Source organism: Triticum aestivum, chromosome 1D (assembly GCF_018294505.1).
Source record: "Triticum aestivum cultivar Chinese Spring chromosome 1D, IWGSC CS RefSeq v2.1, whole genome shotgun sequence".
Classification (NCBI taxonomy): Eukaryota; Viridiplantae; Streptophyta; class Magnoliopsida; order Poales; family Poaceae; genus Triticum; species Triticum aestivum.
In genome coordinates, this window is record NC_057796.1 from 55,804,339 (window position 1) to 55,876,427 (window position 72,089).

The 72,089-nt window shown below is 45.7% G+C and overlaps 2 protein-coding genes and 1 long non-coding RNA gene across 5 annotated transcripts; 1 reads left to right on the forward strand and 2 right to left on the reverse strand.

Moving 5' to 3' along the window:
• The first annotated feature begins 17,338 nt into the window (after positions 1-17,338).
• LOC123180270 (uncharacterized) lies at positions 17,339-24,189 on the forward strand. Of its 2 annotated transcripts, none has more exons than XM_044592260.1 (2): positions 17,339-18,318; positions 24,082-24,189. In XM_044592260.1, exons 1-2 carry the CDS (start codon positions 17,535-17,537, stop codon positions 24,093-24,095), a joined length of 798 nt encoding a protein of 265 aa, XP_044448195.1. In that variant the 5' UTR covers positions 17,339-17,534; the 3' UTR covers positions 24,096-24,189. The 2 variants fall into 2 exon arrangements, with proteins under 2 accessions (XP_044448195.1, XP_044448194.1); XM_044592259.1 differs by lacking the exon at positions 24,082-24,189 and adding an exon at positions 20,156-20,884 and having other exon boundaries at positions 17,362-18,318.
• On the reverse strand, positions 18,309-30,249 carry LOC123180271 (uncharacterized). The gene is made up of 4 exons (XR_006490840.1): positions 29,937-30,249; positions 29,684-29,785; positions 19,081-19,229; positions 18,309-18,444 (listed from the first exon to the last, which is right to left on the reverse strand). It is a non-coding gene; the product is annotated as an uncharacterized lncRNA (long non-coding RNA).
• LOC123180268 (zinc finger CCCH domain-containing protein 33) lies at positions 24,333-26,867 on the reverse strand. 2 transcript variants are annotated; one of them, XM_044592258.1, is made up of 2 exons: positions 24,646-26,867; positions 24,333-24,485 (listed from the first exon to the last, which is right to left on the reverse strand). In XM_044592258.1, the coding sequence occupies exon 1, from the start codon at positions 26,653-26,655 to the stop codon at positions 24,826-24,828; it is 1,830 nt and encodes a 609-aa protein (XP_044448193.1). In that variant the 5' UTR covers positions 26,656-26,867; the 3' UTR covers positions 24,333-24,485; positions 24,646-24,825. The 2 variants fall into 2 exon arrangements, with proteins under 2 accessions (XP_044448193.1, XP_044448192.1); XM_044592257.1 differs by having other exon boundaries at positions 24,333-24,475; positions 24,636-26,865.
• Positions 30,250-72,089: the final 41,840 nt, after the last annotated feature.

Genomic DNA, 72,089 nt, shown 5'->3' on the forward strand with positions numbered 1-72,089 from the left:
TTTTTCCTTCTAGACTTGATGAGTCTGGAATATACTGAAACCAACTAGATCTGAATCTCAGGCAGATATGATGGTTGGAACATTTCCCAAGAATTATAATATTGCCCTCTCGATAACCGGTAAAGTGGATGTCGTGGCCAACACATCCAGCCGGAAGGCCTATTATTGTAGTATCTTGATTGAGGAAGTTGGCCACCTCCCCATAAGGATTTCTTAGGATTTATTCCGCTAGTTATTCCCTATGGATTCCTGCGCTCCCGAAGTCCGACCTACTACTTGATGCTCAAGATTCCAAACCACATCTAATGGGTTACGCTAGAACATCAAGGAGAACATTAGAAGCGGAGTGCTAAATGTCTCTCGGTCGATCATCCAGATTTTGCTCCCTTGGCTTCGCTAAGGTGAAAACTGAGAAAGTGTTGTCCTCCTTTGCACCTGCATCCTCCATCACCGTTCATCATGGTAGTATGTTGTGTTGCCAGGATCCTCGGCACGGATGTTGGTAGAACCTTGATGAATATGGAAATGCTCAAGTTCTTGAGAGCACGCACAAGCGCTAGGTGTTTTCACCGGCACTAACTGGGATTGCTCCCAGTTTCCTTTGGTTATGCTAAACCTTTCAAACAGTAGATTCACTCTCTACTGTTGAGCTTCTCCCCAGTTACTAGAATCATTCCTAGCATTTCCATTTTTGTTCCCAGCTTGCACCGTCATTGTGCCATCCTACCTTGGATTACCCTTCCCAGTAATTACTGATCAAGATCATCTTCAAGTGGTCTTACCATAAGTCCCATTCATTTCCGATGATATATAAAAAAATCATCCATTTCGTTATCTTCAACAAGGTATTCCACATCGTCCATTCTAGCCCGAGTGTGTCGTTCTCCCGAACTCCGCCAGACGATTGTTGTGATTGCCTTAGGCTAGTATAAAGAGTTTCCATGATCTTTGTATCAAAAGTATTTCTTTTTGCCACTTAAGGAATAGTTCTACGAGTCACCTTCCCCAAGGTGCCCCGTTATCGAATCATGGCAATTTTCCTCGCTACTTTGAAACCTTCGTCAAATTGTTTCTCCCGTCCCTCCTGATGCATGTTTTGCCTCTCAGCTCGAGAGATGTTTCAATGCCTCCCTCCATGAGTTGATCCTGAGTTGTTCGATATTTGAGAAGATCGATCCTTCTAGAGTTTTCCCCTTTCCTCTTGTTGTCTTGTCGGTTGGAGTTCTCAGAGCAAGACATCGAGACAAAGATCGTGATCGAATCAACCTTCTTACGAAGTGCAACTTGGATCGTGAAGATCATGGTAGCTCGTACCCCCCCCCCTCTGTCTTCTTACCTCACGTCTTGAATCTCGGGACGAGATTCTTGTTTAGTGGGGGTGAGCTGTCACAGCCCCAGATCAGCCCTTGCTTGATTTTTCTTGCATCCATGCATCATGTCTAAATTTCTTTCAAATTTGAATTGGGGAATTGGAGAGCCTCAGAAATCATTTCTAAAAATGATCAACATTAAAAATTGCTTCAAATGTTTCCAAGGAAATGTTCCTTTTCTGCTTTGAAAAAAATATTGGCAAGAATAAAATTCAAACCAATATTTTTGGAGGTTCAAAAGTATTTATCTTGGGCCTTTGAGTTAAATCCTATAGTATTTGAATTGGATTATATTCATAATAATTAGTTTACTAATCCAATAATTCTGAAAATTGGTGAGTGGCTCTTAATATATTATACATAGCCACATGATTATTTTCAGAAGCTAAAAAAATAGTTTAGTGCCTGAACTAAATCAGAACACAAAAAACAACATAGAAAACAGAACAGAAATTATGGAAAGACAGAAACCTCACCTGGGCCTTACCTGGCAGAAGAGGCCCAGCCCACCAGGGGCTGAGTGGTCTTCTTCCTCCTGCCAGGAGGACAGACAGGTGCGTGGCGAGCGCGCCGACGACGCCTTGCCACCTCCTGCTTCAGCCGCACGACCCCGACCCCTCCAGATGTGCCACGGAGACGCCCAGCGCTCCCTCTCGCTTTCCCCTCCTCTCCCTGGACCTCACTCCCCTCTCTGCTCTCTCTCTCTCTCTCTTTCTCACGACCGAGCGGAGCTCGTCGCCGCCGACACCGTCCACCGCGGCCACCAGCCCTCCCCCGCCCAACGGTTGTGCTCTAGTGCTCCGCCTCGACGCCTGCATCGTCCTCGCCGAGCCATGCAACCCGGGGCGCATCGAATCGCCGCCATCGACGTCGTCTTCCACCCCGGCCGTCCAAGATCGCCGGCAACACCCCATCGCCGTTCGTCTTCCCGCAAGCCCGCGGAGCACGCCCGTCGACCCGCCGTGAGCTCCCCTCTACTTCCTCTCCTTCCTCGTGCTCGATTTCGCACTCCAGCCCCGCATCGGAACGCGCCCGTAGCTCCGGCCCCCGCCGTCGTCGTGGTTGTCGTCGCCACGGACCACCCCACGGCCAGGCACGTCCACTATCTGAAGCGCCTCGTCGCGCTGGTTCCGTAGAGCCTAAGAGCGCGAGCTCTCGTGGCCGGAATCGCCCGTCCGGCGAGCCGCCGCCGCGCTATGAGGTCACCGGCGACTAACCCCGGCGGCCGCTGACGTGGACCCGTCATTAGCACTAATGATGGGGCGAACGAACCCCCTAGCTCACTGACATATGGGCCCCACGCACAAATTAACCCCAGTTTATTCCTGCTCAGATTTAACTTAATCACGGTGGCCCCACGTGTCAGCTTTGACTTTGGTCAAGTCAACATTGACCGGTCCCACCTGTCATCCAGCCAAACCAGCCTGGGACACTGACGTATGGGTCCCACGGGTCAGGTTTGACCCGGACCAGCCCCTGTTGACTTGCTGGCGTCACAGTGACGCAATGCTGACGCAGTATTACATTTTCTGTATTTATTTTTATTCAGAAAATTCCAGAAAATAGTATAAACTTCTAAAAATCATATAAAATCAACCGTAGCTCAGAATGAAATAATTTATATATGAAAAATTATCAGAAAAATGCAATATATCCATCTGTATCATTTTCATGCATGTCAAACTAAGTTATTCCTGCTGTATAGGTGAAAACATGATAATGACATTATAAATGCTAAATATGGAGTTTGCATATGAACCCTTAGTTCATATGGACCTCATTTAAACTGTTGCTAGATGCATTAGTGTAAATCATAACATTCTTGACATGTCATGACCATGCATCATATTGTCGCATTGCATTGATTGTGTCCTTCTCTGTTTGCCGGTAACCGTCCCCTCTCAGTAGCCGATGCTCCGATGACGTGATCGATGACACCGATGAAGAACTATAATATCTTCAGAAGTGCCAGGCAAGCAAAACCCCCTTGTTCAATCCGATACAATCCCATTCTCTCGCTCCTACTCTCTTCTACTGCATTAGGACAATCGATTCAACTGTTACATGCTGCGGTAGCTGAACCCCTTATCCTCTGCATGACCTGTCATTGCCACAGTAAATAGATGAAACCCACTAGCATGAGTAGGAGTTGTTTGAGCCCTGATGTGCCTACTCATTTATGATTGTTTGTCATGCCTACTAAGCTTAGAGTTGTGTCAGGTCTGATTCATCGGGGATGAATTGGAGTTGTGTGAACATGTCCTACTGTGTGTGAGCTAAGTGTGTGAACACGATTTGGTAAAAGTAGCGGTGAGAGGCCATGTAGGAGTACATGGTGGGTTGTCTCATTGAAGCCGTCCTCAGGAACTGAGTTCTGTGTTTGTGATCCATGATACAGTTACTACCACGCATTGGGCCCGAAACCAATGGACCCTCTCGGCTTCTTAATCACCCTTGTCCTCTGTCCAGGAGTTGCAAGTAGTTTCTGGTGGACAGCGCTGACCAAGGGGTGGGCTGTGATGCGGTAGGCACGTGGCACGGTGTACCGGGCGCCCGTTTGGTGTCTCGGGAACCCTGCACACATCGTTCGGGGCCGTATGTGGAAACCTCGGCCGGACTCCCTGCGGATGGAACCTGAATAGGTGATAAACCTGGACTAGAGACTTGAGTGTTTAGGTAGGCTGTGGCCGACTCCCTCGCCAGGCTTCCGCTTGAAGGTTGCCGAGGTACACGACGTGTACATGGTGGTAAGTGGCGGGAGCGTGTGTGACGAAGTACACCCCTGCAGGGTTAACATCATCTATTCGAATAGCCGTGTCCGCGGTAAAGGACTTCTGGGTTGCCTATAACAGTTCATAGACAAGTGAAAGTGGATACTCTAAAATGCGCAAGATAAGCGTGAGTGCTATGGATGGCGTTCTCGTAGGGAGACGGGAGCGGGTCCATAGTGGAGTATTGATATGGTGAATATGTGGACTCGTGTGCGCCACCTCAAAAGAGTTACTTGCAATTGTAGCTTAGGATAGCCACCGAGTCAAAGCTGGCTTGCTGCAGTTAAACTCCGCCACCCCTTTTGTTGATACCGATGCATATGTAGATAGTTCTGATGTAAGTCTTGCTGGGTACATTTGTACTCACGTTTGCTTATTTTATGTTTTGCAGAGAGACGTCAGTCTCGCTAGTAGTCCCGTGTGGACTTCGACGTTTAGCTTGATACCTCAGCTACGATCTTGTGCCCTCGGCAGGATCTAGTAGATAGTCAGGCTTCTCAGCCTTTTTCATTTATAGTTGTCTGTACTCAGACATGTTAAGCTTCCGCTTGTGTTTGGCTTGTATGCTCTGAATGTTGGGTCATGAGACCCATGTTTGTAATATCTGGCTCTTCGGAGCCTAATGAATAAATACTCTGAGTCGTAGAGTCTTGTTGTGATGCCATGTTGTATTTGCACATATCGAGCATATTGCGTGTATGATTGAAATGCTTGGTATGTGTGGGATCCGACAACCTAAGTTGTTTATCCTTGGTAGCCTCTCTTATGGGGAAATGTAGTCTTGTGCTTCCATGAGCCATAGTAGTCCGCTACAGCCCGGTTCACCGGAGTCCTGCTAGCCCAGCACTACTGCTCCGGACCACTTGACTGGCCGGCATGTGATTCACTTCGTTCCTGTGTCTGTCCCTTCGGGGAAATGTCACGCGGTGACATCCGGAGTCCTGCCTAGCCTGCTACAGCCCGGGTTCCCGGAGTCCTGTTAGCCCAGTGCTACAGCCCGGATTCACACGCTGCTGACCGACATGCTCGATGTTGATTCATGTATGCCTGTCCCCGTAAGTTAGTGCCACTTTGGGTTCACGACTAGTCATGTCGGCCCGGGTTCTCTGTCATATGGATGCTAGCGACATTATCATATACGTGAGCCAAAAGGCGCAAACGGTCCCGGGCCATGGTAAGGCGACACCCGTGGGAATACCGTGCGTGAGGCCGCAAAGTGATATGAGGTGTTACAGGCTAGATCGGTGTGATTTGGAATCGGGGTCCCGACACCTAGTTTATGCATTGCTTCGTAAGGGGCTGATTTGGATCCACATGTTTCATGCTATGGTTAGGTTTACCTTAATTCTTCTTTCATAGTTGCGGATGCTTGCGAGAGGGGTTAATCATAAGTGGAATGCTTTTCCAAGGAAGGGCAGTACCCAAGCACTGGTCCACCCACATATCTAATTATCAAAGTAACGAACGCGAACCATATGAGCATGATGAAAACTAGCTTGACGATAATTCCCATGTTTCCTCGGGAGCGTTTTCCTTTATATAAGAGTTTGTCCAGGCTTGTCTTTTGCTACAAAAAGGATTGGGCCACCTTGCTGCACCTTGTTTACTTTTGTTACTTGTTACCCGTTGCAAATTACCTTATCATAAAACTATCTATTACCGATAATTTCAGTGCTTGCAGAGAATACCTTACTGAAAACCGATTGTCATTTCCTTCTGCTCCTCATTGGGTTCGACACTCTTACTTATTGAAAGGACTACGATAGATCCCCTATACTTGTGGGTCATCAAGCACCCTCTGGATAGAGTCGACGCCACACGTTCTAAAGCAGAAGCGGCGAGGTGTGCGGTGCTGGCTCGGACAGGTACATGAATGGAACTGGAGCCATCTGCACTCACAATCATTAGACGGTTAGCAATAACAATAAGTAAAAATGCATGCAATGCAGCAACCAATTTCCACACTACCGTCACTCAAACTAAACTATCTACCGTTCATCTAGCGCATCGATGGTCTAGCGTGTCCTACAGTCAGCGCGGCTCTGATACGAAGCGTTGTGGCACCCCGTCTCAGAGCAACCGGTTTACCTTGCATTGCCATCCCAGAGATCAAGTCTTCTAGCAACACACAACAACTTGGTATAGAAAACAACCGCTTTATTGATGCTAGCGGAAACATAGGTTCTATATTACATCAAGTAGCGAGGCCAAGCAGCACAAATTGTGCGGCTGAACAATATGTACATTATTTAATAAACATGAAGGGGCCTCGATCATGATAACTACGCGGCAGCGGAACGACGACGAAGTGGAAATCCATAGCACAGGGACACCGATGTGGACATGATCTAGACAGGGGAAACTCTCCGATCCGATAAGACTTTCCTAAAAGCTGGCACGACACGCCAGGTCAGTACATTGAATGTACTTGCAAGCTCACAACAAGCATAAGCATAATGGCAAACAATATCATGACAATTAATCAGGTTAAATGCAATGCCAACATACTATTGATGCAGTGAAAACAACTTGTGCACCGAGTCCCGCGGACTCTCTTACCAGACGGGTTAACTCGTAACCAGAACGGTGATCATACCCGGATCACAAACGAAACCTACACTTTGGTTCCCACAACGATTATTCTCATGATCTCACAAATCATCACATAAACAGTGCCAAGCATAAGAATTTAGTGTGCAAGATTACTTAATCATGTTGATCCATGGTGTGACTTACTTACGAGCTATGTCCATAACCGAGGACGCGGCTATCGATAGATTTAATAAACACTCTGCAGAGGTTAGCACATTGTACCCACACCATGGAATCCATGGCCTCGCACTCCCATTCGGGTGGACCAACGGCATTCCGACAGAACCCTCCCATTGCCATGACACTCTCCCAGCCACTCCGACCAACTCCCCGCTGGGCTAAGTCATGGATGGCCCCGTGCCTACCAAAGGCATCAACGGCCACCGTCGTGGTAAAACTTAAACTGTCCCTAACGGGGACATGGTACCATAACAACAAACGGGCACACAAGATTATGTCTGCTTACCGGGCCAGGGTACCGCACGCCCATAACCTTCCCTCGTTGGAGGTATCGACCAGAGGCATGACAACGGGCTGAATAACGGCCTCCCCATAAAGGCAAATGTGGTTGCACTGGGAAAACTCGATTCAGTGGCACCATGACTCGATCAACATTATATTCAAGTTGGATTAACATCAGGTTTTTAACTTGAAATAAAAATACTCGAGTCACAATATGCCATGAACATGCAACTATTCGATATGCATCACATACCACTTAAAGAAAACAGATCAACATTATCAAAGTTTTCTACTTGCACTACTCATCATTAAGCTTTACTGATTTTACTTCACTTGTTTTAACACTCATGATTTTGGTTATACCAAAACATAAAAATCAATTTATCACATAAAGAAAATACTACCAACCATACCCAAGAGCATAACCACACAATCAAAATTCCTTCTACTGCCTTAAACTAGTTCATGCATTCAAACAGTACTGTAAACTAAGCATTTCAACCATGACAAAGTAACTAACATAAGCAATATTCATTTTGAATAATTAAATGCATGAAATAACTCATATTTAAGTTGGAAAAATCATAGATATTGAAACAACACCATACAAATGTTGGTGTAGCTTGCCTTAGTGCAGAGGAGGTTCACACTCCTCCTGGTTATCTTCAAGACAAGCTTCTCTCTCTGAAAATAATTAAAAACAGCAAAAGAAAATATCAAGAATCATTCTGTAAATCACCAGAAATTCTAGACAGTAGAGAAAAATCTCCATTTTGATGTGCTGCTAGAAAATTCCAAGACAAACACAATGCAAAAATAATCAAATCATTTGGACTTATGGTTTAAGAGTTAGAGCCGGTCAAAGTTTGATTTAAATTTTGAATTAAAAGAAAATCAAAGGGGGGTGACGTCGATGGCGTATTCCTGGAATACGCCTCCACTCGTACCGCTTCGGGCGCGAGTGGTGAGGCTGACAACGGGCCCCACATGTCAGGTCAGGGGGAGAGAGAGAAAACAGAGACGGGTGGTGCTTCGTCGGTGCTTTCTCCGGCGAGGAGAGCTCGACGGCCAGATCGAGAGGGATTGGTGGATAGAGCAGACGCTCACGCACCTGCCTGTACCCGTGGCATGGCTAGAGGTGGACGGTTGAGGTCGGAAAGGGCTTCTCCAGCGGCTGTAGAAGACGGAGCTCGCCGAAGTTGAAGAAGTCGGCGACGTGGGGCTACACCAGGGGCTCCTACAGGTTCGGACGGCACCAGAGGGCCACTAGTGAGTCGCCTGAGGAGTTGATTGAGCTCGCGGGGCATTAGAGTGAGGAGGAGGAGCAGAGTGGATCGCCGGTGAGCTCGGGTCAGGGACGGCAGCCAGAGGCCTGCCCGGCCGGGTTACGGCTTTGCTACGGGTTTGTGGAGGTTGGACGATGAGCTTGGAGTGCTCGGGGAAGCTGGAGAGGGTCAGAATATATAGGCGGAGGGGGTGGGGTTCGCGGCTCTGCCGGAGGAGTCTGGAAGCGGCGCAAGGCGACGAGGAGCGCCAGCGGGGAGGGGGGCAAGGCTTCAGAGCTCACGCGGGCACTGTGAAGCTCGAAGACGAGCACAGGAGGCGGTTGGGGAAGAAGACAGGGGCACGGGCGCACTGTGGCTTTAGTCGCGACGTGCACGTGCTCGCTGCGGCTGCTTCGGCGTCGGCGAGTGGCAGGGAGGGGTCAAGTGTGATGAGACAAAGATGGTGGCGCGGTGCGGCAGTCGTCGGCGAGCGCTGGAACGAGCACGCACCGAACAGAGGGTCGGGCGCAGCGTAGAGCGCGTCGAACGCGTTGCCAGGGTCGCGTCCTCACGCGGTCACCACGCGGACTATGCCAAAACGGTGCCCAGAGGTTGCCAAACCATGTCTAGTGTATTGTCCGTCCAATGTTTAGTCTAGGGGAAGAGATGGCACACTGCTAGGCCGACCAGACAAGACTAGAGCTACTCAGCAGGTTTCTGGACAGAAATTTGGGCACCAAGTTTGAATGGCTTCTAGAAGGAGATTAGGGCTAATCTTTTGGAGTTAAGGTTTTCTTAGGAGGGTAATGAGGCTCAAGAAAAATCAGCCTCATTAGATCAAAGGAAAAGTACACTTGCTGTGCAAAGTGCATTTTGAGGCCAGAACAGAGATGATTTTCTGTAGCAAAAATATGCCAAAAACTTATGCAATATTTTTGCTCAAGGAGGTGTGCCAAGGTCCAAAGAATATTTGGGAATTTTCTCAGATTTTTGGGTGCAAGAAAAATGAGGGTTGCTTTGGAGCATATGTTTCTGAATTGAATTTCAGAGAGGAAAATGAATATTTTTCTTTTATGAAAAGTATTCCTTGGGTCATTTTGAGATTTTTCAGAGAAATAATGATGATATAGAGAGGGATGGGTCACTTGGGTGAAAATCAAGGACATCCCCAAGTGTTTAAGTCCATTTGAATTGATTCAAAAACTCCAAATTCAAATCAGAAGCAAAGAAGTCCGGAAAAAAGAGAGAAGGCAAAAACCAGGCTGTCACAAGAAGGATCCCCATCATAGGATCATCAAGACCTGCTTCCTCATAGGATTGGGATGAACTAGTTACCTCTTGTATCTTCTTGTGTTGGATTTGGACCTTTGTATCTCTCTTTGTGTGATTGGATCTAGCACATGTGTGATTGGATCAAGTCAATTTGAGTGTTCCTCTTGTTTCCCCCCTTTGTGTTCTTCTTGTTCATGGGGATTTCCCCTCCAATTCGTGAAAGATCTCCACCTAGGGTTCGACCCTACAACATATGGCCACGATAACTACAAGGGCTAGAATTAGACTGGCTCCAACACAGTATCACCAACGTGATTCCCTGCCCGCCACACTTGCAAAGCATGACATCACAAACTACACATTTCCAAACAGTGGATTAATCCAGACCATCTACCGACAACATATTGGATTCTCAATCAAACTGAATAAACGGCACCAATTTGGCCCAAGTGGAACTGATTGGACACAGCTTCACCGATAGAGATCTCCCACCAATACTACTACGTCCTTCCCCTCCCAGGTCCTAATTCCATCTAGGAGCTGGATCGAACTCAAAAATCTTGTAAATCCGAGCCACTCCGCGAAATTGCGCCACCATTCTATACCCCCGTAGGCATACAGTCGAAACAAACCAATGCGCGTCAAATCGAGGGTGGCTAAAACCAAAAAAATCAAGGAGAAGAGAGTAAAACATGCAAATCCGGTGCAAAAGAGAAGATCCAGGGCGCTCACCAAAGAAGAAGGAGGCTGCGCGATGATCGAATCGCTTCGACCCCTCGCCGAGGTCGCCGTCGGTCGGTCGATCGTTGGCCTCGCTCGTCCCCGGCATGAAGACAAGACGCCAATGTACCACGCGATTCATAGGTCCTTTTTCAACTATGCCCCCTGAAAATATGGGGACAAATGGAAGAGGAACGGGAGGAGGAGAGTGCTACCTCTACAGCGGTGAGGATGCACACCGACAACTTGCTCAAAGGCGTCGGGATAGCGAGATCCGTGCCGCGGGAGAGAGGAGCCGAGTAAGGAGAGCGGCACAAATGAGGGTGTGAATCAACAGGAGGGAAACCCTAGTCCTCTTGCTCGTGTGGGTGCACACGCGGGTGCTGGCTCGCGGAAACAACTGAAACTTGTGTTTCCGCTCAACCTGGCTGGGAGGTCCTTTTTGCATCCGCTGGGCCAGGCCCAACTAGACATGCAACATACCCAACAATGAGATAATTGCATGATGGGTGTGAGCCAGGTGCAATACAAAAAACCAAACATGCCCTTAAGTTTGCGATGACTTGATCTTGACAGGCCTCCGGATCCGAGAATGCAACTTGTTCTCAAAGCACAGTTATTTTAGGGGGTGTCCTCATGGTAGTGGAGCGTTAACATCCTCCCCAAAGTCACGTGGGATGTAGACAAAGAGTGCCTTAGGCCCTACGGATGAACTCGGCCGACCCAAGCTCCACCTCATATGCTCCTAGCTTAGGCAAGGTGGGACCAAAAAGGCGATGCCTGGTGCACCCGGGCAATTATTGCTACCGGTGCACCAATCCCTCGTTGCACATTCAAAAATATCCAAAAAATACGGATTTTTTTGCATTGAAACAACATCAATGTATGTTGTCACAAAAATTCAAATCAAAATTCAAACATTGCTCAAGATACAAAAATGACAAATTAAAACTTAATAGTACAAACACAAGTTGGGCTTCAGCTTTGGCCCATTGGCACATTGATGTCAAATTTATAATTTTTTTATCTCAAGCAATTTTTCGAATTTTCATTTGAATTTTTGTGACAACACACATTCATGTTGTGCAATACACTAAGTTTTTTTTCCGAATTGAACAATTTTTAATGTACAACAGTGTCCGATGCACCGGTAGCATCAATTGGCCCCTGCACCAGATACGTTCCCGGACTAAACAAGCAGCAACACCTAACCAGCACTGTTGCACGCAAGGTGGCATCAACCAGCAATACATGTGTTGTTCTACATTCCAGCCTTTAGAGCATCATATGCTCATTTAACACTTCCTTCTTCCACGTTCTATTCAGGGGATCAATCAGCTCGGACACCATAACTAGTCCCGGTTTAAACTGTGTTATAGGTCTCATCATGGCCTCCCTTGGGATCTCAAAACTAGTGAGAGGAAACGTGGGCCGGCCCACTTACATGACATGGTAGTGGGTGGGCGGTGCATGACCTCTTATGCTAGTCTTATATCCTGCTTAATATGAGATGCACGGCATTACCTATTTGGCGCTTCACGCGTCCGTTTTAATTGTTTTTTCAAACGGGTGTACACATGCCGTCTCGTTGCGATGGCCCATCTTGACTTTTTTTTTCATTTTTCTAGTAAACTGCAAAAAAAGGCGTAGCGACCTCATCCTCAAGTATAAACAGCGTGAACCACTCGGACATTCACGCTGATGACTTCTCTCCTCCTTTTCTCCCTTTTATTGTTTTTCAGTTCGCAACATGCTCGTGGTTTTCTGGACTGGATTTAGTTTGATTATTTATTTTTACTTTTTTCAGTTTTTAATTATTTTCCTTTTTCTTTAAGTTTTTATTAATTTTTTGTTTTCTCAAGATTCTTGAACCTTCTCAAATTCAATGAACTTTTTTTTCAAAATCAATGAACCTTTTAAAAATTTGATGACTATTTCTTCAAAATCGATGAACTTTGTTCCCAATTCGATGAATTTTTTTCCAAAATCTATGAACTTTTAAAGTTTCAATGAACTTTTTATCAAAACAAATGAACATTTTTCAAACTTTCTGATCTTTTCAAACTTTGTGAACTTTTTTCAAAGTCGATGAACTTTTTTTCAAAATTGATGATATTTCTTAAAAATTGACGCCTAATCGGCGCTCATAAGCGCTGGTCTACTACGTGCGCCTCTGTCTGGGCCGGCCCAAAAAAAATATGTTTTTTGAACCTTATATATACTGTTAGCATCGGTTTTAGGAACCTTCCGTCCTGTTTCAAAATGTTCCGTCCGGTTTAAATTTTTATATTTTTTCTATTTATTGGTTTATTCGTTGCCTTTTGGTATATTTTATTGTATGTTTTTTCATTTTCTTATTTCCTCTCGGTTATCTTTTTTTATTTTCCCAATTTCGAAAACACATGATGAATATTTTTCTAACACCTGTGCGACATTTTGCAGATAAATATTGAACATTTTACAAATATATGTTAAATATTTTCCAAATTCTTGTTAAACATGTTTAAAATACAAGGCGAACATTATTAACACATGCTGATTTTTTTAAAATATCATGATCATGTGTTTAACCCCGTGAACATCTTTCGAAAGCCAGGAACAATTTTTTGACTGGTATCTATTTTTTCTGAAAAAGTATGTGATGATTTTTTGAAACTATTATGAACATTTACTAAATGTTATGAAGATTTTCTTGTAATGGTATGAACTTTTTTACAAACTATGAGGGATTGTTTTATCATTTTCATGAGTTTTTAAATTACATTAACATAGTTTTGAGATATATGATTTTTTACAAAAATATCATGATCATTTATTTGAACTGTATGGAGTTTTGTTTCTGGACCATGCAAATAAATTCTTACATGCCACAATCATTTTTAAATGTGTGATAATCATTTATTAAACTAAAATATAGTAATTTGTTATTGTGTATATATACTTTTCATGAGTATATAATAAGAATATAAATAAGTTAAGAAAACAGAAAATAAAAATAAAAAACTACAAGCGAAAGACAAGCCCAGTGGGTTGGCCCGTATAAGATCAACAGGAGGCGAGCGCTCCAGTAAGCGATGTATAGACACGCCCAACACCTTAAAGCAACCACACAGTGTATGCTTTTTTGCTACCCCTAAGCTAGCGCGCGCGCGCTCTCTCTCTCTCTCTCTCTCTCTCTCTCTCTCTCTCTCTCAGGTAGTCTCTATACATTATACCATCTGCCTTTAACAAAAAAGAAAGGTACCTCTAAGGTCTAAACAATCCATTAAGTCGCTCTTGTCAGCCTTAGGAAGAAATAGGAAAACACCCCTCTGTAAAGAAATTTAAGAGGTTTAAATCACTAAAGTGGTGATCTAAATTATCTTATATTTCTTTATGAAAAGAGTACAAAAGAAGAATGGTTGGTTGGAAAAAATTCGGTGCTACTCGACAATTTTGGCTAAGGCCCGCCTTAAAGGCTTATTAGAATCGCTATACATTATGGGTTTCTCATCTAACATAAGACAAATCATGTGGGGCGCTAGAGCTTTTTTCATTCGATCCTAAATGAATTAATGGAAAAAGGAACAGAGGTCTTAAAGCCGAGCTTGCGCCTTAAGCGCCAAATAGCAATATTCCTCATGCACTAGATATTTTTGGGCAAAAGGTGAATTTATTGGCTAAAAAAGAAGTATTAGGTTGATACAAATCCAAAAAAAAAACACCGCTCTCTGCATAGTTAGAACTTAGAATGCACATAGCTGACGTCAACATAGAAAAAACACAACGACAAATAGTAAAGTCATTTAAAACTAGCTATGCGTAGTCAAGGGAAAAAGAAAACACAAAGTGATCAGATCCATGATCAGCAATTTACGGATAACAGGTTTTTCAACAACAATGTCTTCAAGAACGTAGTGATACTCAAGCGTTGTATTCACTGGAGCCAACCAACAAAGCGAGAATCTAGATTTTCACCATCAAGAATCAATCCAAGGCCTTCAACAAGCTAACTGTCTAAAAATACTTCACCACTGCTAGACATAACCAGCTCGTGCCACATCTAGGCTTTCACCTTAGAGCTCGCGACAGGGGTCTCGAGTAACACCACCATTGAAGTCACTTAAGTGTTGTCGCCGCCATTTTTTCACGACCCCAGATGCCCCTACCCCTCCATATTTTCCTCCTCCCATCTGCCCCGCCGCCACTTTCCACTCCCGCTCGCCACCACTAGTAGCCACGTCCCCACGCCGCCGGGGAAGGAGCTACCAATTTCTAACGCCGGAGCGCCAGCCGCAGATCCGGGCAAGGCGAGAAGCCTGGATCGTCGTAGGGCTACCTCCGGATGTAGTGGATCCGGAGGTGGAGGACGCGGGTCCGCAAGCGGAACAGCAGGCCATCCTCAATTCCCTCCGCTCGAAGTCAGATGCGGAGGCCAGACATCGTCGTCGGCAGGAGATGGAGGCGGAGCATGCCGCACAGGAGGAGATGCTCGCCTACATGGATGAGGACGAGGAGGAGGACGAGCGGGAGCCCTCGTACGCGCCCGGCACTGACGTTGTGGACATCTCCAACGACGAAGATTAGTTAAGTTAGTACGTAGTAAGTAGTACATATGATTTCTTTTGCATGATTGTATGGATTTAGGAGTTGAAATATGAGAGACTCAAATGCAGTGTAGCAAATTTAAGGCATGACCGGTCAGCGTCGGTCTGCGGACGTTTGAGGGGTCGGATTTGCCAAGTCCGGCTGTTAGATGCTCTAACCGCCTTATAATAAATAAGGATATAAATACCCTAATCTTCAATTAATTAATGAAATAACTGTTCAATCATCTCCTTTCTTTTGTAAACACGTTATCAAGGCCCTAACCTAGAGCGATTAGGTCCTCCACGTTATCAGCTCGAAAGAGGCGGCTTGTGCACCTCTCGGTCATGTTGGTCGACATGCACCATGGGCTTGGACCGCATGATCGCACATTGAGAGAGCAGATAAATGGTTCCGTTCACTCTGTGCATTCGGTTTATTCGATTTGCATGGTTCGGTTTATATGATTTTTCTGTTTGTACGGTATTAATACTTCGATAAATATGGTATAAAATTAAAATACGGTTCGGTTTTGGTATATACCAAATTATTTCGGTATGGTCCCGATATATACCATAATAACCAAAGTTGACGCGAATTTGAAAATGAGTAATAATAGTTTGCAAAGTTATAACTTAAAACACATACTATTTTACACAAATAGTATATAACTATATTATATAAGTATATATGCATGCATTTTTTTTGACCAATCAAACAATAGGAAAGGCTCCTACTGCATTTTTGTATTAGAATCCCTTTTGGGACAGTGTCCCATATTTACATGAGTATAGGCAGGGAGGGAACACACCCCTGTTGATGGTTATGCATGCATTGATTCATCGGTTGATGGTTATGTACGTGCTTAGCATTTTAAAAAGAGAAAAATGACTATGTTACAAGAAAAGATTACGTGCTTAGTAGTGAATTTGACTCATGCACAAGAAAAGTGACAACTTGTATAGTTGTTCATCTCAAGAAATATAAAATTATTTTTTACTTTGGCTTATTCGGTTAACGGTTCGGTTTTTCGGTATATACCATAAAAATCAAAGTCCAAATCGGTATGAAAAGTTCATACTATACCGAAACCAGAAACCATAAAAAGGGTAAAATTAATTAGGTTCGGTTTTTTGGTTCAGTTTTCAAATGCACTGAGTGATGTTCCATACAAAGTTTGCAATCTCTGCAAACGAGAGGTGGAGTGTGTTTCACAGGTAGAGAAGCCAAAGATGAAAACCAAATCCACTGTGTACGCGGAGGCGACGACTGCTGTAATTAATAAAGACCTCGGTAGAACCGACGGGGAGGCCAGCGAGATGACCGGACTGGACCAGGCGGCAGCAGCAGCAGCCACTGGTTGTGTCAGCAGTAGAACCAGGCTCGCTGTTCAGACCTACGCTGCTAGTGCCCAGTGCCCGCAGCCTTGGGCGACTTGACCCCATCAATCCAATCCAATCCAATCCCACCCGTCTCGCTCGCCGCGGCACGGCAGGAAGCTGCTCGGAAGGGGCAGAAGACGCCGGCCGGTCCCGGGCCCCGAGGCCCCGGCGCCGGCCCGCCAGGGCCCAGGCCGTTTCTCCGTCCCACACGACGACAGAGCAAAGGCGATTGCCGTTCGCTGTCGCGTAGTTGTACCTGTAGGAGTACGTTACGTACTCCCCGTCCGTTTCAAACGCCGAGCCCGCCGGCAGCGCGTCTGCCCTCTTGCTTTTCTTGCTTCCTGCCCGTTCCCCGTTCGCCCGTTTCACACCTGCCCCCAACTTTTCCATCCTTGTCCGGACGTAGTACGTGCGCTTTTTTTGCCTCCTCAAAGCTCCCAATTAACCTCGCTTATTATTAATTCGGTTATGTCCTCTTTCAAAGTTAAGTAGCGTTTTCAAATTTCGAATTTGTAGGTTTTATTAGCGCCCGAATCACTCAGTCGGGGAGCTTGTATCTCTTGTCATCACAAGCTCCAAAATCCATTGCTCGGCCTATGCGATCATGCTCACAAACACATTTTAGAAACAAAGTGGAGCAAGGTTCCAATTGCTCCACATTCTTCTTCAACGAAAGATTTCACTGAGCGTGCAACCAACAAAGAAGGGAACGCATCCACCGCACATGCTCAGCCTGGCTTTCGTTTCGAAAATTCAGGAAACAATACGGCCTACTAGCTCACTCATGGCAGACCCCTAGTACTCCGTATGAGACAGCAGCAGCTGGGAGCTACTACGGCCTAGTATGGCGGTGAAACTGTGGAGCGGTAGCGATTTTTTCACCACCTGCAACTGCAACCTTTCCCGTTACACAAAAGTGGTAAAAATGCAGCGAGTAAAATGCAGGAGTAAAACAGTGGAGTAATGAATGCCGAGCATTTATGCCACTGAGCCCATGGTAGCTTCCATTAACCCTTCCCTCCACCCGCAATTCGAAACAGGAACCGACATTCCCCCTCTCCCCCTCTCTCCCTCTACATCCGACTCCATGCCTAGCACCGGCGAGCTGTGACTGCCTCCCTCACTCAAGCTCGCATGGCCAAGCTCGCGCAGTCCTCCTTCGCTCTCGACCTCCTGCGCCGCCTCCTCTGCGCGCACACCGCCGGCAATGCGGCGGGCGGGGGCAACACCAACACCGTCCATGCCGACGTCGCTGCTCTACGGCGCGGCGACGGCGCCGCGGCGTCCAAGGAGGAGGAGGGGGCGATGGCCAGGAGCCCCTGCATTGTGGCCAGGCTGATGGGCCTCGACGCGATGCCGACGCCGCCGCGCGACCAGCAGCAGACGCTGCGCCGGAGCCGCTCCGCCAGCTCCGCGGAGGGCTGGTCCTCGCCCACGCCGTGCTGCTTCGGTGACGCGCCGCGGCGCAGGGTGGTCAGGACCACGTCGGCGTCGTTCCGGGACCGGCCCACGTACCTGAGGCGGGAGAACGACGAGTTCCTGCTCCTCAGCTTCAGCCCGGACGACGACGGCGGCGACGACCGCGACGCGGCAGGGTGGCCCAGAAGCGACGACGACGACGCGGAGATGGCCGGGAGCAGGCGCGGCAAGAGGACGGTGGACGGCGACGGGGCCAAGAAACAGAGGCGGAGGCGAAGAAGGCTCCCGCGGCGGCGGCGCGGCGACGAGGACGCGGAGTCAAAGCCTGGCCGGAGCAGGAGGCCGGCCGCGGCGGCGGAGGAATGCGGCCTGGAGAACTCGAGCCCGGTGTCGGTGCTGGAGGCGCGAGAAGCGCAGGAGGAGTCGTCGACGGCCACCACCGCTTCGTCATCTTCAGTGGAAGAATTGGAGCATGCAGAGCCGTGCTCACCTAGCTCAGGTTTGTCGTCGTCTCCTCCTGCCCATTAATGCTTCTTCAGTTGCTTACTTCACAGCACAAGCTGAGCGGGATCAGTGCAACTTTAAATTAGAGTGGCATTCACCTTCAGAAATAAATAAAAATCACCTTCAGAGGGAAAAAAAAGAGAGAGACATCAGTTAAAATTAGAGTGGAATAATTGAAAAGAAAAATTAGAGTGGCATTCGCCTTCAGAAAGAGAAAAAGAGAAATCACCTTCGGAGGGGAAAAAGAGAGAGAGATCAGTTAAAATTGGAGTGGGATTCATTTTCAGAAGGAAAAAAAAACCTAACTTCAGAAGAAAAAAAATCAGCTGTAATCAAATAGTACGGCAGTGGCGGACCTAGAAAGAAAACACAAGGTGTGCACACTTTTAAAAAACTGAGGTTTATTTCAATTAGCTTGCATGGGCCTTAAAAATCTGCTAATTTTTACATGGTGAAAATATGTTTTCTAAAAATCTGGGTGTGCCATGGCACACCTGGCACACCCCCTGGGTACGCACTATGAAAGTTCAGGCGATTGCACTGCTAATTTCATGAGAACAACAGCTCATTTCCCCGCCTGTTTGCAACAAAGGGACCAACAACAAGTGATTACTTCTCAGAGTTTATATACAAACAATAAATCGATTTCCTGGAAAAGCATTTCTTTCAAATTTTGGGCATCAACAGTTTCAACAGCGACAAGTTTGTGGTCCTTGTATATAATGCTTGGTTATGTAAGTCAGCAAGTGTACAGTACCTGGTGTTCAAAAGTCGTGGGCTAGTGTTCTGAGCTTCTGTAACTTGGTCTTCTTGTGCCCTAATCACTTGTCCCTGTCAACTCTGCAAACTGCACAAGCTCTGGTGCAGATTGAAACACATCGCTGGGACAGTTAGATGCACACAAATCTGCAGAAAAAGATAAGGAGAGTTGAATTTGCAAGTATCATGTGCCCCATCTGAATTATTAGCACAGTAACTAGAAAAAGGCCATAGTTTAACAGTGACAGGCCATTTCCTCACTTATTTACTGATCACTTATTTTCTTGTGCCCTGATCACTTGTCCCTGTCAACTCTGTAAACTGCACTAGCTCTGGTGCAGATTGTAACACATCACTGGGGGGCAGTTAGATGCACATAAACCTTCAGCAAAAGGAAAAGAAAGTTGAATTTGCAATTACCGTTACCCGTCTGAATTATTAGCACAGTGACTAGCAAAAGGCCATAGTTTAATAGTGACAGGCTAAAAGTTGAAACTAAAAGTCACCAGCTAAATGTTGTAGTTTCTGAGAATTTATGTGCTACTAGTAGAAGATAGCGAAAAAAATTATCCCTAAAGTCGAAACTAAAAGAAAATGACCAGGAAAGATATTCCTTCTTCAGTTTGCTGCATCAACAGTTGCAACAGGGACAAATTTCATGGTCCTTCTTCAGTAACCTATTCCAGTGTCTAAACCAGATTTAGTCCAAGCTTCTGTGACCTCGTCTTCTTGGGCCTTAATCATTCTGTCCCTGTCCATCTGCTAACTGCACAAGATCTGGAACCAGCTCTCTGATTGCAACGCATCACTCAGGCCTCCAGATTCACATACTGTAGCTAGTAACCACTTGGACTTGGTCATCAAAATCATTTCGACACACCGTGGAAAGAGAAGAAAAAAGGCGATAATCGAGTGGTCGTCGATCAATTTGTGTCTGAAAACACTACTATTGAGTTTTCTGTTTTATGCACCAACGAGTTCACCCAACCCTGCCGTGTACTGCTTACTAGTACATGTTAATCAGTTTGCTTGTTCATGTACTGATGAGGCATCATTGTCTCTGCATGTACCAGATGGAGGCGAAACCCGGCTGGCGCCGAGGCAGCAGCTGCAGAGATCAAGGAGGAAGCTACTGCAAGCCAACTCCGACAATCTCGGTGACGACCCGCGTCCTGCAGCAGCTAGCTCCTCCTCTTGTGTCTCGAAATGTTCAGACAGGAATAGGAGGGACAGGAGAGTGGTGAACAACAAGGCAGAGGCGATCGCCCCGGATGCGACCGGCATCTGGCGAATCATCTGCAGGATGGTTGAGCAAGATATATGTGGCATCAAGTGGCAAGCTAGAGGTGGTGGCGACATTGCAGCGGCGATGGGGTCAGAGATCCTTGATCAGCTCATATGGGAGCAAACAGCTGAGCTGATGCAGCTAACTGTGGTCTGAATAACTGTACATGGCTACCCAACGTGCTGCAAAAATCTTCAGAATACTGAACAAGATGAAGCTGTCGGCCGCTCCGGATGCGAAAACTCTCTTGTTACAGAAGCTGCTGTTGCTGCTGATGACGATGCCAACAGCATGAAGTGAATATCCAAGCATTACTGTGGAGATATATATAGATATGTTCAGTGAATCTTGAGGCTGAAGGTCTGAAGAACCTGAACTCTGTTCCTCTCCAAGTCTCCAAACAGCCATGCTATGAAACTGTACATGTTTTTCCTCCCTATGTCAGCCCCATGTACTAGCCCCTGAATGAATAACCTAACAATATATTAGTACGAGTTAGTTGACATAATCTCTGTACTAAACCTTGTCCTGTGGTGCCCAATTTCTCATCACTCACTGCACTAAACCAAGTCCTGATCAGGTAACATAACTTAACAATTTCTTGATCCTGCGAGATTTATTGGAGACTCCGTGGATCGGAACAGATCAAGGTTCAACGAACAGCATCCTGATAAGAAGATGCCGGGGAAACTTTCAGGGAGGTGGGACGCTCTGAATTTTCCTCCGCCGCCACAAGAACCCAAAACCCAGAAAACGATTTCCCGGAAAGTTTCCGCGGAGATGAGGTCAATGATGTGGTCACCCCTATAAGAAAAGAAAGGTCATCACCACGTCGACGTCGGCGACAATGGCGATGCCCCGGTGATCAGGCCGGTGAGCAGGAGAGGTCCAGTTTTCTGTCTAATTCTAACCGAGGGGGAGGGAGGAAAGGTGCTCTACCATTTCTTAATCAGGGTTTTTTATGAGATAACTACTCCTGGGGCTGGTTTGGATGTGACGATCTGAAACCTATCTGGAGCGGGATTTGTCGCCGTTCGTCGAACCGATTAAAACTAGGGTTATGGTTGCTTTCAGAGGGAGGTTTGAATGTCTCACATGGAAAAGGAGACCGAATTGCAGCCACCAGTCAGCCGTAATCAAACCTCCTTGTGACGCAAACATGTTTTTAGTTTACTACTACTAGATTGTTTTATATCGTTTGGGCATGTTGCCCAAGCAACCGGATTAGTCTTGCAGACAATGGTTTGACTGCATCCATGTTGAGCCCTTAAGCAAGCATGATCTGAAGAAATCTTACAGGCTACATGGATGCTTAAATTATGCAGGTTGGCTCAATCATTAAGTAGTTGGTAAACAGCGTGTTGCCCATCTGGTTACATTGTAAATTGCAGCCTCAAATGGGTGAAGGAAATAAACTAGCTAGGACGCATTCGTGTAAAATGGCAGATACGAAGCAAGAAAACATAATATACAGAAGTCGAGTAGAATACAGGCAAGTACACAAGAATATGAAATAAAACAACTACTACCTCTGTTCACTTTTATAAGACGTTTTAGACATTCAGACACTGTTCAAAATAGTACAAAGCAAGCTGTCTAAAACGTACAAAGCAAGCTGTCTAAAACGTCTTATAAAAACAAACGGAGGGAGTACTAATAAACTCCTGATACAAATCGGTGTGGAAAAAAACAGTAGCGAGAATATTATTCAGCGAGACAAATGAAGCTATATGAAGATAAATTTTGTCATTCAGTGATTGCCCTCTCACCTTTCATTTCATATGTTCCAAACCTCAAAGCGTATCCATTTTGCAAGAACATCTACTTTCGGACCCCCTACTCTAACACCCCACCACCCCCCTCCCCTTATTCGATTGGGCGGACAGCCTGGACGCTGCCCGGACCAATAAACCACACTCAATAGGACCCCTCAGACCTGGCCCAACCTATGAGGAAAAGCAAGTATAAGGAGGTCCGCACACGCCCGGACATGGCCGCCACGTCGTACCCGCCCATGCTGGCCCACCCCGACCCCACATAAACCTCACCCCCATTCCCACATGGACAAAACCCTAGCCTAAACTCTCGGCCGCTCTACTCCACTTCCACACTCCGCTAACCTCGCCTGGTGAGGTGAGAGGGCGAGCAGTGGTGCCCGACACCTCTAGCCATCCTCCTCCAAGACGACTTTGGGTGCCGAGCCTGCTGCTCCCTGAGTAGGAGGCGCAGGCCACTCGCCAAGCAAGGCAGAGGGCGGCACAAGCCAGATCTAACTAGGCCGGTTGCCCGTCCACTCGGAAAACCACCTCCTCCATGTCTCATTCGCTGGCCCTTGACCTCGACGGAGACGAACGACTGCCAGCACCGTCGTCGTCGCCGCAAAAATGCCAAGGCATTGCGGCTAGCCATCGAGGAGTCCGAGCGGGCAGAAGGCGTTCAGCGAGCCGAAAGCTCACTACCTCGCCAAGGAGTAGGCACGCGCCGCTCGGTGCCTGGCCAGCCTCCCCTCCTCATCCTCATCCTCCTTCGCCGGCGGTGGCACCACAATCGACGAGAACAATGCCTTTCTGGCCGTAGATGCCTACACCGAGGAGTACTACCGCCGCTCCGGAGAGCCCAAGGGGAAGGGACCGGCAAGGAAGTGGTGAAGTTCGGCGCTTCATCATCTATCTTTTATTCATCGTAGTCATTCGATGAACTAGTTAGGTCCGATCTTTTGTGAACTTGCTATGCTAGCCCGGTTGTAATTATGAATTTGCTATGTTGAATTTAACTACGTATTGTTTTGATTTGATCACGTTGCATTGGGGTTGCATGCATTTGGGGATTTGGATATGAGGGGGTTGCATGGGGTTGCATGCATTTGGGGATTTGGATATGAGGGGGTCGACTGAGGACGCGGAGAAATGATGGGTAACTAGGTGCTGTTCGCGGACATATAGGGGACCAAATTTGGCAAGTCGGGTTGTGGATGCTCTAACTTGGATAGGGAATAAGCAGATATCCATACAATAAATTATCTAAAATGATCTCAATTTAACAGGAATATTATAGTACAACTGCAATGTCAAAATAAGCAAGCACACTGATAGAAAAATGCTATAGGATGGACAAATAAATATAAGCCGCAACAACAGAGAGATGCTGCTGGAGATTACGTTGTTAATAGCCCAGACATCTGGATGCGCATTTGTAGAGTTAGGATAGTCCAAAATCTGCCCCAACTGCAAGAACAATGCTTGAGCATGGCCAGGAATTGAATACTCAAATACAGCTGCAAATAATTGGGCACACAACAGCTGCACCCGCATACAAAAATAAACAAGAGACAGCATGGACATCAACACTTGTTTCATCACCTATATTCTAACAAACAGGAGAACAAAAAACAAACAAGGAAAAGGGATGCCCCGGGTCCAATGTTCTAGAAGAAAATGCTCTTGTCAAAGGAAAAGATCAACATTGGCAACATTAGGATAATGAGCAGATAATCAAAGCTTATCCTGGTGACGCTTATGCCCAGATTTTTGGGCCTAATTCCTGTGTTCTGTGCCTAACCCACAGCCAGAATAACAATAATTACCTACTCTGTGTGCTTGCTTTGGGTGCATGGCACTTGCCTTTCTGATGATAGTATAATATTGTCAGCACTGATAATATAATTGGTGCATGACGCCTCCATCCCCACTAAACTAACCTGTGATTGCTCTGCAGTTCACATCCTATGACCCACCAGCCACTTCAGGAGAAGCCATATCAAATTGTGCCAGTGGTTCTATGATCCACTCTTTTGGAGAATGGAATGGACATGGAATCAAATAAAGGGGAGATGTGATCATGGAGGAACCAAGAACATATACTATATGCTGGTGAACACTTCCATTGATATGTACTTTGGCATGAGAAGAGTACAATATTCCACAAGTTTGATAAATCAAGAGACAAGGAAGCACACAAAACAAATCTTGCTGGTCTCAAAGTATGTATAAATATCAAGTAAATAAACTCTTGATGGAATTCTTGTATACAGCTATTTATAATAAACCGAAGGGAAGGGGGAAAAGAAGTAAAATATTGGCTGTTCTTTCTTCATCAACCTAAGGCTCCCTTTGGGCATCAGCGCTGCTATACACACGATGGTGTGTGGACGATTCCTGAACGATAACGCAGATCAACTCATCCATGCACAACAGTAAAGTGAAGCAGACGGCTGGATTTGGCCGTCGTCTCCTTGTCGTGCACGCAGTATCGTCTTTACAGCAGTTTCGTTTGGGCATCCATGCTGATTGCTGATGAGCAGCAATATTATTTTTGTGAACAGCATATATGTACGTACTAAAGAACCGTCTCATATGAATCAAATTAAGCAAATAAAAAGGGGTGAAAAAATTGAAGGAAAGAACTTTGGTCAGCTAGATGCTATGAGCCAGTGATCGATCGATCGTCGCCGGGGTGGGATCAGGCCACCATCTGCTCCTGCTCCAGCCACTGCGGAAAATGGTCGCCTGTGTGGCCATCCTTGACAAGAGAGTTCACCCATGAGACGTCGGGTTCGGCCGGGGTGGCCGGGGCGGCCGCCGGCATGGCGGACTGCCCGCGGAACCCGAAGGACGCCGACTTGCGGAACTTGTGCAGCTCGTCTCCCTGGACGCCCCAGTCCAGCTTGCCGCCGGGTGAGCCCCAGTCGAGGTTGCCGCCGCCGCTGGGGGAGCCCCAGTCGGTGAGCATGGATGGCTCGCCGATCGTGGTGGCCGGCGACATGAGTGAGCGTGCGGCCGGGGCGCGCGCGCCGCGGTCGATGAAGCTCTGGCTACGCTTGGCGAACGCGGAGGCGCGGGAGGTCATGATGGCCTTGGCCATGGAGTGGTCGAGGCCGAACGAGTTGTTCGCGCCCACCATCGGCGAGGTCGGCATGTGCAGCTGCGTGTCCGGCATGGAGCTGTACGGCGACATGTCGCCCGCCTGCTTCAGCGACAGCGCGTGGAGCTGGGAGAGCATGGCCGGGTCAATGGAGCCGAGCAGGTCGGTGTAGTCCGGCATGTTTCTTGCGGGTGACCCGGCGGCGTGCGGCGAGCCGAGGCCGCTGTTGGGCGCGCCCCAGCTCGCCCTCGGCGAGTGCGCGCTGTTGGACACCTTGTCGAACAGCTTCTGCTGGTACTGGTCCAGCGCGAGCATCTCCAGGTCGAAGTCGAGCTCCCGCGCCGTCTTGAGCCGGCTGACCGGCGACGACGGCCACCCCGCGGGGTTGAGCATCCCCATGTCCATCCCGTTGGGGGGCGAGGAGCGCGGGGACACGGGCTGCATCATGCCCACGGAGACGGCGGAGGGGTTGACGGAGCGGAGCTCGTCGCGCCTGTGGGCGAAGAAGCAGATGCGTCGCGCGCAGCCGACCTCGTCCTTGCAGAGGCGCGTCCGGTACTGCGCCGGGTGGAGCCAGCACTCGAAGACGCCGTGCGCGTACTCGCAGCCGTCGCCCTTGCGGCACGACCCGCCCTTGCGGAACTCCGGGCAGGGCACGCAGCTGTAGGAGTAGCGGCGCGGGTCGCGGCGGCGCGCGTTCTCGCCGGGGTGCACGAAGGGGCACTCGGTCCAGTCGTGGGAGTAGGCGCGGGAGCAGGGCTTCACCTTGAAGCTGTACATGCGGAACTCGTCGGTGCTGAAGAGCCCGCTCTTGAGGTCCGGCAGCGTCAGGTCCGGCGGGTACTCCTTCCTGGGCTCCTGCGCGGCGACCATCGCCGCAGGCGGCGAGGCGGACTTCTTGGGCGACGAGGAGGGCGACACGGCGGGGGACTTGAGCAGCAGGCGGAGAGGCTTCTCGGCCACGCCGGCGGCGCGCGGGAGCAGGTCCCCGGCGCGGAGCCCGGACACGGAGAGCGCCTCCGTGGAGGCCCCCGCGGCGAGCAGCAGGTGCGTGGCCGCGACGGCGTTGGCCGCGCCGCCGGCCGCAGCCATATGCAGCGCGGTGGCGCCGTCCGTGCCGGACGCGCGGCAGGCCTCGCCCGGCGCGACGGACAGCGCGTGCGCCAGCACGGCCGTGCTGCCGTAGAGCGCAGCGACCATGGCCGGCGTCCGGCTCTCCGCGGCCAGCCGGCCAAGGCCGACAGCCGACGGCCCATACCACGATCCCGCGGCATCAAGGCACGCCTTCTCCTCCTCCACGACCCGCCTGAACTCCACCACGTCGTCCGCCGCCGCCAGCTCCAGGAGGAGCGAGGCCACGGCCGCCGGATCCTTGGGCGCCGCCGCCACCGGCGGCGGGGTCGACGGCTTGCGCGGGCCGGAGCACATGACGGAAGAAGGCCTGTCCGCTGCTAACAAAGATTCAAAAGAGACTCTGCGTTCTCGTTAAGAGGGCCGGGGAGAGACGATTCTTTCTTGGTTCTTCTTCTTCCAGTACGTTCTTGATTGATGGGGACAAGAGGAGGGGAAAGAAGCGAGGGGGGCTCCGAGTGGGTGAGGTGGGTAGTGTGGAAGGGAGGAGGAGGGGTATATGTAGAGAGGGAGAGGCGCGAGGTGGGGGAGGGGGGAATAATGGAGGTGGAGGGAGGGGGTGGAGAAAAGGAAGTGGTGGTGGGATTGATGAAAGAGATAAGGGAGGTAGGAGACGAGACGAAGAAGCTGTGATGGTCTCTCTCTCTCGCCTTTCTCTCTCTAGCTCTGTGGCTTTCGCTCTCGTGTGCGTATTGCCCCCATTGTTTAACAGAAAAATGCCTTCTTTCCCTCCTCCGCTTTCCAATTGTTTTTTTGTGTCGCTGCGGTAGCCGGGTCAAAAGGAGGGCGAGCCAACGCGCACAAGTCGTAGCTTCCCTCTCATTTCGCCTCTAATAATTTGTTTTCTGTGTTTTTTTGTGGAAGAGAGGAGTGGAGCTGCAGGTACAACGCATTGTTGCCACGGATTTGGGTGCATGTGTTTCTTCTCTTTGTGTTTTTCTTTCTTTTGTGTGTGTAGAAATGTTGGAAATGTTTCGTGTGGTTATCTTGAGAGAGGTGGTATTTTCTCCCTTGGTTACCCGGTGGCGGATCCAGGATAAAGGCGTATGTGATATTGTGGTTGGAATCCGTCGACCTACGACTATGGTGGCGGTCGATTCGGGATAGAGAGCAGTGAACCCGATTCCATCGTATTGAGGCTGTGGTTGCGTGCTGTCGCATACATGTTGCCATGAGGTGGAGATTGTGCGCCCGATGGTTGCTTCATCTTTGCGTGGACGAATCACTAGCGACAACCCAGAGAGAATGTGATATTGGATTCGTGGTAAGATCGATATGGATTGAGAGGTTGAGAGGGATAGAGAGAGAGAAGAGATTGTATAAGAAAAATGGTTATCGTGGTATTTTCTCGCTTAAGTAACTGGTGGTGGATTGGGGATAAATGCATATGTGATACTGTGGTTGGACGATCCGACATCTAACTATGGTGGGGTCAATTCATAGAGAAAATAGTGAACCGGATTCCATCCGTCTAAGGTTGGGGTTGTGTGTTGTCGGACCTCGGTGAAGATGGATCACTAATGACAACACCCTGTAAAAAAGATGATATCAGATTCAAGGGAAGATCGATATCGACCAAGGAAGAGACAAACGAGTACAACAAATTGTTACCATGTATTTGGGCAGACATGTTGCGTAGGCAATGATTTAGCATGTGTTTGTCCAAAGGGAGAGAGGGGGTATTTTTTTCTCCATTAATCACTCAGTGGCGGATTTAGGAAAAAGTCGTATGTGATATTGTGGTTGGAATTGCTCGATCTATGACTATGGTGGTGGTCGATTCAGAGGGAAAATAGTGAAAACTGGTTCTATCCGATTGAGGTCGTGGTTGCGTGTTGCCGTATAGAAGTTGCCATGAGGTGGGGATCGTGTGATTGATCATTGCTTGGTCTTCGCGCGAACGAATCACTTGGGACAACATGGAGAGAATGTGATATCAGATCCATGGTAAGATATATACCGATAGAGAGATAGGGGTGTGTTTTGTACAAGAAAAGTGGTTATCATAGTTTTTTCCTGCTTAATTATCTGGTGGATCGAGGATAAATGCGTATGTGACATCGTGGTTCAAGTTGATCAACATCCAACCATGGTGGGAGTCAATTCAGAGAGAAAATAGTAGACCTGATTCCAAACGTCTACGGTTGTGCATTGTTGTGTGTTGTCGAACCTCGCTGAAGATGAATCACTAACAACGCCTTTGTAGAAAATATGATATTAGATTCAAGGAAAGATCGATAGTGACCAAGGAATAGAGAAACGAGTACCCATTATGCATGTTTATTTTACTTTAAGATATTGGTACGAAGTGGGACGGCAACGCTGGATAGGTTAGTTTCATGCAATATATTGTGGTCTCAACGGTATGAAGATATTTAGGTGGACAAGTGGACAAGTTCAATACAAAACAAGTCCATTTGGAGATTTAAATTTGTGTGTGCCTAAATAAATTGAAACATAAAGGGTAGCCTCGTTTTTCACATTCAATAGGTTTGATGCTTTTTTTCATGTATCTCACCCCCTCCCCCTCTTACAACACGTCTGCATGCAACACTCTTGCATGTGTTCATGTGGCCTTTTGCGTCATATAACATTCATTATGCCATGATTTTTCATCTGAGACACATGTTCTCGTTATGTTACATTTGAAAGAGGTCGCTAGGGCTATGTCTAACCTACGAAGTTATTTTTAAACATTACAAACCCCACAACATAACCTAACTTAACTAGCATCTGGTATGTTATCTTGGAAGCCCAACTTTACAACTCGTTTGATTGAAGGCAATTCAATGCACACAATGTGAATTTAGACGGTGCACGATATACAACCATCTTTGGTTGTGGATATAAGAATTTTGTGAGGGGAATAGGCCATGACCATTATTTTAGTAGCAAAACATGGAGGGGTCAAAATTGAACCAAAATTGCTTGGGAGACAACATCTTGACGTATGCTATCATCCCTTAGCCGGTAATCATCGATTCCCAATAACCAATCATGTGAATAAACCATCCCATTCAACCCCCACGCGCAATTCACATCGTAGACCAAAGGGATTGATACTAAAATTACACATCACATGCCTAATCTCACTATGATTCCCTCATCAAAGCTCACATTCATCTACCTAATAGTTGCCAAAACGTGATGCTAGAGATTGTTACACCCTTATCTAGAGAAATTTGAAATCACCATCATCTCTAGTTCTATCTCGTGACTACGTCGAAAAATGGAGAAAAGAAATAGTAGCCAACATACAACCTCCTGTTCTATCAAAGTGACCATGGAGAATAACAAGAAGAGTAGAAGGAAAAGAAATTCATACCGAAAAATGATTGATGACGATATACTCACATATTCTCTGTCCAGAATTCTACGCCCCATCAAAGGTCGTTAACGTATATGCTCTGAGCTCTCACAATGTCACCTATCAATCGAAAATCATATCATAATAAACATTTAGGAGTACACATCAAACATATAAGGTATAACAATATAATCTGAACAACTCAACCAGAAAGCGCCATTGTTTTCACTAAACCTCAGTCGACAACCACACCATCAACTCTCTTTCATACCTGGGGTCCCCGGCCGTGTGCACCAGCTCGTGTGGCCGTAGCACCACCAGATCACACACGCGGCTGCAACTGGCAGATGTGCCCCACGGCCGGCAGATGGAGGCAGCAAGCAGATTGGATCTCCCACTCTCTCTCTCAACCCTGCCGTGTGAGCCCCACGGAAAACCGAAAGGCAACGAGGTTCACGCGTCCTGTACGTGCTCCCGTGCACTGCGTCGCGAGCCGATGGGAGGCGAGGCGAGGCGACGTCGCTTCCTCCGCGGGCGCGCGCAGCGGCTCAACGAACGCCGTTAGTAACAAACGGTGACGTGTCCTCCAGGACTCATTCAAACCGCCTCGCGCGGTGTGGGCCAGCGCGTCGGATGTCGACCGCGGGCGTCACCCTCCCCGCTGCCGGAAAAGATCGGGCGGGGCCGCGCCACGTGGCGCGCGCGCGCTCGTTCCTTTGACTTCCGGTTTGGAGGCCGCCAGAGGACGCAGACGCGGCTCCCGCGCTCCGTCCCGCTGACAGGACGGGCCTGGGAATTCTATGGGCCAGAGACCTGGTGGATGTGCGTACGCGTGGGCCCTTTCCGAGTCAGTCTTCCACCGCGCCGTCAGCGCCCGCTTTCCGGTTCGGTTAGCTGAACGGGTTTGGCTCGCCAGCGCCAGCGCGACGACCAGGTCCACGCCTGCCCGCCTTCCCTTTTCAGCACGGAACGGCGCTGCTCCACTGGCGTTAGATTATGCAGGCGTTCATGCTGCTGCGATTTGTTTACTGGCTTATCCGATGCTGATCTCCACCGGTCGGGCTTGAACAGTCATCTCATGGGATGCCCTGGCTGGCTGTTCGTTCCGAGCCAACTGGCCTAAAATAATTTTCTATAAGGGTCTTACACACTTTTAATAATGTTTTCTTGTTGTATATACGTGTGGTGATCGGGGGAATGAGATCTGCAAATATCACGTGGATCGATTCATTCTAATGGGCCTTGGGCCGGCTTGGGGAAGGCTCACAGGTAGCGGTGTTGCGAGACCGCTTGTCAGAGGAGATGCTCGCGGGGCTGGAGCGGGAAAAAATGCATGCATGCGGCGTGACCGGAGCTAGATCGACTGGCACTTCGTAATCTTTAAATAAGAATTATGTAAACGAGCACCCACCATCGGTACATCCATCATTAGTCTTTGTATGCACCACTTGTTCCAGTTACCATGTCTATCAAAATCTTTTTTTATGTATAGCATGCGTGCACATGGGACAACTCATAACACAATACCACAATTAATTATGTTGATTAAGCTTTGCGTGAAAATTGCCAAGAGAAAAAATTCCAAGGTAGAGAACAAATTAATTAATCATTTTTAGTTCTTGGGCAAGGAATTGATCACAACAGTTAACTAATGAATCTCCGGTCCTTCTGTCTCACACTACATTTGTCTTGCATTTTTTTTCGAGAATACGCCAATAGCGTACCATAATTTTATAGAAGGAAGAAAGTGATTTACAAGAGGCTAGCAAAGGATGCGTACATCCTTGCAAGCTGACTCCACATAACACGCTAGGCTACTCTCTCACAAAACACTCTAACCCTCCGACTCCTATGCCAGCTCTCTTGAGGTCCTGCACTTTGGCAATAATTTGACACCACAGCTGTCTAGGCGTCATGACCTGCTGCGTCTTGTTGAAGACACGCGTGTTTCGCTGCTTTCATAGAGCCCACACCATGATCAGGACCAGAGTATCAAATCCACGGCGCTCCGCAAGGTGAAAACGACTTCTTGCCTGCAGCCACCACTCCATCGTTGTGCTGCCCACGTCTGGCATCGAGACCTCCATGTTGCAATCCGTGATACCGTAGGACCAGACCTCCCTCGCGAAGACGCACTGGACGAGGATGTGCTCTGCGTTGTCTTCTCCTTGAAGACAGGTGTAGCAAGGCGATGGTTGAGCCTGCAGGCCGTGCCTGGCTCGGCGATCCGAAGTCCAAATGCGATGTTGGCCGGCCAGCCACATAAAGATCTTGCATCTAAGGGGGCTCAACTCCTTCAAATGCATGTCGCGAAAGAGGATTTCTCCATCCCGAAGCAAAGTCTCTGGTAGACCGAACGCGCGGTGTAGACGCCTGATCCATCAGTCAGCCAAGTGAATTGGTCATCAGCCTGGGAGTCCCCCTTCATTTGTCTTGCATTAACTGTAGACAATTAGTACACCTTCACGTTTGAATGCCACCTGAAATAGTGAAAGTTAAAATAAAACTACAAAACTTGAAAACCAAATAATGCATACATTTCTTGTCAATTTTGTAAAGATTGTCTATGTTAAAATATAATTATTTCTTATGTTATGAATAACTGATGCGGGCCAAAAATCAAATCATCACACCTATTGTTTAGGTCATTTCTATTTGGTAGGGTATCATCGATTTTTTTTCTTCCGTTTGCAACGCACGGGCATGTTTCCTAGTTATACTAAAAAAACACCCTAGCTTTGCCGCTGTTCTTCTTATTTAGTTTTGTGTTTCATGCAATTCTGGCTTTCGAAGTATTCCTTGCATGCATCTGGTTTCTTTTTTCTTTTCTTTTGATGTGATCCGTTTGTTTTCCATCCGAACTTTTTGGCGGAATGTTTACCTTGGCGCACTGGCACTCCAAGCACAGCTGTCGAGCGTCGGTAATTCCGTTACGCGAATCTTACTGTGCGTGAGAATGAGAACCATTCGCGTAGAAGATGAGGATCCAGGATCCTGGAATATATGCACGTGGACGAGTGGTGATTATTCCCCGGTGTGTCGTCACTGACGCGAGTCCAAGCGTGGATCGATCCTCTTGTCCCAAAAGTAAAACCGAGTTGCGTGAAGCAATTTAAGCACGGGAGAGGTCAAGCAGCAGGGTTGCATGCAGCCTGGGAGCAGTGCGGGAATGATGAAGAATTGGACTGCAAATCTCCTCCTTATCCAGTCACTTACCGGTGCAGCAGAGACAAGGTACTAGTAGAGATGGCCGAAAATGTCCACAAGTGCAGTGAAAAAATGCTGTTTTGCCCAGCTGCGCTGTGCAGGGGGTTTCCCAACCGCAACAACAATAATAGGCAGGGGAATTTAAAGCGGCCTCCGACGCACGGCAAGACGCGCCCGTCGCGATCGCCGGCCCTGCTTTTGCGCGCTGCATCTGCACGCACCGGGCCTCCTCTCCACTTGGATGGATGGATCATGGATGGATAGCTAGCACGTACTCCATCAAAGTCAGCGTTCCTAATAAATTGTCTCGCAGCCTGACTGAATGACAGAGGCGCTCGCTCGATCTTCCTTGTTTCCTCCCAATAATGGCACTTCTCCTGGGTGAATGAATGCACGAGACGGTTCGGTGGCAGTTTCAGGCCAAGATACAGAGAATTGCACGGTGCAGCGTAGACGTACAGGAAGTTTACTGTCGAGAGGAGAGGTAGATCCGGGTCGTTTGTTTCAGATCCACCAGTTCCCGCTCATGGCAGAAGGTGTGGTGTGCGGCGGTTCCATTTCCGCCGCAGAGCCGCGGAAGCTTCGAGTCCAAACGCATGCGTGTATGGTCAGCAGTGTGCGCCAGTGGATGGGGTCGATCGATCGATATAGGCTAGTCCACGGTCACGAGCCACTGTTGATTGATGCCTCGCCGTTCTCAAGCTGCAGCAGTACCAAGTACCAACCAACAGCACTAGCACGTAGGAGTACGCTCGTAGGTTGAAAGGCTGGACGAGAGGACGAGCCCTACGTGAGCTGTGAGCGGCAAGCAACAAGCGGGTCGGGTCGTGCGTATCAGCATTCTTTTTCTTTTTCTTTTCTATTGAGCGTATAAGCATTCAGCAAGACATCTTTTGCTTTGCCATCAAGCCTCCGGCTGAGGCTGCGATGGATCATGTCAGATTACTCAATGTTGTTCGGCTATTATTTATCTTTCCCTATACAAAACTAATATCTTTATCGAAAAGTGCCGGGTCATGCTTCCGCTCCCGTTCCCCTCCCCGCCTCCCCCGCACCACCGCGCCTCCGCCTCACCGCCACTCCGGCGTACCCTCAACTCCTCTCCGCCATCTCTAGCAGCTGCCACGCCTCCGCAGCGGTGGAACGCCTGGGGGCCTGCCCCGCAGGTGCATCTCCCGCTTCGGGTTCCAGATCTGCTTGAAGCAGGGCTCGGGGTCGCGCTCCGGATCTCACCGGAGAGGGCTGGGGGATCCACTCCTCTCGGTCCGCTCCTGAGATCCACCGATGGCGAATCGAGGAGATGAAGGAATAGAGGCCTCAGATCAGGAGATCGAAAGGCTGTTGGGAGAGATGCAGAGGCTGCAGAGGGCAGCAACAAGAGCAGCCAGGGATGCGGCGATCTCTGCGGGCTGCGTTCGAGATGCACGGCTCCACCTGGCCCTGAGGGCGATGTCGACGATGGACCAAGGAGAGAGGGACAGGCTGTTTGCCCAAGGTCAACCACTCACCGCTGATCTCATTCTGGATTGGGTAATGGAGGAAGCAGCATCAACCTCCCGGGCACAGAGGAGGAAGTGGAGGCTGTTCCGGGCTCTGCAGGCAGATCAGCGATGACTAAATTTCAAAGTCAGGGGGAGTCGCGGATCGGAAAAGTGAGCCTAAAATTGCAGATTCTGGAGGTTTCGTTCTCACTCCGGTGGTCGGGGCAGGTTTGAAGACTACCAGGTCCCCTTTGTTGATCCGCAACGACGACGAGCAAGCCTTCCAACCTTACCATCACCCCCGCCGGACCCAGTTCACTGGCGGTGGAGGAGGGGCGCGGAGGGGAAAAGGGAAAGGAAATTTGAATTCCAGACGCTGTCTGGGAAACGCATTCCCCCCCTTCCGCCTCCTCCAAGCCGCTAGCGGAAAGCAGCAACGAGATAGATGTCGCTTTCTTCTGCCAGCTGTGGGGGGGGGGGGGTGGCTGATTATAGGGTTCCCACCCCGCCGCCAGTCGCCTCACCCGCAGAAGACACCACCCAGGAAAACGAGAGGAGAGCCATGGCCGATCAAGGGAGAGGGAGGGGGAAATCCAAGAACAAAGGTGGAAGGGGGGACAACAATCAACGACCCCCTGGTTGGGGGCCAGATCAGAATCCCCCCACCCCCAATTCCAATTCCGCTTCAGCTACCCAGCTCCGCCATGGGGCTTCCCGAATCAAATCCCTGGAAGCTACCCTCCGCCGCCAGGGCCATGGCAAGGGCCTCCTCCTCCATGGGCTGCGCAGTAGCAAGGCTTCGGGTTTGGGGGGATGGGAGGCCTCCCTCATCCGGGCCGGGCGGTCAAGGTCAGCAGGCTTTTCACCAAAGGGCAACCAAACCAGGCCGGTCAGCAGAAGCAACAATCAAAGAAAGGGCAGGGCAGGCAGGTTCCAAAAAGATCAACCAAAACTCCGCTCGATGTTGCTGCTGATCTGAAAGCCTACTCTGCTGATATCTGTCTCAACTGTGGAGATCCTGGCCACCCAACTGTGGACTGTGCTAAACCAAAATCCTGCCAGATCTGCAAGATGATCACTCATGTTGCTGAAGTTTGCCCAGTCAGGAAGCAGCCTCACCAATCAGCAAGATACATAGGAAGTGCAGCACCTGGGCTTGGCTTTTATCATGTGGAACTACCTGATGTCAATGCTCAGAGGATTGGGTCTTTACAAAACATAGGGATTGTCTTTGTGGAAGAGGGCAGCATCACCAAGGAAGAACTAGCAGCAGAATTTACCATCATCTATAAGACTAGCTGGCCATGGCGGATTAGGTCTTTGGATGAATGGTCCTTCCTTGTTAAATTCCCCCCTGAGATCCCTGTTGCACAAGTGGCTGGTTACCCTTGCTTCGGTCTCTCAAAGGAAGGTGTGACTGTTAATGTGGAGGAATGGAATGGAAAGGTAGACTTGCAAGCTGAAGGTCAACAAGTTTGGTCAGACTCTTGAAAATAAACCCCAAGTGGTGTGAATGGGATGTTCTGGATCAGATTGCCTCAGTTTTTGGGCTTCTAATTGATGTAGACTGGGAGCACATGTTCAAAACCTTCTATGAGTCAATCAGGATCACAGTTGTGTGTAAAGACAGCAGTAGGATCCCCCGGAAAGGCTCTTCTTCCTAGATGGGGAATTCTATATGATAGGGATAGAAGTAGAATCAAACAATGATCATGAAGACTCAGTGATGAACAACCAAGCTCCTACCAGTGACATTACAAAAGATGCTACTAGGACTGACAAGGGCCAAAGCTCAAAGAACTCTGACAATGGTTCTGATCGAGGATCTAGGTCTAGTTCTTAATCTCTAACCTCCAATGGGAGGGGAGCTGGGACTCAAGTTGGGACACAGTGTAGGGTTCCAGGGTTAGAAATGGAGGTTGAAATGCTTGCTTCCCCAACTAGGCTGATGGATAGTTTTCCTCCCCCTCTGCAAGAAGCAAGGAGAGAACTTATTAATCTCATCTCCAAACCTAGTATATACAAACCCAAGCAGGTTAAAATTAGGATCATCACAGTTTATGGTTCCCCCTATGAAGAGGGTAAAGATGATTTCCTTTCTGAATTGCACTCCCTCTTTATAGAGGATCACCCTCCTACCCTCCCGGGGGGAGATTTTAACTTAGTTAGATACCAAGAAGACAAAAGTAATGGTAAAGTAGATCCTAAATGGTGTGATAAATTCAATGCCTGGATAGATATTTGGAGCTTGATGGAAATTAAAATGTCTAGTAGGAAATTTACTTGGGCCAACAACCAGATAGACCTCATCATGCCTACCATTGATAGGCTGTTCTGCAACACTGAATTATACACCATCTTCCCCCTATCATCCTCCAAAGCCCTCCCTAGGATTGGGAGTGATCACACCCCAATCATATGGGACTCTGGAGTGGGGGTGACCCCTAGAACCAGCCCCTTCAGGTTTGAAAAATGGTGGTTGATAAGGGAAGATTTTAAAAACCTAGTAGAAAAAACCTGGAATGAACCTGTTAAAGGTTCCTCTGCCATAGAGATTTGGCAGAACAAGGTTGGGAGATTTAGGAAGGTTTCTAGGGGCTGGAGCAAAAATGTTGAAGCTGAGCTCAGGAGAGTTAAAAAGAGCTCATGGATGAATTTGATGTTTTAGACATCAAAGCTGAAACATCTGAGCTTTCTGAGATAGACCAACAGAGGCTCAAATTCCTCACCCTAGAAATCTCTAAACTTTGGCTAAAAGAAGATACCAAAGCTAAGCAAAGGTCTAGGGACATAGATATTTCTGAAGGGGACAGGAATACAACTTACTTCTGCTACCTCTTGAGCACTGCGTTGGTTTTCCCTTGAAGAGGAAAGGGTGATGCAGCAAAGTAGCGTAAGTATTTCCCTCAGTTTTTGAGAACCAAGGTATCAATCCAGTAGGAGGCTACGCGCGAGTCCCTCGCACCTACACAAAACAAATAAATCCTCGCAACCAACGCGATAAGGGGTTGTCAATCCCTACACGGTCACTTACGAGAGTGAGATCTGATAGATATGATAGGATAACATTTTTGGTATTTTTATGATAAAGATGCAAAGTAAAATAAAAGCAAAGTAAAAAAGCAATGGAAATAACTGAGTATTGGAAGATTAATATGATGAAGATAGACCCGGGGGCCATATGTTTCACTAGTGGCTTCTCTCAAGAGCATAAGTATTTTACGGTGGGTGAACAAATTACTGTTGAGCAATTGACAGAATTGAGCATAGTTATGAGAATATCTAGGTATGATCATGTATATAGGCATCACATCCGAGACAAGTAGACCGACTCATGCCTGCATCTACTACTATTACTCCACTCATCGACCGCTATCCAGCATGCATCTAGAGTATTAAGTTCATAAAAACAGAGTAACGCCTTAAGCAAGATGACATGATGTAGAGGGATAAATTCATGCAATATGATAAAAACCCCATATTGTTATCCTCGATGGCAACAATACAATACGTGCCTTGCTGCCCCTACTGTCACTGGGAAAGGACACCGCAAGATTGAACCCAAAGCTAAGCACTTCTCCCATTGCAAGAAAGATCAATCTAGTAGGCCAAACCAAACTGATAATTCGAAGAGACTTGCAAAGATAACCAATCATACATAAAAGAATTCAGAGAGGATTCAAATATTGTTCATAGATAAACTTGATCATAAACCCACAATTCATCGGTCTCAACAAACACACCGCAAAAAGAAGATTACATCGAATAGATCTCCACGAGAGAGGGGGAGAACATTGTATTGAGATCCAAAAAGAGAGAAGAAGCCATCTAGCTACTAACTATGGACCCGAAGGTATGAGGTAAACTACTCACACTTCATCGGAGAGGCTATGGTGTTGATGTAGAAGCCCTCCGTGATGGATGCCCCCTCCGGCGGAGCTCCGGAACAGGCCCCAAGATGGGATCTCGTGGGTACAGAAGGTTGCGGCGGTGGAATTAGGTTTTTGGCTCCGTCTCTAATCGTTTGGGGGTACGAAGGTATATATAGGAGGAAGAAGCACGTCGGTGGAGCAACGTGGGGCCCACAAGGGTGGAGGGCGCGCCCTGGGGGGGGGGGTAGGCGCGCCCCCTACCTCGTGGCCTCCTCCTTTATTTCTTGACGTAGGGTCCAAGTCTCCTGGATCTTGTTCGTTCTGAAAATCACGTTCCCGAAGGTTTCATTCCGTTTGGACTCCGTTTGATATTCCTTTTCTGCGAAACTCTGAAATAGGCAAAAAACATCAATTCTGGGCTGGGCCTCCGGTTAATAGGTTAGTCCCAAAAATAATATAAAAGTGAATAATAAAGCCCAACAATGTCCAAAACAGTAGATAATATAGCATGGAGCAATCAAAAATTATAGATACGTTGGAGACGTATCAAGCATCCCCAAGCTTAATTCCTGCTCGTCCTTGAGTAGGTAAATGATTAAAACAGAATTTTTGATGCGGAGTGCTACTTGGCATAATTTCAATGTAATTCTTCTTAATTGTGGTATGAATATTCAGATCCGAAAGATTCAAGACAAAAGTTTAATATTGACATAAAAATAATAATACTTCAAGCATACTAACAAAGCAATTATGTCTTCTCAAAATAACATGGCCAAAGAAAGTTATCCCTACAAAATCATATAGTCTGGCTATGCTCTATCTTCACCACACAAAGTATTTAAATCATGCACAACCCCGATGACAAGCCAATCAATTGTTTCATACTTTTGACATTCTCAAACCTTTTCAATCTTCACGCAATACATGAGCGTGAGCCATGGACATAGCACTATATGTGGAATAGAATGGTGGTTGTGGAGAAGACAAAAAAGGGAGAAGATAGTCTCACATCAACTAGGCATATCAACGGGCTATGGAGATGCCCATCAATAGATATCAATGTGAGTGAGTAGGGATTGCCATGCAACGGATGCACCGGAGCTATAAGTATATGAAAGCTCAACAAAAGAAACTAAGTGGGTGTGCATCCAACTCGCTTGCTCACGAAGACCTAGGGCATTTTGAGGAAGCCCATCATTGGAATATACAAGCCAAGTTCCATAATGAAAAATTCCCACTAGTATATGAACGTGACAAAATGAGAGACTCTCTATCATGAAGATCATGGTGCTACTTTGAAGCACAAGTGTGGTAAAAGGATAGTAACATTGTCCCTTCTCTCTTTTTCTCTCATTTTTTATTTTATTTTATTTGGGCCTTTCCCCCTTTTTTATGGCCTCTTTTTTTCGTCCGGAGTCTCATCCCGACTTGTGGGGGAATCATAGTCTCCATCATCCTTTTCCTCACTTGGGACAATGCTCTAAAAATGAAGATCGTCACACTTTTATTTTCTTACAACTCAACAATTACAACTCGATACTTAGAACAAAATATGACTCTATATGAATGCCTCTGGCGGTGTACCGGGATATGCAATGAATCAAGAGTGACATGTATGAAAGAATTATGAATGGTGGCTTTGCCACAAATACGATGCCAACTACATGATCATGCAAAGCAATATGACAATGATGGAGTGTCTCATTATAAACGGAACGGTGGAAAGTTGCATTGCAATATATCTCGGAATGGCTATGGAAATGCCATGATAGGTAGGTATGGTGGCTGTTTTGAGGAAGGTTTATGGTGGGTGAATGATACCGGCGAAAAGTGTGCGGTATTAGAGAGGCTAGCAATGGTGGAAGGAAGAAAAGTGCGTATAATCCATGGACTCAACATTAGTCATAAAGAACTCATATACTTATTGCAAAAATCTACAAGTTATCAAAGCAAAGTATTACGCGCATGCTCCTAGGGGGATAGATTGGTAGGAAAAGACCATCGTTCGCCCCCGACCGCCACTCATAAGAAAGACAATCAATAAATAAATTATGCTCCGACCTCATCACATAACGGTTCACCATACGTGCATGCTACGGGAATCACAAACTTTAACACAAGTATCTCTCAAATTCACAACTACTCAACTAGCATGACTCTAATATCACCATCATCATATCTCAAAACAATTATCAAGCATCAAACTTCTCTTAGTATTCAACACACTCATAAGAAAGTTTTTACTAATCTTTAATACCAAGCATATTAGGATTATTTAAGCAAATTACCATGCTATTTAAGACTCTCAAAATAATCTAAGTGAAGCATGAGAGATCAATAGTTTCTATAAAACAAATCCACCACCGTGCTCTAAAAGATATAAGTGAAGCACTAGAGCAAAACTATATAACTCAAAAGATATAAGCGAAGCACATAGAGTATTCTAATAATTTCCGAATCATGTATGGCTCTCTCAAAAGGTGTGTAAAGCAAGGATAATTGTGGTAAACTAAAAAGCAAAGACTCAAATCATACAAGACGCTCCAAGCAAAACACATATCATGTGGTGAATAAAAATATAGCTCCAAGTAAAATACCGATGGAAGTAGACGAAAGAGGGGATGCCTTCCGGGGCATCCCCAAGCTTTGGCTTTTTGGTGTCCTTAGATTATCTTGGGGGTGCCATGGGCATCCCCAAGATTAGGCTCTTGCCACTCCTTGTTCCATAATCCATCTAATCTTTCACCCAAAACTTGAAAACTTCACAACACAAAACTCAACAGAAAATCTCGTGAGCTCCGTTAGCGAAAGAAAACAAAAGACCACTTCTATTGGTGTTAAACCTACTGTATTCCAACTTCTCTATGGTTTATAAACTATTTTACTAGCCATAGATTCATCAAAATAAGCAAACAACACACGAAAAACAGAATCTGTCAAAAACAGAACAATCTGTAGTAATCTGTAGCTAACGCAAACTTCTGGAAGTCCAAAAAATCAGCCAAAATAGGACGACCTATACAATTTGTTTATTGATCATCAGCAATTGGAATCAATATTTTATAACGTTCTGGTGATTTTTAACAATTGTTTTCGTGAACAGAAAGTTTCTGGAAATTACAGCAAGATCAAATAACTATCATCCAAGAAGATCCTATAGGTTTAACTTGGCACAAACACTAATTAAAACATAAAAACGCATCTAACCAGAGGCTAGAACAAATATTTATTCCTAAACTGAAGCAAAAAGCAAAAAAAAACTAAAAATAAAATTGGGTTGCCTCCCAACAAGCGCTATCGTTAAACGCCCCTAGCTAGGCTTTGATAATTCTAACGATGCTCACATGAAAGATAAGAATTGAAGCGCAAAGAGAGCATCATGAAACACATGACAAACACATCTAAGTCTAACATGCTTCCTGTGCATAGGCATCTTATAGGCAAACAAATTATCATAGCAAGCAAAAATTAGCATATGCAAGGAAGCGGAAAGAAACAATAGCAATCTCAACATAACGAGAGGTAATTTAGTAGCATGAAAATTTATACAACCATATTTTCCTCTCTCATAATAATTACATGTAGGATCATAAGCAAATTCAACAATATATCTATCACAAAACATATTCTTAACACGATCCACATGTATGCAAAGTTGACACTCTTCCAAAATAGTGGGATAAACATAAAATAAAGTCACGACCTCTCCAAACCCACTTTTATTAAAAATACCATAAGATTGAACATTCTCCAAATATGTTGGATCTAAAGTTAACACTCTTCCAAACCTACTTTCAATATTATTGCAAACACTATTATCAATCTCATATTCATCACGGGGATTAAATAAATTTTTAAGATCATAAGAAGAATCACCTCAATCATGATCATTGCAACAAGTAGTAGACATAGCAAAAATAGCATCCCCAAGCTTAGGGTTTTGCATATTATTAGCACAATTGACATCAAGAGAATTTATAGTAACATCATTGCAATCATGCTTTTCATCGAAGGAACTACCAAGTATGGGTGCAATAGCAACGATCTCATGTTTAACATAAGGAACTATAGCAAATTCATCGTCATAAATATTGGCATCATGGCCACAAAAATAGCAAGCATCATGTTTATCAAGGGATATTTCAATCAAATCATCGGAATCATCATTATCTATAGATTCATGCATATCATTATTTTCTTCCAAAGCAACGGTCATTCTCTCAATAAATTCTTTGACATAGACATTATGAGCATAATTTTCATAGCAATATTTAAGTATGTCAAAATTTTCTGATTCAGAAAGAGTAATATCATACTTTTCAATCAAAGAAGCAACTTCATAAGCACCCTTAAAAGCAACAAATTCTTCAATTTTTCGATATCATAGTAACTATAAACACCCTTTGCATAAGAAGATAAGATTTCATTTTCATTAAACTCACATAAGTAAGGAAGGTGTTTTTTAGGTTCTTAGAGCAACAAGTAAAATTATAAATTTCACAAAGATTCCAAGCATAGCACATCAATTTGTTTATTTGATTCCATAAGAGTCTCCCTTTTTCAGACAAACGGTGACGCACAAAATGAGCATGCTCATCTAAAGATTTCCCATCAACTAGGCTAGTTGGGGTTTCAGCACGAGCGCATAAGGATCGAAGATGATCCAAGTAGAACACTTTAAGTGGATCCATATCAATAGATTTTTAGCAAGCAAAGATGCAAGCAAATAGAAGGCACATGGAAACACAAACAATAAGCCATACGGGAAGAAGGCGAAGAAAAGGCGAATAAAACGGCAAGGGTGAAGTGGGGGAGAGGAAAACGAGAGGCAAATGGCAAATAATGTAATGCGGGAGATAATGGTTTGTGATGGGTACTTGGTATGTTGACTTTTGCGTAGACCTCCTCGGCAACGGCGCCAGAAATCCTTCTTGCTACCTCTTGAGCACTGCGTTGGTTTTCCCTTGAAGAGGAAAGGGTGATGCAGCGAAGTAGCGTAAGTATTTCCCTCAGATTTTGAGAACCAAGGTATCAATCCAGTAGGAGGCTACGCGCGAGTCCCTCGCACCTACACAAAACAAATAAATCCTTGCAACCAACGCGATAAGGGGTTGTCAATCCCTACACGGTCACTTACGAGAGTGAGATCTGATAGATATGATAGGATAATATTTTTGGTATTTTTATGATAAAGATGCAAAGTAAAAAGCAACAGAAATAACTGAGTATTGGAAGATTAATATGATGAAGATAGACCCGGGGGCCATAGGTTTCACTAGTGGCTTCTCTCAAGAGCATAAGTATTTTACGGTGGGTGAACAAATTACTGTTGAGCAATTGACAGAATTGAGCATAGTTATGAGAATATCTAGGTATGATCATGTATATAGGCATCACATCCGAGACAAGTAGACCGACTCATGCCTGCATCTACTACTATTACTCCACTCATCGACCGCTATCCAGCATGCATCTAGAGTATTAAGTTCATAAAAACAGAGTAACGCCTTAAGCAAGATGACATGATGTAGAGGGATAAATTCATGCAATATGATAAAAACCCCATCTTGTTATCCTCGATGGCAACAATACAATACATGCCTTGCTGCCCCTACTGTCACTGGGAAAGGACACCGCAAGATTGAACCCAAAGCTAAGCACTTCTCCCATTGCAAGAAAGATCAATCTAGTAGGCCAAACCAAACTGATAATTCGAAGAGACTTGCAAAGATAACCAATCATACATAAAAGAATTCAGAGAAGATTCAAATATTGTTCATAGATAAACTTGATCATAAACCCACAATTCATCGGTCTCAACAAACACACCGCAAAAAGAAGATTACATCGAATAGATCCCCACGAGAGAGGGGGAGAACATTGTATTGAGATCCAAAAAGAGAGAAGAAGCCATCTAGCTACTAACTATGGACCCAAAGGTATGAGGTAAACTACTCACACTTCATCGGAGAGGCTATGGTGTTGATGTAGAAGCCCTCCGTGATGGATGCCCCCTCCGGCGGAGCTCCGGAACAGGCCCCAAGATGGGATCTCGTGGGTACAGAAGGTTGCGGCGGCGGAATTAGGTTTTTGGCTCCGTCTCTGATTGTTTGGGGGTACGTAGGTATATATAGGAGGAAGAAGTACGTCGGTGGAGCAACATGGGGCCCACGAGGGTGGAGGGCGCACCCTGGGGGGTGGCCGCGCCCCCCTACCTCGTGGCCTCCTGGAAGCTTCTCTTATGTAGGGTCCAAGTCTCCTGGATCTTGTTCATTCCAAAAATCATGAACTTAGTCTAAAATCTTTACAATATGTCTTGTAGATCAAATGGCCCACGCTAATGTTGCCCTCAACTTCAACGCGTTCCTAGAGAAAACCAAGCTGAAAGATGATGGTAGCAACTATACGGACTGGGTCCGGAACCTGAGGATCATCCTCATAGCTGCCAAGAAAGATTATGTCCTAGAAGCACCGCTAGGTGAAGCACCCATCCCAGAGAACCAAGACGTGATTACTCCCTCGTTCAGTGCGGCATGCTTTACAGCTTAGAATCGGGGCTCCAAAAGCGTTTTGAGCAACACGGAGCATATGAGATGTTCGAAGAGCTGAAAATGGTTTTCCAAGCTCATGCCCGGGTCGAGAGATATGAAGTCTCCGACAAGTTCTTTAGTTGTAAGATGGAGGAAAATAGTTCTGTCAGTGAGCACATACTCAAAATTTCTGGGTTACACAACCGCTTGACTCAGCTGGGAGTTAATCTCCCGGATGACGCGGTCATTGACAGAATCCTTCAGTTGCTTCCACCGAGCTACAAGAGCTTTGTGATGAACTTCAATACGCAGGGGATGGAAAAGACCATTCCTGAGGTATATTCAATGCTGAAATCAGCGGAGGTAGAGATCAAAAAGGAACATCAAGTGTTGATGGTGAATAAAACCACTAAGTTGAAGAAAGGCAAGGGGAAGAAGAACTTCAAGAAGGACGGCAAGGGAGTTGCCGCGTCCGGTAAGCCAGTTGCCGGGAAGAAGCCAAAGAATGGACCCAAGCCTGAGACTGAGTGCTTTTATTGCAAGGGAAGTGGTCACTGGAAGCGGAACTGCCCCAAGTACTTAGCGCACAAGAAGGCCGGCAACACCAAAGGTATATGTGATATACATGTTATTGATGTGTACCTTACCAGCACTCGTAGTAGCTCCTGGGTATTTGATACCGGTGCGGTTGCTCATATTTGTAACTCAAAGCAGGAGCTGCGGAATAAACGGAGACTGGCAAAGGACGAGGTGACGATGCGCGTCGGGAATGGTTCCAAGGTCGATGTGATAGCCGTCGGCACGCTACCTCTACATTTACCTACGGGATTAGTTTTAAACCTCAATAATTGTTATTTAGTGCCAGCTTTGAGCATGAACATTGTATCAGGATCTCGTTTAATTCGAGATGGCTACTCATTTAAATCCGAGAATAATGGTTGTTCTATTTATATGAGAGATATGTTTTATGGTCATGCCCCGCTGGTTAATGGTTTATTCTTAATGAATCTCGAACGTAGTGTTACACATATTCATAGTGTGAATACCAAAAGATGTAAGGTTGATAATGATAGTCCCACATACTTGTGGCACTGCCGTCTTGGTCACATTGGTGTCAAACGCATGAAGAAGCTCCATGCAGATGGACTTTTGGAGTCTCTTGATTATGAATCATTTGACACGTGCGAACCATGCCTCATGGGTAAGATGACCAAGACTCCGTTCTCCGGAACAATGGAGAGAGCAACCAACTTATTGGAAATCATAAATACTGATGTGTGCGGTCCAATGAGTGTTGAGGCTCGCGGTGGCTATCGTTATGTTCTCACTCTCACTGATGACTTGAGTAGATATGGGTATGTCTACCTAATGAAACACAAGTCTGAGACCTTTGAAAAGTTCAAGGAATTTCAGAGTGAGGTTGAGAATCAACGTGACAGGAAAATAAAGTTCTTACGATCAGATCGTGGAGGGGAATATTTGAGTCACGAATTTGGCACACACTTAAGGAAATGTGGAATAGTTTCACAACTCACGCCGCCTGGAACACCTCAGCGAAATGGTGTGTCCGAACGTCGTAATCGCACTCTATTGGATATGGTGCGATCTATGATGTCTCTTACCGATCTACCGCTCTCATTTTGGGGCTATGCTTTAGAGACTGCCGCATTCACTTTAAATAGGGCTCCGTCGAAATCCGTTGAGACGACACCGTATGAATTATGGTTTGGGAAGAAACCTAAGCTGTCGTTTCTAAAAGTTTGGGGATGCGATGCTTATGTCAAGAAACTTCAACCTGAAAAGCTCGAACCCAAGTCGGAAAAATGCGTCTTCATAGGATACCCTAAGGAAACCATTGGGTATACCTTCTACCTCAGATCCGAAGGCAAGATCTTTGTTTCCAAGAACGGGTCCTTTCTGGAGAAAGAGTTTCTCTCGAAAGAAGTAAGTGGGAGGAAAGTGGAACTTGATGAAGTACTACCTCTTGAACTGGAAAGTAGCGCAGGTCAGGAAGATGTTCCTGTGGTGCCTGCACTGACTAGAGAGGAAGCTAATGATGATGATCAAGGTACTTCAGATCAAGTTACTACTGACCTTAGTAGGTCCACAAGGACACGTTCCGCGCCAGAGTGGTATGGCAACCCTGTCCTGGAAATCATGTTGTTAGACAACGGTGAACCTTCGAACTATGAAGAAGCAATGGCGGGCCCAGATTCCGACAAATGGCTAGAAGCCATGAAATCCGAGATAGGATCCATGTATGAAAACGAAGTATGGACTTTGACTGACTTGCCCGATGATCGGCGAGCCATAGAAAATAAATGGATCTTTAAGAAGAAGACGGACGCGGATGGTAATGTGACCATCTATAAGGCTCGACTTGTCGCTAAGGGTTATCGACAAGTTCAAGGGGTTGACTACGATGAGACTTTCTCACCCGTAGCGAAGCTGAAGTCCGTCCGAATCATGTTAGCAATTGCCACATTCTATGATTATGAGATATGGCAAATGGACGTCAAAACGGCATTCCTTAACGGCTTTCTTAAGGAAGAATTGTATATGATGCAGCCGGAAGGTTTTGTCGATCCTAAGAATGCTAACAAGGTATGCAAGCTCCAGCGCTCCATCTATGGGCTGGTGCAAGCATCTCGGAGTTGGAACATTCGCTTTGATGAAATGATCAAAGCGTTTGGGTTTACACAGACTTATGGAGAAGCCTGTGTTTACAAGAAAGTGAGTGGGAGCTCTGTAGCATTTCTCATATTATATGTGGATGACATATTATTGATGGGAAATGATATAGAATTCTTGGAAAGCATAAAGGCCTACTTGAACAAATGTTTTTCAATGAAGGACCTTGGAGAAGCTGCTTATATATTAGGCATCAAGATCTATAGAGATAGATCAAGACGCCTCATTGGTCTTTCACAAAGTACGTACCTTGACAAGATATTGAAGAAATTCAATATGGATCAGTCCAAGAAGGGGTTCTTTCCTGTATTGCAAGGTGTGCAATTGAGCACGGCTCAATGCCCGACCACGGCAGAAGATAGAGAAAAGATAAGTGTCGTCCCCTATGCCTCGGCCATAGGGTCTATTATGTATGCCATGCTGTGTACCAGACCTGATGTAAACCTTGCCGTAAGTTTGGTAGGAAGGTACCAAAGTAATCCCGGCATGGAACACTAGACGGCGGTCAAGAACATCCTGAAGTACCTGAAAAGGACTAAGGATATGTTTCTCATTTATGGAGGTGACGAAGAGCTCGTCGTAAAGGGTTACGTCGATGCTAGCTTCGACACAGATCTGGATGACTCTAAGTCACAAACCGGATACGTGTATATTTTGAATGGTGGGGCAGTAAGCTGGTGCAGTTGCAAGCAAAGCGTTGTGGCGGGATCTACATGTGAAGCGGAATAAATGGCGGCCTCAGAGGCAGCACAAGAAGCAATCTGTGTGAAGGAGTTCATTACCGACCTAGGAGTTATTCCCAATGCGTCGGGCCCGATGACTCTCTTCTGTGACAACACTGGAGCTATTGCCCTTGCCAAGGAGCCCAGGTTTCACAGGAAGACCAGGCATATCAAGCGTCGCTTCAACTCCATTCGTGAAAGTGTTCAAAATGGAGACATAGATATTTGTAAAGTACATACGGACCTGAATGTAGACGATCCGTTGACTAAACCTCTCCCTAGAGCAAAACATGATCAACACCAGAACTCTATGGGTGTTCGATTCATCACAATGTAACTAGATTATTGACTCTAGTGCAAGTGGGAGACTGTTGGAAATATGCCCTAGAGGCAATAATAAAATGGTTATTATTATTTTTCCTTGTTCATGATAATTGTCTATTGTTCATGCTATAATTGTGTTATCCGGAAATCGTAATACATGTGTGAATACATAGACCACAACATGTCCCTAGTGAGCCTCTAGTTGACTAGCTCGTTGATCAACAGATAGTCATGGTTTCCTGACTATGGACATTGGATGTCATTGATAACGGGATCACATCATTAGGAGAATGATGTGATGGACAAGACCCAATCCTAAGCATAGCACAAAGATCGTGTAGTTCTGCTAGAGCTTTTCCAAATGCCAAGTATCATTTCCTTAGACCATGAGATTGTGCAACTCCCGGATACCATAGGAGTGCTTTGGGTGTGCCAAACGTCACAACGTAACTGGGTGGCTATAAAGGTGCACTACGGGTATCTCCGAAAGTGTCTGTTGGGTTGGCATGAATCAAGACTGGGATTTGTCACTCCGTATGACGGAGAGGTATCTCTGGGCCCACTCGGTAATGCATCATCATAATGAGCTCAATGTGACCAAGTGTTTGGTCACAGGATCATGCATTACGGTACGAGTAAAGTGACTTGCCGGTAACGAGATTGAACAAGGTATTGGGATACCGACGATCGAATCTCGGGCAAGTAACGTACCGATTGACAAAGGGAATTGTATACGGGATTGATTGAATCCTCGACATCGTGGTTCATCCGATGAGATCATCGTGGAACATGTGGGAGCCAACATGGGTATCCAGATCCCGCTGTTGGTTATTGACCAGAGAGTCGTCTCGGTTATGTCTGCATGTCTCCTGAACCCGTAGGGTCTACACACTTAAGGTTCGGTGACGCTAGGGTTGTAGAGATACTAGTATGCGGTAACCCGAAAGTTGTTCGGAGTCCCGGATGAGATCTCGGACGTCACGAGGAGTTCCGGAATGGTCCGGAGGTGAAGAATTATATATAGGAAGTCCAGTTTCGGCCATCAGGAAAGTTTCGGGGGTCACCGGTATTGTACCGGGACCACCGGAAGGGTCCCGGGGGTCCACCGGGTGGGGCCACCTATCCCGGAGGGCCCCATGGGCTGAAGTGGGGAAGGGAACCAGCCCCTGTTGGGCTGGTGCGCCCCCCTTGGGCCTCCCCTGCGCCTAGGGTTGGAAACCCTAGGGGTGGGGGGCGCCCCACTTGACTTGGGGGGCAAGTCCCCCCCCCTTGGCCGCCGCCCCCCCTTGAGATGGGATCTCAGGGGGCCGGCGCCCCCCTGGACCCCTATATAAAGAGGGGGGAGGGAGGGCAGCAGCACCCAAGCCCTGACGCCTCCCTCTCCCTCCCGTGACACATCTCCCTCCTCCCGCAGCGCTTGGCGAAGCTCTGTTGGAATCCCGCTGCTTCCACCACCACGCCGTCGTGCTGCTGGATCTCCATCAACCTCTCCTCCCCCCTTGCTGTATCAAGAAGGAGGAGACGTCACTGATCCGTACGTGTGTTGAACGCGGAGGTGCCGTCCGTTCGGCGCTCGGTCATCGGTGATTTGGATCACGACGAGTACGACTCCATCAACCCCGTTCACTTGAACGCTTCCGCTCGCGATCTACAAGGGTATGTAGATGCACTCTTTTCCTCTCGTTTCTAGAAGACTCCATAGATTGATCTTGGTGATGCGTAGAAAATTTTAAATTTCTGCAACGATCCCCAACACAGGAGGAAAGATATCCAACCTTTAATTGATAAAATCCTTAAAAGGATTGCTGGATGGAGGGGCAATCTTCTTTCATATAGAGGGAGGCTGATCCTGATCCAGTCTTGCCTAGCTAGCATCCCTATTTACCTCCTTTCCTTCTTTAAATTCCCCAAATGGGCTCTGGACCTTATCAACACTCAAATGGCTCACTGCCTTTGGAGTGATTTTGAAGGAAACAGAAAACTTCACTTAGCCAATTGGGGGATGATCTACATGAAAAAGGAGTATGGGGGGCTAGGTATCCCAAACCTGAAAGAGGTCAATATGTGCCTTCTTGGATCTTGGTTCAAGAGGTACATCCAGGGGGATGGGAAACTTTGGAAAAAGTAATTGATGGTAAGTATAACACCAGCTCACCAAACATCTTTACGAGCTCCTCCACCAATACTTCCATCGTTTGGAAAGGGGTCACTTCTGTGATCAAAAGCATCAAGTTTGGGTACAGGTTATGGGAAGATACTTGGATAGGCACAGCTCCCCTTGCTGTGCAATTTTGGGATCTTTACCTCATTTGTGAGGAGAAAAATGTTACTATTCAATCCATTTGGGATGGGGATACTCTCAAATATACTTTTAGAAGATCCTTTTCCCCACCTATGATGGAGAAATGGTACGAGCTTTTAGAAGTAGCCAAAAGTATTACCTTCTCTGATGACACAGATGCCCTGGTCTGGCAACTAGAAAACAATGGTGTTTATTCAACTAGTTCTCTTTACTCTGTCATTAACTTCAGAGGGGTGCAACCAATCTTCATTCCTGTGGTTTGGAAACTGGCTGTTCCCCCCAGAATCCACATGTTTCTGTGGCTTCTGGGCTACAATAAGCTTATGACTAAAGATAACTTACTTAAAAGACATATTGATAAAGGCAAAGAATGCCTCTTCTGCGCATGTGATGAAAGCATCACTCACCTATTCGTTGATTGTGTGGTAGCCTCTGCTATCTGGAACACCGTGCAAAGTTTCTTTAAGAAACCAGACACCCTTGCTTATGAGTCTGTAGCGAAACTATGGGTTTCTAATAAGAAACATTTAGTTTTAAACATGATTAATGCTGCAGTTCTTTGGTGCATCTAGAAATATAGAAACGGCATGATTTTTGATTTTCTTTCCTGGACTGATATCAAACAGATAGGGTGGAGGATCCTGAAGACACCAAGATCATGGATGATTCTTCTGCCGGCTCAACAAAAGGGGGTGCTGGAGGCCTTCTTAACTCACCTGCTGCTTTTCCTCAAGCAACCCCTGAGGATAAAAAGTGGGCAACCTCACTAGACGCGCAAGCTTTCCTGGGAGGTCTCAGTCTATCTGACTGTGAAGAACTAGCGTCTCCCACCAACGGGAAGAAAACAGAGAAGCACAACCTTCTCAGCCCGATTTCAGTCATGGAGGAAGGGATGCGGTCTCCATCCCCAGGGGTAGCACCGATGAAAAGGATCAAGAAGACAACGTCTCCGGGCCCTTTGGACACTAAGTTGCAAATCGTGATGTAATAGTCTCTAGGTTATGTTCATCGCGCCCTTGAACTATGCTTCCTGTTGCCTGCGAGCAACTTTTCTTTTGAGTAGTTTGTTTTATACTCCCCCTAGTTTATTTCGGGCCTACTGATACATGCTTGGTGTGGCTGTTTTCAGAGTAATGGAACCGGGGGAGGTTCACCTCCCCTGATCTTCTAAAAAAGTGCCGTTTAGCTTCGTGCGTATCATTTCACGACAAATTATTGAATACGTTGCAAATTGAATCTACTCTATCTTTGGCCGCTACATCAAACTCTTCCTTTCAGGCTTCGTCGGTGAGCCCGTAGATTCGCCTCCCCTCTGTTTGCCGCTCTGGCGGCCAATGACAGGGAGGGGAAACCCCGTGCCCCCGATTAGGATTCAAGGTTAGAGGTTTTTTGTCCTCACATCTACGGCGTTTGGGCAGATGATGATGCTTCTTCTCAAGTTTGTCCTCCCGGCTTCAATCCTTCTTGAGTTCATCCGTCCGAACACAGTTGATGGAGCTCCGGCGTAGGGTTTCCTACCGTCTTCTTGGGGCGATGAGGATAGGGTTTCTCGTCATTTTGCGAGATTTGATGTATGATACTTCAGATCTATTCAAAAATTCAATGGTGACGACTGCGAGTTCAGGGCACTGGTCTTAGGAGCACATGCACGAAGACTTCTCGACTGTAATCGATAAGGTCAAGCCGGCTATAGTAGGGGAGCGGGGACAATAGTGTGTCGATGGCTCGTTCTAGTGGCAGTAGTAGTCAGAGCTGGTATCGAAATTTTGATGTAATTTTTATTGTGCTTCCAGTGAACTTTGATAATATATCAAGACCCTTTTTGCTAAAATGAATTTGCAAATTGAAAAAAAACTGAACACGGAACCTTTTTAGAAAAGAGGGAAAGACCCGACATGTGCATCATGTGATGCAGGAATGTGGACCACACCTCTTCTTCAAATGCCGCTACACTTTGAGGTTTTGGAATTTGGTCATCCAGAAATTCAACCTCGACAACATGGACACGTCCTCTTGGCACCAGTTCGACTCCGTTGAGGTGTGGTGGGCGAGTGCAAGCGCCACACGCATCACCAACCGGAAGGCCAAGGCATCGATCACCATGCTTGTGTCATGGGCAATTTGGAACAACCGAAACACAAGGGTGTTCCGACACAAAAGCGATCCTCCACCGATTGTGCTCAATGCCATCGTCGCTGAGGTAAACCTTTGGATCACCGTCGGGACAAAAAAGTTAGGGTCTTTTCTATTGTGAGAGAAGTTCTCATGTCACGGTTTTGGATGGTAATGTAAAAAACTCTATTCCCTCCTTATTTAATATATGCGGCAAATCTTTTGCCTGTTCCAAGAAAACAAGCGGGCCGGCCGAGCATAACAGCATTTGGCAAGACATCTTTTGCTTTACCATCAAGATTGCGTTTGAGGCTGTGATAGCTCAGGTCAGATTGTTGAGTATTCTTCAACTATTATTTATCTTTCCCTACAGAACTGATATTTGCATCTGAAAGTGCCATTTAGCTTTGTGCGTATCATTTCGCGACAACTTATCGAATAAGTTGCAAACTGAACCTCCTCTATCCTTGGAGGCTATATCAAACTCTTCCTTCCAGACTTCGCCGGTGAGCCCATGGATTCTTCTCCCCTCTGTTTGCTGCTCTGGCGGCCGATGACATGGAGGGGAATCCCGGTGCCCTCACATGTGCGGCGTTTGGGCAGATGACAACGCTTCTTCTCAAGTTTGTCCTCCCGGCTCCGATCCTCCTTGAGTTCATCCATCCGTACACAGTTGGCGGAGCTCCAGCGTAGGGTTTCCTACCGTCTTCTTGGGGCGGCGAGGATAGGGTTTCTCGTCGTTTCACGAGATTTGATGTCTGATACTTCAGATCTATTCAAAAGTTCAATGGTGATGTCTTAGGAGCACATGCACGAAGACTCCTCAACTGTCATCGACTAGTAGAATGCCCGTGCGTTGCTACGGGCTCTTTGTATATAACAATAATTCAACATCAGTTGTGTATGATATATACTTTACCCTCGTACTAATTATGCTTATACATTACTGCCCCGGCCCCGTCCGCCTCCGCCCCGCACCGGACCCATCCGCCTCCACCCCGCTTTGGCCTCCGTCCGCCTCCGCCCCACGGCGCACGCCGCCGCCCGCTCCCCGCTCGGCCGCCGCCCGACTCGCTCCGGCCGCCGCTGCCACCCGATGGCGCCGAAGAAGATGCCGAAGGGCAAGTCGAGTTTCTTCGGCATGAGGGCCAAGCCCCCCGGGAACTTTGGAGTGGAGTTCTCCGACGCCGGGCGGCGTTGGTGGCTCGACACATATCCCACCGCCGACTAGGCCGCGCGTGACTACGACGTGGCGGTGTGGCGTGCCGGACGGCCGAAGATGGACCTCAACTTCCCGACAATCGAGACCCAGGTGGTGGCGGAGTGGCTCGTGCCGCAGGGCATCCGTATGGAGGAGATGCCGGCAAAGAAGAAGAAGAGACCGGCGGTTTTCGTCCCTCCCGGTGAGAGCGACGAGGCGGCAATGGCTCGGTTTGCGCGGGAGCATCCCGAGTACGTCCAGGCCGAGAAGGAGTTCTACTGGAACCGTGATGCCGAGGAGAAGAAGAAGGAGGAGGAGGAGGACGAGGTTAAGAAGGAGGACGAGGCCGACCTCTCGACGGTGATCCCCATCCTCGTCATCATCGGAGGAGGATGAGGAGTTCAGGGGGCTCTCGGATGACTCCGAAGAGTCATACTGGATGCCCTCGGACGACGAGTAGTTCTGCTAGTTTAAATTTATGTCATCTATGTTTGAACTATGCTTGAATTTGATGTTTGAACTATGTTGGGATGAAGTAGTAGTTGGTCGTTATCAGAATTTTACATCTTCATTTTGGACCATATGTTGGAGTTGCTCTTTTACATCTCCCTTTTGGACCATCCGTTGGAGTTAAGCCTTTTTCGGAGATGTGAAAAGCACTTTTTGGTGATGTAAATTTTTACATCACCTGTTTGGATCACCAAAATATACATCATCTATTGGAGATGCTCTAAGCACTATATTTGCCGCCACAACAAAAGGAATTTCATGGAAATTGTTTTGGGTGATTTGCTCTATCCTTAAAAGTTTTCAGGGGTCATGAAAAATATTTTGTGGAGCGCTACAACACACTCCACACATATGGTGGCGTAATTTTTTTATTTTCTGATAAGAAAATGTATAATTTTTTATCTATTTGTGTGAAGCATTGTAAGCAGGATAGTTAGGTTTGTGTGGATGTCATGATACGAACCGGAATATCTGCAAGTTTAAAATATTTCATGGCAATAATCTATGTACTCTCTTTATAATTTATTTTGCACTATCATAAACCAAGTCATTACAAACACTACTTGCCTTGGTCCATCAAGTATTCTCTTAGCCCATTGAATAACCTTAGCAAGAACATTTTTACACAGAACGAAGTGCTACTATTTGTACATCAAATACATCAAAACTTAACCGGCCTGTAGATTTTTCCTACATTGAAACCAATTAACTCTTCTATGAGGTAGTTATTTCACCACATGCAAATTGCTTCTGATTACCATCATCCCCTTATAGCAGCACCCCTCATAAGCACTCCTACTTCCTTTGAAGTTGAATCTTCATCAAATGTTAATGTCTCATTTTCTTCCTTGACGTCTTATACTATTTATTTTCATGGATATAGGGTGCTTTGCTTCCACTGTGGTGATATTCTGCTATATCATTTGTAAAAACATGTCTACTTTGTACACCCTCCGTCCGAAAATACTTGTCATCAAAATGGATAAAAAAAGATGTATTTAGAACTAAAATACATCTAGATACATCCCTTTTAATCCATTTTGATGACAAGTATTTTCGGACGGAGGGAGTAGTATCCAATGTATCATACACTTGTGTCTTCTCGCCGTATAGTCTCAACTGCAGATAAGGCTTCAAAAACAACGGTCACGTGCAAGATCTGGGCTATTTACTTAAGTGACATTGATGGTAGCTATATGCAGGTTTTCTTCAGTCAACAGCTCCGACTGGCGTACCCGCTGATAATTCTACCTTGGTTGTAGGCAAGTAGGCTGGTATATTCATCTATTATCAGGAACTCCTCTTCACATCTGAATTTTGGCGGAACAACAATTCTACTGAGACCCTGGCATTAAAAGCAGTGCGGCAAAGACCGGCAAACAAATTTTATCAGATAATAGAATTTTAGAATCATTGAGGGACATAATACCACTCTGCTATCAAATGGAGCATAATTGCATCACAAAATATTTGAGCTAGCATGTCTTGTTTTCCCAATCAAATATATGCATTTCTTTTCTCAAAGCTAGTCTTTGCTGTAATAATAACTTTATACTTTTTCTTTGCAGTTTGAATACGGTTAGCTCTTCTGCTGCTTTACAGATTATGATAGTTCTATTCTATCCATGTAGCTATGGGATACTGCTAGACTGAAAAGGTCAAGAGTCTCGGTGTTGCATAACAGCAGAGTATGATTAATTATCAGTCTCACCTACAAATCTAGCTTGTGTAGGATACAATAATTCTGACACCGAGAGACCAAAAAGTGGTGCCTGAATTATACTATGAAAAGGATGGCCTAAATAAAATTTTGCTCATAAGATTGCATGCGTAGCAGATTGCTGACAGGAAATAAATTGTACTAAAAGGATGAACAAATCCGACTTTATGGGAAGAGAGTGCAACAGTCATGAAGAGTGGAGTATATTATACCTTATATGTGCTGCCAAAGGTAACGCCTCCAAGAGGAATTATCAAACTGATACTCAAGGTTGTATTATTGACGTGAAGTACCAATACATGGGAGCGATGAACATGGCGATAGTGGTCGATGACTGCACAAAGGCGACCGCCATTCAAATGAATAACACACCTGTTACAGAGACCCCACATCGCCATCTAGAGGAGAATCATTTGGAGGAAACATGGAGTGGAGGGCCGGAGGGGAGGGAGAGGGCCGGCCGTCGCCCGTTGCCAGCCGCCCTCGTTGCCGCACACGGAGGCCTGCCTTCTCACCGGATCGGGTCGGAGCAGCGTCCCGAGGGAGAAGATGCACACGGTGTCCGCCCCCTCGATCTACCTCTCCCGGCCTGGCCCATTCTCGACGAGATGTGGCCGTGATGGATCTGGCCGCCGCCCTGTTGACTTCCTCGACTCGATCTGGGGCCTCCCCGCTTTAAGAAAAGAAGGTGAGTGGAGGGCGGCGCTGGTGGGGAAGAGGGCGGCTTTGGGTGGGGAGAGGGAACAGGGCGGCTATGTACGCGTGTTCGAGGTGGCCTCATTCGCCTGATGGGATTCTTTGTTATGATTTAATTTTCTTAAAATCGGTTATTTGTTTATTAATTAGTATGAGCGATTTTTCTTAAAATCAATTATTTGTTTTCTAATTAATGTGATTGAGCGATTTAAGGTAAGGTTAATTAATTTAGATTTGATCTTTAGAGATTGATTGTGATTGATTCTACATTACTAAATAATTTGCGTCAGCATGAAAAATTCTGATTTGTTCAGATTTCTTTCATTGTGTGCGAGGGTGACGCGAAAATAAACTAGTGAAGTGGGGAGAGGGGATGAAAAAAAACCTAAAAAAACCAGCAAGAGTGGGACGTGGGACGAAAAAACCCCGGAACGGAGACTACCAACTGCTCCATTAGGAGTAGAGATAAGGTCAAGCCGGCTCCAGTAGAGGAGCGGCGCGCATCGATGGCTCGTTCTGGTCGCAGTAGTGGTTGTTCGCTGGTATCGAAATTTCGATGTAACTTTTATTATGCTTCCACTGAACTTTGATAATATATTGGACCCCTTTTGCTAAAAAAAGATGCAAATTGGAAAAAATAACTAAGCACAAAACTTCTTTAAGAAAGAGGGAAAGACCCGACATGCATCAGCATGTAACCATATAATTTAACTTTGAATAATGTCAAACAAATAGGCGTATAAAGAAGAAACATAACAAATTTGAGGCCATCCACATGGGACATGACATGTCTCGCTACAACATTCTAAATCATACCACCAAACCTGCAATGACATATTAGCAGACAAATGAGGCAACATTCCAAGACAAACTTAAGCACGATACATATGGCAAAACGCATACTAGTAATGGACTAGAGAATAATTTGGAAACATACACGCGGCAAAATTAATGGCAAATAGGAGACTGAAGACTAGTTTATTAATATATCTATGACAGAATTATTGGCAGATGGGAGACTAGAAAATATTTGGTATAAGTATGGCGTCAAAAAGCAGCTGGTCCACATAAACAAAGAGGGGAATTATGTGAAATGTGCCTAATGGAACACATGGCGGATGAATAGAACTATGGTGCCTAATCTTTCGTTGTTTTCTACAAATAATTTGAAGTCCTTTCTTCTAATTGCATAATTGATAGTACTCAATGATTGCCAATTGTGGTGAGCTAGCTAGTGGCCCCTACGCATAAACATTATAACATCTCAAATGGCTCTTAAGAGTTGAACTCGGTCATTTGATTGAATTCCACATCCAATTCTTATAAATTTGAATTTAACTATAGAATGTTCCAATTCTAATAATTATGTGTTGGATTCGCATGGAATTTGGGATTATTCACTGTATGAATTTTGATGCTTAAAAAAATGAACTGTGTTCATCTATAATTTTCTTAACACCGGCATCACACTCGAAATCGAAAAAGTCACTATAGGAGTCGAACGTCCCCACCCACTGAACGAACATCGCCGAAAAGTCTGAAATAAATTCAGGAAAATGCGAGCACCACTATCAAGTCTAGGACTTAAACCCTGGTGGATTGGTTCCACCACAAAGAACCTAACCATGTGAGCTAGGCTCAATTCGCCACATTTTTTTTAAATACATTGCATGTAGTACTAAGCTCATTATGGCCTTAATTTTTTTGTGTGAAACCCATCAGGCGTAAAATAAATCCAACTGTCAAGTTCTTGGTAAATGACAAATATATAGACTACTTTGCTCTAGGAAAACAAACAGGAGAACCTAAAAGCCCCAAAATGACCTAAAAATATTACACACAAAGCAGCTGGTCCTCACATAGAGAGAGGCCGAGTTGTTGGATTAGGACCAGATGGAACTCATGCCGGGCGAACAACCTACTATTCTTTTGGTACGTTTTTCCACAAATAATTTGGAGTCCTTTGCTTTAATCTGCATCAATGGAAAATACTCAATTATTGGCAATTGTGGTCAGCTAGCTAGCGGTAGCGGCCCTACGCATAAATGAGAGCCGACCTACACTGCGTGATTATGGGCGTCTTCTGTGCAAAAACATGAGCGAAATCCAATGACCCTACCAAAGTTAGCATGGGCTTCCTTCGACAATCATTAAGCTTTGCCATTTTTGGTGCCTCCTGTACGGCTTCATTTCCTATCAAACAACATATATAGTAGAAGCTTAATATAGTATACTACTGTATTATTTTGGGCTATGATGTAGTTGGAAGCAAGCACTCAAACAAATAGTTAGATGATAAAGAGATGATCAAGACAGCCTTCTCTCATTATCAACGTGGCACAAGCAAACAAATGGTAAAAGAAAGTCAAAAACATCCTTCCATCTCCATTAGTGTTTTCTACTAGTGTTTAAAATTGATTGAACGATGCATTGCGTTTTCTCGACACACACACACACAAAAAACGTTGAACAATGCTTTCAGCTAACTTGCTTCCCAAAAGCCACCGTAGTAATACTAATCATAGTTTAGGTTACTAAAATATGTATGATGGGCCACAAAAGCCTTGATGGACCAGTTTATCTGCTACCACAAGTAGCACTATATCGTTAGTAGACAAAGAGGAAAACTCCATACATCACAAAGCCACAAACTGATGAATACCAATCAGCTGAAAATACTGATGATGCTAATCATGTTGTTCGTCTCATGCATGCATGGATTCGTTGGATTCATCATGATTTTGGTGCAGGAAAAAGCAATAAGTTTGTGCTAGCTTAGCTAGAGGGGAACAAGGCAAGACATACCTAACCCAACTTGGATTTGAGGTTGAGGCGAAACCGGCGCCCGTGTTGTGTTGTGCGGCTCGATCACCTTTTGTTTTCTGGTCGCATGAGCCAACCCCACTTTGGCTAGATGGTGTGCCCATAGTGGTAGTGGATTCGGCCATCGTGGTTCTGTTGGTTGTGGCTCTCCATTCGCCTTAATAATTGTATTTCCACCTTTTAAACATATGCGTAGTTAAGTATTTTGTTATGATCACATTATACATACATGGTTGTTTGGCATTAAGGTGATCTATGATGATCTATTTTTGACCGATTTTTGGCTATTTTTCTTGTTTTCCTATAGCATTGGTGTCTATTTTTCCACAAGTTGTAAAATAAATTCAGCACAACACGGTTCGACAACAACAAACAGAGCCTAATAACATCCCCTCACAAAGAATTGCACAAGGGTAGCCGAGTAGGTAGGCACAATAGCACGAGGAGTCTCTCTGGATCTGCTTGCTAGCTCCATGGCTGTTGTGCACATCCGACTTTGGTCAAAACTCTTAACTACTTAAATGCTTTTTGCCGAGCAAGGTTTGGTAAACAAAAACTTACAAAGATATGCTTTGTGCTTGATCGAGAAAGTAACTCTTATGTATGTATATGCTCGTATCTATTTTGAGAATTGCTTAATTATTATCGATCGTGGTTCTGGGATGGGGTACTTTTCCATCCCAATTCTACAAGGATGTTCTAGTGATGACAATGGTTGAACAGTGCGGAGCATCGATTAGAGCGACGGTGCCACAAACTGTTGACGGTGGCCGTCAAAATGAGGTATTGCCGGTGGGTAGGTTGTTGATGAGCACTGGTTGATGGAGGGCGGAGTCGATCAGGAGGTAGGGTGGTGAAGGCATTTGACAAAGACGTCAATGGGAAGGGGTAGAGTGTGTGAGAGAAATGGTGAAGATGGTAGAGGTGATGGCGTAGCGAGATGAAAAGAAGAGCAGAAAGTTGCGGATTTGCAAAGACGGTGTGGGAGTGGGAGAAATGTTTGTGAGAGGGTACCAATGCCGGAATGTGTGTGTTGGGAGGGTGGGAGGTTAAATTGTAAGTTGCACAAATATCTTGAGAATATAACTATTGTTGAATAATCTGGTATTAGGAACCTAAAATAATAAAATGCAACATTTCATAAATTTAACTTTTTGAAAAAAGAATGAAACTAATGGAAAACCATAAAACCATAAAATATTGAAAATTCTACTACAAAGTATGATTTTTTGAGAATTTACCGCGTTCCTTGGTTTCTCCTGGGTATGTCTTTACGCTACATATTTTATAAGTTCAAATAATCTTTTGCTATTTTTATTTCCCTTATTTCTAAATTTTAGCATGGTTGTCACGTGTGTGAAAATACCTCCATGCAACCACGAAAACCTCCATGAGTGGTGATGAAATATAGACAGTTTTGACGTTTAAGTAACCAAGAATTGGTGTCCTATACTTGAATGGAAGGTGAAAAGTAGACCTTTCCCCTAATACGTAGCCTAGAAAAGCTTACCTTCTGTCGGCCGATCGCGCGCGCCCGTCCGCCAGCTCCGTGGTCGTTCGATCTATGTTTTATCAGATGGTCGAGAGCACTCTTGCGTCCGCTGGATGCGCGTCTGTTTCCTGCAACTCACCTCTTGTTTCAAGACAACCATTCCTGCAACTGGATAAGAGAACGGGGTTTCATCCCGCCGCATTGTGGGCTCGTGTGGCTGGGAGTGTGAGCGGCTAGATTTGGGAGGGCGGCGGACGCAGCGGCGCAAGGCGTTGGGCGACTGGGGCTTATCCAACACGTGGTGGCATCGACGACTGGCCCGGGATCGGCGGTGGCCGGCGACGACTCAAGCAGGTACGAATCAGAGATCCCTTTCCCCATTTTCTGGCCGATGTGGCTATGGTGGTACTCCCTGCTATTTCTCCACCGCGCCTTCCGGCAGCTACGCGACGTTTTTTGCGGCGGCGCTTCCCATTGCGGTGATGATTCGACGGCGTCATATGAGAGAGGAAGTTTTGATTCAGAGAGAAGGGTGAGCAGTAGAGTGTGTTGCAGGATTACTGAATTTTTGCACATGGGTAGCCATAGTGTTGCGGAAACTTCAATTGAGCTACTGCACGCCGACGGCGGGCTGATTTTGGGGTGGGTTGGCGGCGGCGGTGCGCGGGGCGCAACTCTGTCATAGTCGGGGACAAGAGTGTGTTGTTTGTGCAACATAGCGTTTGTTGCGGGAAGTAACGAGTGAGCATGCGGTCTTGTTTCTGTAACAGAGCGTTTGTTGCGGAAAGCGAGTGGGCATGCGGTCTTGTTTCTGCAACAGAGCGTTTGTTGCGGGAAGTAATGAGGGGGCATGCGGTCTTGTTTCTGCAACAGAGTGTTTGTTGCGGGAAGTAACGAGTGGGCATGTAGGACGCGGACACTACATCGAACGGCTTTGAACTCGGGCATTCGACGGCCATCGAGGCGACGGATAATATCTAAACATCGGCCGGTGGACGCGTAGCAGACACCTCCATATCATCATAAAAAACACTCGGAATTGCTCAAGAGATCAATACCGGCGGTTTTAACCCTTGAGAAACCAAGATTAGTAACATATATTGAAATCAAAGGGCAAATATATTTATTCCTCCCATTAGTCTAGTGACTAAAAAATAATACTATAAGGGCAATGCCACACGTAGGTCGGCACCTCGCGAGCCATTGGATTCAAAATGAGATGGCCGTCATATTCAGCTGGCAACTTTGCAACAAGGATGGTTTTGTGCTCGGACGTTTGCAACCGAGTTCATGTTGCGGAACTTTTGTAACAGAGGTATAGTTGAAAAAAATGTTGCAACAGAGCTAATGTTGCAGATTTTTTTTCGTCTTCACCTTTATAGATGTTATGGAATAAAGTTTTGCAACATCAATGACGTTGCAGAAATCTTTCTTGCAACACCGCCGTCGGTAATTCACCGTGAGCTCCCGTCAAACGATGGTGAGGAGGAGCGGCACCGCCTGTCCCCGCCATCGCACCACCGCCAGCGAGCACCTGACCTCTGACCAGGTGACCTCGCCACCATCATCCTCTCCGGCGAGGTGGGCGCACCACGCGCGGGTGATGGTCGTGGTGGAAGCGTGTGGCAACGGCTGCCACCGCGCCCGACCCCGGGTGCAACCTCAGCCATCCTTCTCTCCGCCAAGGCGGGTGGTTGCCGGCGCCGGCGTTGAAACGTCGGGTGACACGCGTCTCTCGTTCAACGATGCGGGGATCTGGATGTCACAGCCTCGCCTTCATCTTCGTCGACCAGTTGTTGGTGGTAAGATTGCCACAACACGCGAGTTGCAAATCTAGTGGTGGTGGCCCACGGGACACGTGGCGTGTAGGGAAGGCGGCAGACGCAGCAGTTGTGATCCGTTGGGTGATTAGAAGCGATTCCAATAGTATAAATGCTGAAATTTGGAGTGGGCTTTAGGCCCATCTAGCAATTTCTTAAAATCTCTAAGGGCCCATGTGGGTTTATTGGCACTAGGTGGAGGTGGGAAGTTTAGTCCCACCCCGGAAGTGGAAGAGGATTTGGACCTCTTTATAAGGGATATTCTTTCACATGCTATTGGATCTTGAGAATAGAAGAGGCCCTCGCGCACTCCTCCTCCGCCGCCCGCCTCGTCGCGCCGCGCCGCGGGTTGCGGGATTGAGCCGAGCCGAGCTCACACCTACGCGCTTATTTTTGCCAGTCACTAACGGAGAATTCTCTGACAGCTGGGCCACGATTTGAGACGTCGGATCGTGGGCTGTCACGGACTCGGACGTGGGTAAGTGTGCGGTGTCTCCTAACCCTAGCTGCCACGAACAGATCTCATCTGCTCACGCGCACACTGATACGTCTCCAACGTATCTATAATTTATGAAGTATTCATGCTATTATATTATCCATCTTAGATGTTTTATATTCTATTTTATATGATTTTTGGGACTAACCTATTAACCTAGAGCCCAGTGCCAGTTTCTGTTTTCGCCTTGTTTTTGAGTTTTACAGAAAAGGAATATCAAACGGAGTCCAATTGACGTGCCAATTTTTGTTGATTTTTTATGGACCAAAAGAAGCCCCTGGAGCAAAAGCGTTGGGCCAGGAGAGTCCCGGGCTGTCCACGAGGGTGGGGGGCGCGCCCACCCTCCCTAGGCGTGGGCCCCTGCCTCGTGGACGACTCGGAGACCCCCCGACGTGAAACCAACGCCAAAAATTCCTATAAATACAGAAACCCCTAGAAATTAACCTAGGTCGGAAGTTCCGCCGCCGCAATCCTCTGTAGCCATGAGAAATCTATCTAGGCCCTCTCTGGCACCCTGCCGGAGAGGGCCATCATCACCGGAGGCCATGGAGGAGGATCCCGGAGGGGCCATCATCGCCATGAAGGCCAAGGACCAGAGGGAGAACCTCTCCCCATCTGGGGGGAGGCCATGGAGGAGGAAGCACAAGGGGGAGAACCTCTCCTCCTCTCTCTTGGTGGCACCGGAGTGCCATCGGGAGGGGAATCATCGCCGCGGTGATCGTCTTCATCAACATCACCATCATCATCACCATCATCATCTATTTTACGCGGTCCACTCTCCCGCAACCCGCTGTAATCCCTACTTGAACATGGTGCTTTATGCCACATATTATGATCCAATGATGTGTTGCCATCTTATGATGTTTTGAGTAGATATCCTTTGTCTTTGGGTTGATTGATGATCTAGATTGGTACGAGTTGTATGTTTTATTTTGGTGTTGTCCTATTGTGCCCTCCGTGTCGCGCAAGCGTGAGGGATTCCCGCTATAGGGTGTTGCAATACGTTTATGATTCGCTTATAGTGGGTTGCTTGAGTGACAGAAGCATAAACCCGAGTAAGGGGGTTGTTGCGTATGGGATAAACGGGACTTGATGCTTTAATGCTATGGTTGGGTTTTACCTTAATGATCTTTAGTAGTTGCGGATGCTTGCTAGAGTTCCAATCATAAGTGCATATGATCCAAGAAGAGAAAGTATGTTAGCTTATGCCTCTCCCTCATATGAAATTGCAATGACGACTACCGGTCTTGTTAACAATTGCCTAGGACAATTCCGCACACCGATCCATCATTATTCCACACTCGCTATTTATAATATTTAGTAATATATTCTAACTTTATGATAACAACACCTACTTTTATATTTTAGCTCTCCGATACCTTGCAAAGTTATCCTCTTCATACCCACAACGTAGTTTTATTTCTCGTTGCTCCAGTTCGGTGTATGTAGAGTCGTATCAGTGGCAGATAGGGCTTGAGAGAATATTGATCTTACCTTTAGCTCCTTGTGGGTTCGACACTCCATACTTATCACTTCCACCTTTGGAAATTGCTACGATGATTCCTTGCACTTGTGGATTATCAAGCTCTTTTCTGGCGCCGTTGCCGGGGAGCAATAGCATGGGGTTGATATTCTCGTGTGTGCTTGTTTGCTTTCTTCACTAAGTAGATTTCGTTTTTCCTTTTTGTTTCTGTTTAGTTGTGGGTGAAACATACAATTTTTTTAAAGAACGAAAATACAAAAAAAATTATTACTTGCCTCTCATGCCTAAAAAGTTTTTCAAAAAGAGAAGTGATTGGAAAGTTATGCATTGAAGAAGTGAGGGTCGACCTTGAGCACTTGTGTTCATGCTCACGGAAACAATGTAGAATTTCATGGAAGTTTCTCTGTAAATAATTATCCCCTTGTGTATATCCATTGTCTTATAAAAATAATGTGCCAAGCTTTGGTTTTAGGATGATTAGATTGCTTGTTTACTATGTGCAGAACAAAAACAGAAACTTTGGCTGTAGTGCGTGATTTTACATTTTTTACTGGAAGGTCAAATGGGTCTGAAACTTTTTGAACATTACTTATGTACAAATTGTTAAAATTTTCAAATTTATTTCATAATTTTAGGAGTTACAGAAGTTCACTAAACTTCCATATTACTACAGACTGTCCTGTTTTTGACAGATTCTGTTTTTCGCGTGTTGTTTGCTTATTTTGATGAATCTATGGCTAGTAATGGAGTTTATGAACCATAGAGAAGTTGGAATACAGTAGGTTTAACACCAATATAAATAAAGAATGAGTTCATTACAGTACCTTAAAGTGGTAGTTTGCTTTATTACACTAACGGATCTCACAAAGTTTTTGTTAAAGTTTTGTGTTGATGAAGTGTTCGAAGATCGAGGAGCTATCAATATGAGAAAAATAAAGAGAGGCAAGAGTTCAAGCTTGGGGATGCCCAAGGCACCCCAAGTAAATATTTCAAAGGATACTCAAGCATCTAAGCTTGGGGATGCCCCGGTTGGCATCCCATCTTTCTTCTTCAACAAATATCGGTATACGTCGGTTTTTGTTTTGTTCACATGATTTGTGTCCTTTGTGTTTTTCTTTTGCTTCAAGAACCATGCTAGTGTGAGATGTCCCTTCATCAATTTATAGAATACTTCATGTGCTTCACTTATATCTTTAAGTATGACCTTATAGAATTGCTCTTTGTGCTTCACTTAAATCTTTTGATTATGGTTTTATAGAATGCTACGTGTGCTTCACTTATACATTTTAAGCTTGGGTATTGGTTAGCCTATATTAATTTTAGAATGCTCCATGAACTTCACTTATATCTTTTGGAGTACGAATAATAATATCATTTAAAGTGGGTTTGTAAGAGTGTCAACTTTGGGAATTAGTGTTCCCACTATTCCGAATGAGAAGAATTTTGCTTATGTGGAGAGTAGAAAAATTTCTATGCTTGTAGATCATGAAAAGAATGCCTTATGTAATGGTTATATTGTTGAATTCATTCATGATGCTACTGAAAATTATTATGAGGGAGGAATATATGCTAATAGGAGTTGCAATAATACCAAGTTTCCTCTCTATGTGCTTAAAGTTTTGAAGTTATACTTGTTTTTCCTTCCTTTGCTAGTTGATTCTTGTTCCTATAAATTATGTGCTCACAAAATCCCTAGGCATAGGAAGTGGGTTAGATTTAAATGTTCTAGTCATATTCTTCATGATGCTCTCTTTATGTTTCAATTCTTTTCTTTTATGCGAGCATCATTGAAATCATCATGCCTAGCTAAAAGGCATTAAAGAAAAGCGCTTGTTGGGAGACAACCCAATATTTACCCTTACTGTTTTTGTGTGTCAACATGATTAATCTAATGTATTAATCATGTTTTATAGCTTTTGTTTCAATAAAGTGCCAAGTAAGACCTTTGGGAAGACTTGGGTGAAAGTTAATATGATCTTGCTGTAAAAAACAGAAACTTTGCGCTCACGAGATTAGCTGTCATTTTTTACAGAAGAGTGCTTTTGAGTTGATTCCTTTTGAATAAGATTAATAGACAAATTACTCAAGTCCACCAATTTATTTCATAATTTTTGGAGTAGCAGAAGTATGGTTTCTGTTCAGATCATTACAGACTGTTCTGTTTCTCACAGATTCTGTTTTCATTGCATAGTTTGCTTGTTTTCTAGTTTCTATGGCTTATATTTCTCAATATAAATTGTAGAAATGATATGGTACAATAGGCATTGCGTGAGAACAACTTTGAACCTTGTATTTGACAGTACCAAAGTGAATGATTTACTCTTTATCATACTAACCTATCTCACGAAGTTCCGTTAAGTTTTGTGTGATTGAAGTTTTCAAGATTTGGGTGAGATATCGATATGAGGAGAATAAGGAGTGGAAAGACCCTAAGATTGGGGATGCCCAAGGCACCCCAAGGTAATATTCAAGTAAGACTCAAACGCCTAAGCTTGGGGATGCCCCGGAAGGCATCCCCTCTTTCATCTTCAAAACTATCGGTATACCTTACTCGGAGCTATATTTTTATTCGTCACATGATATGTGTTTTGCTTGGAGCGTGTTTTCAATTTTACGTGATGTTTGAATAAAATCATTGGATCTGAAATATTGATTGAAAAAGAATCCTCCCATGGCTAGTTAATTATTTGACTACTCAGTGTTCTTCACTCATATCTTTTGGAGTAGTTTGTCATTTACTCATGTGCTTCACGTATATCCTATGAGTAAATGGTTGAATGAATTGAATGTCATAAATATGAATTTATATATGTTTCATATGCTTATAACATGAGGAGTAATGACTTCACACATAATAAGTATAGGTAGTAAACTTATTGAAAGTTAGCAAACGTAGAATTGGTCACTTGAACAATTCATGAAAGAATATTGAAGGAAGAGGGATTTCACATATAAATATACTATCTTGGACATATTTTGTAATTGTGAGCACTCATTAAAATATGACATGATAAAAGGTTGATGTTGGACAAGGAAGACAACTTAATGGGTTATGTTTTCTTATATCCGAAATAAGAGTATATTGTCATGGATCATCCAACATGCTGAGCTTGCCTTTCCCTCTCATGCTAGCCAAATTCTTTGCACCAAGTAGAGATACTACTTGTGCTTCCAAACATCCCTTAAAACGAGTTTTGCCATGAGAGTCCACCATACCTACCTATGGATTGAGTAAGATCCTTCAAGTAAGTTGTCATCGGTGCATGCAATAAAAATTGCTCTCTAAATATGTATGATCTATTAGTGCGAAGAAAATAAGCTTTATACAAACTTGTGATAGGGAAGTAATAAAAGCGACGGACTGCATAATAAAGGTCTCTATCACAAGAGGCAATATAAAGTGACGTTCTTTTGCATTAATATTTTGTGCATCCAACCTTAAAAGCACATGACAACCTCTGCTTCCCTCTGCGAAGGGCCTATCTTTTACTTTGTCTTCTACCTTATGCAAGAGTCATGGTGATCTTCACCTTTTTCTTTTTATTTTATCCTTTGGCAAGCATATTGTGTTGGAAAGATCCTGATATATATATATCCAATTGGATGTAAGTTATCATCAACTATTATTGTTGACATTACCCTTGAGGTAAAAGGTTGGGAGGCAAATCTATAAGCCCCTATCTTTCCCTGTGTCCGATTAAAACTTTGAACCCATAAATATCACGTGAGTGTTAGCAATTGCGAAAGATTAAATGATAGTTGAGTATGTGGAGTTTGCTAAATCAAAGCTCTGACATAGACCCTTCCTGAAAATAAGATGAATTGCAATTGTTTGATGACTAAGAGCACTGTTTGTTAGTTTTCAAGAAAGTTTATGATCTATACTTTAACATGTGAATAGCTTGTTACTTGATCATGAAAAGTTTTATGAGATGAGCTACTGTTATGACATATAATGATGCTAGAAAAGGTGATTGAAATTATCATTGATCAAACTTGTGCACCTGCTAGCATTCACACTTCATAAATTATTTCTTTTATCATTTACCTACTCGAGGACGAGCAGGAATTAAGCTTGGGGATGCTGATACGTCTCCAATGTATCTATAATTTATGAAGTATTCATGCTATTATATTATCCATCTTAGATGTTTTATATGCTATTTTGTATGATTTTTGGGACTAACCTATTAACCTAGAGCCCAGTGCTAGCTTCTGTTTTTTTCCTTCTTTTTGAGTTTTACAGAAAAGGAATATCAAACGGAGTCCAATTGACATGCCAATTTTTGTTGATTTTTATGGACCAAAAGAAGCCCCTGGAGCAAAAGAGTTGGGCCAGAAGAGTCCCGGGCTGTCCACGAGGGTGGGGGCGCGCCCACCCCCCCTGGGCGTGGGCCCCTGCCTCGTGGACGACTCGGAGACCACCCTAACGTGAAACCAACGCCAAAAATTCCTATAAATACAGAAACCCCCAGAAATTAACCTAGATCGGAAGTTCCGCCGCCGCAAGCCTCTGTAGCCACGAGAAATCAATCTAGGCCCTCTCTGGCACCCTGCCGGAGAGGGCCATCATCACCGGAGGCCATGGAGGAGGATCCCGGAGGGGCCATCATCGCCATGAAGGCCAAGGACCAGAGGGAGAACCTCTCCCCATCTAGGGGGGAGGCCATGGAGGAGGAAGCACAATGGGGAGAACCTCTCCTCCTCTCTCTTGGTGGCACCGGAGTGCCATCGCGAGGGGAATCATCGCCGCGGTGATCGTCTTCATCAACATCACCATCATCATCACCATCCTCATCTATTTTACGTGGTCCACTCTCCCGCACCCCGCTGTAATCCCTACATGAACAAGGTGCTTTATGCCACATATTATGATCCAATGATGTGTTGCCATCTTATGATGTTTTGAGTAGATATCCTTTGTCTTTGGGTTGATTGATGATCTAGATTGGTACAAGTTGTATGTTTTATTTTGGTGTTGTCCTATTGTGCCCTCCGTGTCACGCAAGCGTGAGGGATTCCCGCTATAGGGTGTTGCAATACGTTTATGATTCGCTTATAGTGGGTTGCTTGAGTGACAGAAGCATAAACCCGAGTAAGGGGGTTGTTGCGTATGGGATAAAGGGGACTTGATGCTTTAATGCTATGGTTGGGTTTTACCTTAATGATCTTTAGTAGTTGCGGATGCTTGCTAGAGTTCCAATCATAAGTGCATATGATCCAAGAAGAGAAAGTATGTTAGCTTATGCCTCTCCCTCATATGAAATTGCAATGACGACTACCGGTCTTGTTAACAATTGCCTAGGACAATTCCGCACACCGATCCATCATTATTCCACACTCGCTATTTATAATATTTAGTAATATATTCTAAATTTATGATAACAGCACCTACTTTTATATTTTAGTTCTCCGATACCTTGCAAAGTTATCCTCTTCATACCCACAACGTAGTTTTATTTCTCGTTGCTAGTTGGAAGCAAACGTTCAGTGTACGTAGAGTCGTATCAGTGGCAGATAGAGCTTGAGAGAATATTGATCTTACCTTTAGCTCCTTGTGGGTTCGACACTCCATACTTATCACTTTCACCTTTGGAAATTGCTACGATGATTCCTTGCACTTGTGGATTATCACACACCCACCGTCGTTCCCTTGCTGCTGCTGCCGCCGGTGACTCCATCCCGTCCGCCCGCGTACATGGTCGACGGGAGAGCAGGTCTCCGAAACCACGCCCTTCTGGTTCCTGTACGGGTGAGGGGCGAATAGGTTTTTGTGCAGCGACTACGCGACTGCTCGCTTCCGATCCGCTACTTCCTCTACGTCCGCGTCGCCCTCATCATCACCATGTCCACCGACGCCGAACGTGCCGCCGCCGAGAAAGCTGAAGCCGACAAGAAGGCCTCCGAGGACGCCGCTGCTGACACCAACGCCGCGGCCTCTACATGGCCTACTGGAGGGTATAACTCGTTTATCCTGCTCCTACTGTTTTCTGTTTTAGCCATGCTAGCATTATACGTAGATCTTTCTGCAATTAACGTAGTATGTGCTTGCTTGACTGAATATCAGTATGCGTTTATTTGTGTCAATGCCATGCTAGTGATTTATTCGTGGATTAATTTAATCAAGAAATTGCCTATTTACTCAGCAATCCAAAAACCTATTATGTGTAGGAATTTTTCGGCAAGTGGCTTTGCCGCTGCACTGAAACCGGATAAGTTTACCGGTACGTACTTTAAGCGGTGGCAGACTAAGACCACGTTATGGCTCACGGCTATGAACGTGTTCTGGGTCACCGGTGTCTCTGATACGTCTCCGTCGTATCTATAATTTTTGATTGTTCCATGCCAATATTATACAACTTTCATATACTTCTGGCAACTTTTTATATTATTTTGGGACTAACATATTGATCTAGTGCCAGTTCCTGTTTGTTGCATGTTTTATGTTTCGCAGAAAACCCATATCAAACGGAGTCCAAACGGGATAAAAATGGACGGAGAATATTTTTGGAATATTTGTGAAATATGGGAAGAAGAATCAACGCGAGACGGTGCCCGAGGGGGCCACGAGGCAGGGGGCGCGCCTGCCCCCCTGGGCGTGCACCTGACCCTCGTGGGCCCCCGTAAGGCGGTTGCTGCTATTCTTTTGCCGCAAGAAAGCTAATTTTCGGAGAAATATCTTGGCGAAGGTTTCAATCCAATCGGAGTTAGGGATCTTGATACGTCCATTTTGTATCATGCTTTTATATCGATATTTATTGCATTATGGGCTGTTATTACACATTATGTCACAATACTTATGCCTATTCTCTCTTATTTTACAAGGTTTACATGAAGAGGGAGAATGCCGACAATTGGAATTTTGGGATGGAAAATGAGCAAATATTAGAGACCTATTCCGCACAACTCCAAAAGTCCTGAAACTCCACGAAAATCATTTTG

What these genes read in the sequence shown, in the direction of transcription:
- LOC123180270 (XM_044592259.1), top strand. Translation starts at nt 17,535, where the DNA reads ATGGCCAAGCTCGCGCAGTCCTCCTTCGCTCTCGACCTCCTGCGCCGC. An exon ending in GCCGTGCTCACCTAGCTCAG is followed by an intron (nt 18,319 to 20,155) that starts GTTTGTCGTCGT and finishes TGCATGTACCAG; the next exon opens with ATGGAGGCGAAACCCGGCTG.
- LOC123180268 (XM_044592258.1), bottom strand. Translation starts at nt 26,655, where the DNA reads ATGTGCTCCGGCCCGCGCAAGCCGTCGACCCCGCCGCCGGTGGCGGCG.